Raw genomic sequence first — 72,089 nt, 5'->3', positions numbered from 1 at the left:
AAAATGGTAAGTAAAGTAGCATTTCTTTTCTTTATTCTTTTTCTCCTTTTGCATTTCATAATATTTTATTTATTGATTGAAGTATAGTTAATTTACAATATTGTGTTAGTTTCAGGTGTACAGCAAAGTGATTCATATATATATATATATATATATACATATATATTCAGATTATTTTCCATTATAGGTTATTATAAGATATTGAATATAGTTTTCTGTGTTATACAGTAAATCCTTGTAGCTTATCTATTATATGTACAGTAGTTTGTATCTGTTAATACCATACTCCTAATTCATCCCTCTTTCCTTTTCCCCTTTGGTAACCATAAGTTTGTTTCCTATGTCTGTGAGTCTGTTTTTGTTTCGTATATAGATTCATTTGTACCATTTTTTAGATTCCACATATAAGTGATATCATGTAATGTTTGTCTTTGTCTGACTTACTTCACTTAGTATGATATTCTCTAAGTCCATCCATGTTGCTGCATATGGCAATACTTCATTTTTCTATGGTTGAGTAATATTCCATTGTATATATATATATATATATATACCACATCTTCTTTATCCATTCATCTGTTGGTGGACACTTAGGTTGCATGTCTTGGCTATTGTAAATACTGCTGTTACGAACATTGGGGTGAATGTACCTTTTCGAATTAGAGTTTTCATCTTTTCTGGATATATGCCTAGGAGTGGGATTGCTCTATCATAAGGTAGCTCTACTTTTAGTTTTTAAAGGAATTTTCCATACTGTTCTTCATAGTAGCTGCACCAATTTTTTCCACATCCTCACCAGCACCTGTTATTTCTTGTCTTTTTGAGAATAGCCATTCTGACCAGTGTGAGGTGATAGGTAAGGTAGCTTTTCTTTCATAACTTGTGCTTTCCTTTTCAACAGATGTTTTCTAAAGTGTGTTCTGTGTATTTATTTTTCTACAACAGAATGTCCAATGTAGAGCATAACTGAAAATATTCAATTGTGCAAAATGGTATGTAGGACTTAAGTTCAAATGGAAAACATAATTTGTCAAGATAAACACTTGAACGTAATTTGAGGTCTTACAGAATAGTATTTCAATCAGATTATCTTTAAATCCAATTGGCTGAGCTGCCTTATATCTAGACCCCAAATTACAGTTATTCTTTCCCTGCCTAAACTGAAATAGTCAGCATGTAGAAGCATCAGAGCCAGTGGTTGGGTGTGATCATAATTGATTCTTGTTTCTAGAGCTTTCCCTAGCAACCTGCCTTGGATAAAAAGACACCAGAAATTTCTCAAAGGCCAGTGGTTCATATGGTAAGTATGATGAGTACTCTACGTGATTCCCTTGGTTTCCATTTCTAGTTAGACAGCATCTAGATGGCTTTCTTCAATTTATCATACAGGACAAACACAGGGGCTCCATGCAGCCCCTAAGAATTTTGAATAAAGTGCCTAGAAAAAGGCTTATGTGCCTGCATTTTTCTTTTTAAAGAACTTATTATTTATTTATTTACTTATTTATTGGCTGCATTGGGTCTTCGTTGCTGCACGTGGGCTGTCTCTAGTTGCAGCAAGCAGGGGCTACTCTTTGTTGCCGTGCACGGGCTTCTCATTACTGTGGCTTCTCTTGTTGCAGAGCACAGTCTGTAGGCGCATGGCCGTCAGTAGTTGTGGCACGCGGGCTCAGTAGTTGTGGCTCACAAGCTCTAGAGCACAGGCTCAGTAGTTGTGGCTCACAAGCTCTAGAGCACAGGCTCAGTAGTTGTGGCGCACGGGCTTAGTTGCTCTGTGGCATGTGGGATCTTCCTGGACCAGGGCTCGAACCCATGTCCCCTGTATTGGCAGGCAGATTCTTAACCACTGCACCACCAGGGATGTCCCCGCCTGCATTTCTGAAAATCTTCCTCCAGCATTCAAGGGCCCCAGGAGACACAACATCAACTCCTTTGTGCCCACATTACAACATCAACAATTGGCTCACAGTATCACGGGGGTAGGAAACCACCTAGGCTTTTAAATTCTGCTGCCTTGGCAGATTTTCCAACATCAGATACAAATTGGGTTCTGGGAAAATCTGATGAGGGGAAGAAGAAGAATGAAGTGGCTACAGCTGTTGCACGAGGGACCAAAATACCTTGGTGCTGTGTGTGCTTGTATTCCTCCTAAGAACCTCTGCTTGTAGTTATCCTTAAAGCAAAGTGAAGGGCTCAAGTAAGGAAACATCTGTTGACACTTGTCATGGTGCCCTTCCAGAAGGAACATACTCCTACTCTTTGGGAAGATGGAATATACAGTCCACTCTGCCTTTGTAGAAGGAGTTAGCAGTAACCTCTCTGTTCCCATGCTGCAGCTTCGCCCACTTGATCGGACCACTGCAGCCTTGGAGATGGCAGCGGTGATGCTGCAGTCAAGAAACCCCTTGTAAAGTAGATGACCTTTCAAGTTTTAACCTTTTTTTTTTCCGGCCGTGCTGTGTGGCATGCGGGATCTTAGTTCTACGTCCAGAGATCGAACCTGTGTCCCCTGCAGTGGAAGCACGGACTCTTAACCACTGAACCGCCAGGGAAGTCCCAACTTTTAAACTTTTTTTATTCCAGTTTTATTGAGACATAATTGACATAAGGCACTGTATAAGTTTAAGGTGTACAGCATAATTATTTGACTTATATACATTATGAAAAGATTATCACAAGTTTAGCAAACATCCAAAATACAAAATAAAAGAAAAAGAAAAAAACTTTTTTTCTTGTGATGAGAACTCTTAGAATTTACTCTTTTAATGACTTTCATATATAACACACAGCAGTGTTAATTATATTAATCACATTGTACATCACATGCCTGATACTTATTTATCTTATAACACGAAGTTTGTACCTTTTGACTGCCTTCATTCAATTCCTCCTCCCCCATCCCCTGACTCTGGTAACCATAAATCTGATCTCTTTTTCTATGAGTTCTTTTGTTTGTTTGTTCTTGAAGTATAATTGACCTATAACACTATGTTAGTTCCTGGTGTACAACATAGTGATTCGATATTCTATACATTTCAAAATCGTCACCATGATAAGTCTAGTTACCATCTGTCACTATACAAAGACAGGAGATGACCTATTTACTCATGGCAGCAGAATGGGCTGGAGGAGCTTGTAAGGCCAGAGTGGGAGCTTTGAGATCCAGGAATGTTGGTATCACTGGCTCAGCCCTGACACAGACTGAAAGGCTAATATGCTTAATTTCTTTCTTATATCTTTTCCTTACCTTTCTTTTCTCTTTCCCTCTACATAGTCAGTATTCTTTCAAGTAGGACTTTTAAGTTGTCCAGCCTGGGGGAGGATGGTTTGAAGCAAAGAATAAATTGTTAAAGTTGTAATTTCAGGTGTCATGAGAGATAAATATTGGGGTTAAGGATATCTGGAAAATATGCCTGAAAATTAACATGGGGGAATTTTTTTGGGTTGAAAGAGAAGTGAAAAAAGAGAGCGCAGATGACAGAGGCTGGGACACATGGAAAAGTTTTTTCAGTGACCTAATGTTGCCACTAATTGATGAGAAATACTGCTTTAATGTCTTGAATTTATCCTAGAAGAATTAGGCTCAATAGCTCCTTTCATTACCTGGGAGCTTAAATCATGAGTGGCATCTTTTTCCCATATATTTTTGAAAGATGCTTTCACATAGAATATAAAACATTTTAGAAATTCAATTTTATTTATGGGCAGCATCATATTTTTTATACTCTTGCTGAAGAAACTTAGGGTAAGTAGAGGGTCAATTTTATCTTTTCTTTTTTTAACCAAAGGGGCGTATCACTCAGCAGAGTGCTTAGTTGTTATGAGAGTGGAAAAAAGTTCCTCTGGTATAAGGTGTGGGGAACCTATTGGATTTAAAAGGATAATAAGCTTTCTTCTTGAAATAGGCCTAATCAACATACTTTATTGTACTTTATTGGGGGCATTCATCAATAATGAATCAAACACTAGGCAAAACTTTTCCTGAGAGAGTTAGAAACTCTCTGGCTGGAGTTGAACCCTGGGATCTGGGGTTGTGTCTGTGAATGTTATTCATTCTGCAAAATGCTCTGAGTACCTACCTTGGGCCCAAATGCAGAGAATCATTGGGTCTTGGAAATGTACTTGTTTGGGGAAACACTTAAAGATCTCTGCTGGAACAAGGGTCACATAATCACTCCACCATGCAATGCTTAATGGTAAAAGAGAGTGGGGATGTGATCTCACTGAGTGCAGGACTGTTTCTAAGCAGAGTTTTTAAGGGTAATGAACGCTGGCTCTGCAGGTTCTAAATGTGAGTGAACAAGATGGAATTTGGTCAACAGTTGGAGGAGTTGGCCTCAGTAACACGCAGAGTTCACCTGTGGTAACAAAGGGTAAGACAGAGTATTTGGGCTTAGATGCTGGTAGGTGCATTGTTGCACAGTGGGAGTGTGTGGAAGTCCTTTATAATTGATTCCATTTTTTCAATGAAATAAGAAAGCAGTTGATTAAGAACAAATGTGAGATAGTAGATCTTGAAACTATGAGGGGGAAAGTAAGTATGAAATAGTTATCAACAAGTCAGTGTAAGAATTCCTGGATTTTTTCAGTCTAAGTTATACGCACCAGCTTTCCCCATTGCACCCCCTACCTATCCCTAGCATCCCAATTTATCAATATTAAGTAAAAACCAGTAAAGAAGGATTCATGACAAGACAAATAAGAGAGGAATGTCATAGGGCATAGACATGCAAGACAAACACTGGTTAAGCCCATTATTGATTCTACTAAGCCTTATGGGGCTAAGAGAGAGCTCTGTTCCTGCCACTTAAAATCTTGTTAGGCTTTTCAGCTGGAACCGCCATCTTCCCGTAATTCGCCAAAATGACCAACACAGAGGGAAAGAGGAGGGGCACCCGCTACATGTTCTCTACGCCTTTTAGAAAACATGGAGTTGTTCCTTTGGCCACATACATGCAAATCTACAAGAAAGGTGATATTGTAGATATCAAGGGAATGGGTGCTGTTCCAAAAGGAATGCCCCACAAATGTTACCATGGCAAAACTGGGAGAGTCTACAATGTTACCCAGCATGCTGTTGGCATCATTGTAAACAAACAAGTTAAGGGCAAGATTCTTGCCAAGAGAATTAATGTGCGTATCAAGCATATTAAGCACTCTAAGAGCCGAGATAGCTTCCTGAAACGGGTGAAGGAAAATAATCAGAAAAAGAAGGAAGCCAAAGAGAAAGGTATTTGGGTTCAACTGAAGCGCCAGCCTGCCCCACCCAGAGAAGCACACTTCGTGAGAACCAATGGAAAGGAGCCTGAACTGTTGGAGCCCATTCCCTATGAATTCATGGCATAATGGGTGTAAAGAAAATAAAAGACCTGGACTGTATAAATGTTTCTCTTAATTGAGTAGAAGTGTGTGATCCCCTTCCCCAAACAAATATTTAAAGCATACACACACACAAAAAATCTTGTTAGCATCAACTCACCCATCTTCACATCCATCCCATTGCCCCAAAAGACACCAATTTAGTTCCAGGGCTGAGGTTGGGGCAGAGGCTCCTTTCTTGTTTAGAATGCCTGCCTGAGAGTATTCTGAACCAATGTTCTCTGATAAGCATCTCAGGGATTCTAGAGATCAAAAAAGACTCAGTATGAGTCCAAAGTTATCTTTCTTCTCTTCCGGACTCTAGCAGAGAAACGTGAGGTAGAATTTCTAGCTACTGAGTTAGAACTATAAAGAAGCAACACACTAACCAGAGAGAAAATACATTGGTTCAGTGAGGGTATGTGGAAGCTCTCTCTTTTGGTTCAGTTTTCTCAGGGAGGTAGAGAAGAAGGTTATTACCAGAGAGTGAATTTGTGGAAAAAGGTTTAGAAAAAGAAGTGTGAAATAGTCAGGATGAACAATTGAATGGACTAGGCAAAGTAGTGTGATTACCATTTAAAGGCCCACTTGAGGTTCATAATCGTCACTTTAAAGTAAGACCAATCACAGGGTACAGGAAGAGAACAGGCAGACTGAATTTAATAAGCGTTGCGGTTTTGACATATATATTAGGGATAATTGACAGGGTGGAATGGGGAGAATTGGCAAGGGTAGTTTTGACTGTAAGAATCAAAGATTTCTTACACTGAAAGACTTGTGGATAACTGTTTCATCTTTCTTCTCTCTTTTCATCCATCCAATCATAAGAACATATATTTGTATTTCTTATATTTGCATGAAAGAAACACTGGAAAGACACCCCAAACAAACACAAATGGTTACTTATACACATGTTTACTAATAGGAGGGTAAGGTGACATAGATGGAGTCCTTCCAATCCTTCACAAAATTTTCCCAAAAATTGAAGAGGAAGGAACATGTTCCAACTCACTCTAGGAGGCCAATATTACTCAGACATGAAAACCAGAGAAAGATATAACAAGAAAAGAAAGCTACAGAACAATATCCCGTATTAGTATAGATACAAAGTTCCTCAAGAAAATACTAGTAAACTGAATCTGACAACATATAAAAAGGAGTACATACCATGGCCAAATGAGGGTTTATTCCAGGAATGCAAGTTTGGTTCAACATATGAACATCAGTTAAAGCAATATATCATATTAAAGCAATAAAGGACAGAAAGCCCGCAACCATCTCTGTAGATGCAGGTGAGATGCACCATTTCATGATATAAATACTTAACAAAATAGGACTAGAAGGGAACTTCTCCAACATGATAAAGAGAATTTATGAAAAGCCCACAACAAAATCACATTTAATGGTAAAGGAATAAAAAAAGTTTTCCTCCTAAGATGAGGATTTTCAACAAGGATGTTGAGACAATTCAATGGGTAAATAAAAGTCTCCTTAGGGCTTCCCTGGTGGCGCAGTGGTTGAGAGTCCGCCTGCCGATGCAGGGGACACGGGTTCGTGCCCCGGTCCGGGAAGATCCCACATGCCGCGGAGCAGCTGGGCCCGTGAGCCATGGCCGCTGAGCCTGCGCGTCCGGAGCCTGTGCTTCGCAACGGGAGGCCACAACAGTGAGAGGCCCGCGTACCGAAAAAAAAAAAAAAAAAGTTTCTTTAACAAATGGTACTAGGACAACTGTATATCCATAGGCAAAAGAATGAAGTTGGACTCCTACCTCAGACCATATACAAAATTAACTCAAAATGAATGAAGACCTAAAAAGAGCTATGAAACTCTATAGGGCTAAATTTTCATGACCTTGGATTTGACAGTGGATTCTTAGCTATGACACCAAAAGCAAGGGAAGAACAAAAAAATTAGATATATTGGACTTCATCTAAACTAAAAACTTTTGTCCATGAAAGGACACTATCAAGAAAGTGAAAAATGACCTATAGAATGGGAGAAAATATTTGTAAATTATATATCTGATAAGGGTCTAGTAACTAAAATATGTAAAGAACTCTTACAACTCAATAACAAAAAAACAAGAAACCAAATTAAGAAAATGTGTAAAGGACATTACTCCAAAGAAGAAATACATATGGCCGAAAGGCACATGAAAAGATGCTCAATATTATTAGTTATCAGAGAAATAAAAATCAAAGCCAGAATGAGATACCATTTTGTACCCTTTCAGATGGCTGTAAGTAAAAAGTTGGACAGTAAGAAGTGTTGCTGAAGTTGCAGAGAAATTAAAACTTTCCTACGTCGTTGGTGGGAATGTAAAATGGTGCAGCTGTTTTTTTTTTTGTTTGTTTTTTTAACATCTTTATTGGGGTATAATTGCTTTACAATGGTGTGTTAGTTTCTGCTTTATAACAAAGTGAATCAGTCATACATAAACATATGTTCCCATATGTCCTCCCTCTTGCGTCTCCCTCCCTCCCACCCTCCCCATCCCACCCCTCCAGGCCGTCACAAAGCACCGAGCCAATATCCCTGTGCCATGCGGCTGCTTCCCACTAGCTATCTACCTTACTACGTTTGTTAGTGTGTATATGCCCATGACTCTCTCTCGCCCTGTCACAGCTCACCCTTCCCCCTCCCCATAACCTCAAGTCCGTTCTCTAGGAGGGCTGCGTCTTTATTCCTGCTTTACCCCTAGGTTCTTCATGACATTTTTTTTCTTAAATTCCATATATATGTGTTAGCATACGGTATTTGTCTTTTTCTTTCTGACTTACTTCACTCTGTATGACAGACTCTAGGTCTATCCACCTCATTACAAATAGCTCAATTTCGTTTCTTTTTATGGCTGAGTAATATTCCATTGTATATATGTGCCACATCTTCTTTATCCATTCATCCGATGATGGGCACTTAGGTTGTTTCCATCTCCGGGCGGTGCAGCTGTTTTTGAAAACAGTTTGGTAGTTCCCCAAAATGTTAAGCAAAGAGTTACCATATGACTCAGTAATTCTGCTCTTAGGTATAGTCTCAAAAGACATGGAGACATGTGTCCATATAAAAACTTCTATACGAACGTTCATAGCAGCATTATTTATAATAGCCCCAAAGTGAAACAACTCAAATGTCCATGAACTGATGAATGCACAAACAAAATGCAGTACAGCCATAGAATATTATTCATCCATGAAAAGGAATAAAGTACTGATACATGCCACAACATGGGTGAACCTTGAAAACATTGTGCTGAGTGAAGAAGTCAGAAACAAAAAGCCACTTGTTGTATGATTCTATTTACATAAAGTGTCTAGAAGAGGTAAATTCATGGAGACAGAAAGTAGATTAGTTGTTTCCAGGACCTAGAAGGCTGTAGAAAATAGGGAGTGACTGCTGAGGGTTACAGGATTTCTGTAGATAGTGGTGATGGCTTCACACTCATGTGAATGTTTTTAAAATCACGGAATTATACATTTTAAAAGGGTGAGTTTTATGCTGTGTGAATTATATCCCAATAGGCAAATATTCCAGACAGAAGATAAGGAGTAAAAAATGTGGAGGGCTTGTCTCTGCACTGACAGTAGAACAGAGGGAAGGGGTGTCTGACTCGAAGTATGTTCTACAGAACTTGTTGACTAATTGGGTGTGGGAGGTAGTGAGAAGGAAGAAAAAGTCAAGAATGATTCTGAGGTGCCTCATCACCTTGTATTGCACGGATTCATTTATGTATGTGCCCATCCTGTTAAAATATGTGTTTCTCAACCTGCTACCTAAAAACATAGGGTCTATTCTGGGGGAAAAGTAAGTGGCAGTTTTAGACACACTTCAGAGCAAACATTAAGTACGTCCATTTTCGTGGGTCTGTTTTATACAATTCAAGAGAGTTGCTCAATTTCCCCTGTGAACTGAGAGGTTACTTCCTGTGTTTGGACAGTGTTGAAAGGCTCCTTCCCATTTTGAGGTTTCCCCACTTTAGTTTTGATGGGAGAAGCCACTAACCTCTACTGACTCTAAGTGCTAAATGTTCTGCCAAGTTCTTCCTGATGTTTTCACAAATGAGGTGCCCTCTTCATTTCACCCTGCATTGGACCACAGGTTTTGAAAGAATTTTTGACAATAAAAGCATTTATTAACATAACTGGTTTCACTGTTTGCCTAATCAAAGTTATAGTAATGCAACTGTCAACTGGCCTTTCCCATTGCGTGAACTGTACCATCACTATCGCAATGCTAGTTGATATAATTTCAGTCTAAAGAAAAGGGTCTTGATACTTTGATAAGCCTGTACATTCTCATTTTAGATCATATAAACTTAGACTGGTGAAATAGCCCTAGGTTCCCCAGTAACTATCTTCACAGACTCATAAGAATCTAATGTCAGATAGTTGGTAATCTCCCTGGTAATTATTAATTAGGTTCCTTCTGGACTTATTGCCCATGGGTGGGGAGGGTGTGGAAGCCTATATGTGTTCAAGATGCTGCAGTGTGTATTTTATATATCTTGATTTCATCGACCCTATAAGGAAGGTTTCATTACCCTTTAAGTAAGAAAATTGAAGCTTAAGAGTATAACTCAGATAGCAAACAGTAAAGCCTACATTTGAGACAAGATTTGTCTGATGGTCTTTCTGGCAAGCCACATTTTCTCCCAAGAAGCAGGTTCATACTAGTAGAAGCTGAAGAAGGAGAAAAAAGAGAGTGAAGCTAATTTCTTTACGAGTACAAGTAACTTATTACATCTATATGTATATTTAAATACATACCATCAGTGCACTTCACTCATGCTCACTTTTTTTTTAACATCTTTATTGGAGTATAATTGCTTTACAATGGTGTGTTAGTTTCTGCTTTATAACAAAGTGATTCAGCTATACATATATCCCCATCACTGTTTTTTTAATAAATTTGCTTATTTATTTATTTATATTTGGCTGCATTGGGTCTTCGCTGCTGCCCGCGGGCTTTCTTTAGTTGAGGTGAGTGGGGGCTACTCTTCGTTGCCGTGCGCGGGCTTCTCATCATGGTGGCTTCTCTTGTAGTGGAGCACCGGCTCTAGGCACGCGGGTTTCAATAGTTGTGGCATGCAGGCTCAGTAGTTGTGGCTCGCAGGCTCTAGAGCGCAGGCTCAGTAGTCGTGGCGCACGGACTTTGTTGCTCCGGGGCATGTGGGATCTTCCTGGACCAGGGCTGGAACCCATATCCCCTGCATTAGCAGGCGGATTCTCAACCACTGCACCACGAGGGAAGTCCCATATACTCACTGTTAAAGAGCATACATTGGAAACACGGTCACGTAAATATCAAGGAACTATACCAGCAGTGCATTAAAGTGAAGATCTATGAATCACCGGACCTACCTTGCATCCAGACCATCCTTTTGCCCCTGGTGCCCATGAAGCATTTCAATAAGATTCCTGTTTCTATCATGGCTCTGTGTATCATCACAATATACTCCGTTTCCTTCAAACAAAAGAACCAACAAACAAGCAGACATACAAAAGACAGAGCGTCTTTAGGATGCTTTTCTTATTGCACTGTGAATAAAAAAGTAATAGCAGCTAACAAAATAAAATTAAATAATTTAAAATTTCTTTTGCGAATAAGTAATGCATTCGTTAACATATTAAAAATATAAGCAAGTATAAGGTATAAAGTCTTAGTTCCATCTCTTTTTCAATCTAACCTGTTTCCATCTTTTCACCTTGTGGGTGAAAAATGTTATCAGTAAACAAAGGATGTTGCAGCCACCAAGCCAGCAGCCACTGCAGCCACCTCCCAACTGTGTACCCTGAGGGGATTCAGGATGGAGAAAAGCAGGATACTGGCCCTAGGTAGCTAAGGTGCATGGCAAAGGAATGATTTCAGTGAGCCCAGACTCTTGCATCTTCCCATACACAGAACAGCGCTAAATTCAATAACTTGAGATGTCTGGTTTTCTTCATTAACAGTAATCTTTTGATGTTCCAGCTGTCTGGTTTCTGTTGCAAAACTCCTGTATATCCTGGAGTATACTCCTGTATATCCAGAGAAGCACCATTGCACCTGGGGATGGTGCAGAGACCCCCCTCCCCCAAAGGTATTCTTATTCTCCTTCATCCTTTTAACTCCAAAGTAACTTATTGGTCTGTATCTTTCTTTTTCTTCTTAACAGTGTATTTTGTAGATCTTTCCATATCAGTGCATAGAAAACTTCTTCAGTTTTTTTTTAATAGCTGCAAAATATTTCTTTTAATGTGTATACTGTACAAGTTACTTAACCAAGCCACTGCTGATGAATATTCGGGTTGTCTCTAATCTTTTGTATGCTAGCTCACATTTATTGGACTAAGCTTACTATATTCCAGGTGCTGTCTAATTGCTTTACTCGGGTTCATTAATGTAACAACCCTTTGAGTTAGATAATATTATTTCCACTTTTCCGATAAGGGAACAAGAGGATCAAAGAGGCTAAGCAACTTTCTCAAGATTTTGAACAAAGACTGTCAACCTTTAGAGCACATATTTGTACTAGTGAAACACAAACTAGTACCCTTTATTGCTTTCGGGGAAAGTCCTACTTTTAAGGAAAAGTCTCTAGTTGTTGTGTTTACAACTGTTTTCCATTGGTTTCTAAGATTTTATCACAAACATTTGAAAAATTTGTACAATTCAGGATTTTACTCCTTTCCACCACTCATTCTTTACTCTTTCTTGACCTGTGGAGTATGTAATGATGAACCTGATATCAAAATATATCTGTTTAGAGACAGTTTAAGGAGGTAGTGTTTAAAATTATGGGATAGACTGACATTTTCTGAAAGTGATTGATTTTCATTTTAGGGTATAATATGCTGAAGTCTTAGTCTGAGAAAAAAAAACAAACCACCTTTTTTTACTTGGGCACCACAAGTTTAAAGTGAAGAGCAAATAAATGACCTTGCCCTTTGATATTCACACTTCCTCTGCAGGATTTTACCCAATACAGTTGTAGAGCCATGGAAATCTTTGCATTTCGTATCTGCTTTCTCAGAGCTGTTTGACTTCATTCAAATATAAACCAACTGAAATGTTTCTTAGACTTGCAGGCTCCTGCCACGTACTGCAAAGAACTGAAAAACCCAGATGATAGCTAGAAACCCAAACAAATCCGGGTCCTCGCCTAAATTTAGCAAGTGCCTGCCACTATTGAAAACCATCATGACAAAATGTCTTATCGCCTTCTGATTGTCATTTGATCCTTGCCATCTGCAGCCATCAGGACCACCAGGGCAAAATGTGTCCAGTGTTGTAAAGGGCAAGCATATCTTACCTAAAAGGGAAGTGTGAAGCCCTGTTCATACTACTTAATATTTAAACCTAAAACAACATTCTTATGAAGGACTTGATGCCAGCAGAGAATACTCATCTAGTGACCTCACTTTAATGCACAAGGGTAAGCTGTGACAAAGCGAGAGAGTGGCATGGACATATATACGCTACCAAACATAAAATAGATAGCTAGCGGGAAGCAGCCGCATAGCACAGGGAGATCAGCTCGGTGCTTTGTGACCACCTAGAGGGGTGGGATAGGGAGGGTGGGAGGGAGACGCAAGAGGGAAGAGATATGGGAACATATGTATATGTATAACTGATTCACTTTGTTATAAAGCAGAAACTAACACATCATTGTAAAGCAATTATACTCCAATAAAGATGTTAAAAAAATAGAAAAGTAAAAATTATACAAATAATATTGGAATAAACTGTCTTATTAGAAAAAAATTAATGCACAAATCACAGTATTTAGGTGTAATGACAAAGGTGTAATGATAAAGCATTAACAATAATTATTTTGCTGAAATCTTCCTTTAGCTAAGTCATTGCCTAGCAGCCATTTTTCTTTCTCAAACTATTCACACAGTGACAATTTAATGGAAAAAGAGATACCATCTGGAGTACTTATTAGCTTAACAAGCCCTTGACTGGGAGTCTAAGACGATTCCATGTTTCTCATTCCCTCTGAGTGGTTTGACTCCAGAGCCTAACGCTGTTGTTTAGCTCTAGGGACTGGAGCATGCTTGCCACTAGGGGGTGCTGTTGCTTCTTTACTCCAGCCTCTGGCGGTTTCAATTCTGACTTTATCAGACTTAACAGAAAAAAGGAGGTTTTATCCTTCCCGAGTGTGTTCCTCGTATGTCCCAGAGTAAGTGGAATATGTTGGAACAATTCAGAACAAAACAAAATAACTCGTAAATGAAATAGACTTGTTAAAATGTTTTCTAGTATCTCTCCGAGATGGACCAGAACAGCTTCTTGATATCATCAGTGGTCTAACAGTTTCATTAGGGTCTGGGGACAGTAACAGTTTTTGAAGTGCTACTTCAGGAAGTGGGGACTAGTGGGGAACAGGGAGTGTGTCTCTGCAGCAGAAGGGGAGAGGACTGGGTCCTTGCAGACTCTTCCACAGTCTGGCAGAAATCTGCTTCCCCTTCTACTGATTCAGTGTTGGCTCAGACACAATTTGCCAAAGCCTGTCACATGTACCAGTTTTGGGGTTGTTAAAAATAAAAGTTCTGGGACTTCCCTGGTGGCACAGTGGTTAAGAATCTGCCTGCCAATGCAGGGGATACAGGTTTGAGCCCTGGTCCGGAAGAGCCTATGTGCCATGGAGCAACTGACCCCGTGCGCCACTCCTACTGAGCCTGTGCTCTAGAGACCGTGAGCCACAACTACTGAACCTATGTGCCACAACTACTGAGCCCACATGTCACAACTACTGAAACCCGTGCACCTAGAGCCCATGCTCCGCAACAAGAGTAGCCACTGCAATGAGAAGCCCGCGTATTGCAGCTAAGAGTAGCCCCTGCTTGCCGCAACTAGAGAAAGCCTGCGTGCAGCAACAAAGACCCAACGCAGCCAAAAATAAAAAATTAATTTAAAAAAAAAAAAGAAAGAAAAAGAAAAAAAAGTTCTGTGGTCACATGAATTTGGGAAATTCTGGTTTTAAAAAGTTTTAAAAAGTTTTACTTGCTGTAGAACTTTCAGAACATTTAATTGACATTACCCTGTGCATTGCTCTTTGTGAATCTAAGGCTGGGCATTTGCTAGGGGTAGATACTCTAACAGTGGTTCTCAGTGGAGGGTGGTGATTTTGCCTCCAGGGGACATTTGACATTGTCTGGAGACATTTTTTTTTTTTTTTTTTTTGCGGTACGCGGGCCTCGCACTGTTGTCGCCTCTCCCGTTGCGGAGCACAGGCTCCAGACGCGCAGGCTCAGCGGCCATGGCTCACGGGCCCAGCCGCTCCGCGGCATGTGGGATCTTCCCAGACCGGGGCATGAACCCGTGTCCCTTGTATTGGCAGGCGGACTCTCAACCACTGCGCCACCGGGGAAGCCCTGGAGACATTTTTGATTGTCATGACTGGGGAAGGGTGTTATAGCCATCGAATGGGTAGACACCAGTGATGCTGCTGACCGTCTACGCACAGAACAGCTCCCCCCCCAACCCCCACCACTCCACCAACAAAGAATGATCAAGCCCAAAAGGTCAGCAATTCAGAGATTGAGAAACCCTGCTCTATAACATACACAGCTTGTTATACTCACTCAACCACGAAATTAATTATCTCTTCTTGAATTGTCTTGTAGGACTAGAGTGGAAAATCTGTGGGGAAACTTTGCCTTCAGTTTATCCACAATGTTTTAATTGCTGTGTGGTGTGGGCTTCCCTTAGTACTACTCTTTGACCTCCATGTGGCACTTGTCTATGTTGACTGGCCGTTCCTTGAAATTCCCCTCAATTGGCTTGACAATGAATTGTTTTGGTTTTCCTTCTTCTGTAACCTCTCTCCCTCATGCCAAGATATTTTGTCCCAAAGAGATCTACATTTCCAGTTATGTGTTGGATATTTTCTTCAAAATAAAAATGTCCCGTTTCTAAAACTACCTCTTTCTCATCAACTTCCTATTTCCCTCCTTCATTGATTTGTTCTTAAATTCTTCCAATTTTCTCAGTCAATCTGATATGTGATTATGTTTAATCACTAAGTCTGGTGAACCCTCTGGTCCTTCGTCTTTCTCTTCTCAAATGAGGCCTTGATTGCCCCTTGTCTGATTACTGAAATAAAATCCAAATCACACTTCCTGTTTCCTCTCCTTGTCCTTTCCATGTAGCCTGCACACTACCAGTGTGTAAATCATCCTAAAACATCACTTTGATTCTTTCCTTAAAACTTCCAGGGAGCGAGTTCCCATTGTCCTTTGAATAAAGTCTACACAACTTTTTCCGGCAGTCAAATTTCCCACAGTGTGGCTCCCACCTATATTTGAAACCTTTGTTCCAATGGCTCCTCCATTGAAATTCCAGAAAGAAAAAACACTGTTCATATGAGAGCAAAGCTGTGGAGAGGGGCAAGTGCAAAGCACTTGGTGAAAGGAAGTTTTTGTAAACTTTTTAGATTTAATTTCTGGCATACAATCTCTGGAAGCCAAACAATGCAAGTTCTAAATTATCGCAGATACATCTGTATGTGTGTGACTCATCCTCTAGACTAAGGAAACTCTATAAATGGGCTACTATGACCTTTACAGCATGTAAACGATGAAAATAAAGAAGGATGTTGCTCAAGCCTCCCATCTGTCAAAGCCCCTAGCCTATCATATTATGCAACCTTTGTAAATATTTGTTGAATTTAGAATGAACAAATTAATGAGCGCATGCATGAATGAATGAAAAAACGACTGTGGCAGGTGCTGGTGGTGTCCTGCCTATATCTTGCAAATACTGAAAATACCTGCACCTTTCTACTGGAAGTCTTTTTTTTCTTTCTTTCCTGGCTACAGATGTGTTCTCAACCTACCCCCAGTTCAAGCTGGAAGTGTCAAAGAGTTGATGAGTCCAGAAGCCACCCTTAACCAATGATAAACAGGGTGTTGGTAAATATAGCCTTACTCCCTCGTTGGAATAACTCTGAGATGTGCTCTTCAATGTCTCCCAGATTTCCTCATTGGGACTGAGCTATAATTGCCTCAGTATCTTGCATGTTAAAGTACCTTGTATTGACTTCCTTTCCTTCCCAGTCTCACTTTCTTATCCCTCAACAGTGCTTTCACTTCACAAAACAACCCCAAAACACAAGAAACCCCCAAACCAAAAAAACTAAAAAAAAAAAGACTACTTGCAATTGAATTCTTGTCTCAGATCTGCTTCTGGGGGAACCCAAACTAAGACAGCCACTGAATGTGGAATTGTACATTGAGTGCTTAAGGAGAGCCCATGACATCTGGAATTCATGCAACTGGAGTTGAATTAAAAAAAAGAACTCTTTCAGGAATCAGACATCATCTTCTCTGTGGCAAATTTTTTTCCCACACAAAGCACTAACAGTTTGAACAAAAGATGTGGAAGTTTTTCCTCTGGAAGACCACCATTAATTTATAAACGGAGGGTGGGGGTCGTTCTTTATTATTCAATTTTTTTGGATATAAAAAGAAAAAATATTAAAACTGGAAAATATTCACGAATGGAATGTTTAGTTATAAAATTACTCTCAGTTCAAATTTCCTTTCCTCCTTCACACTTATGTCACTCCTACCCATAATGCCCTAACAGCTAGTTTCAGAATATTTGGCCAAGCCATGCAAATAAAACTGTAGCTCACAAAAAACCCAAACCAAACCAAAAAAAAAAAAAAAAAACAAAAACTGTAGCTCAACTTTAATAGAAAATCTGAAATCTTGCAAAATGCAGCCTTTTGTGAAATCTATGAAAATGATGTTGGAGAAGTGCTAGAATCAATGCAAAGCCATGGAAAGTGAAGATCCGGCAGAATACGACAAGGCAACTGAAGAAGAGAACAGAGACATGGTTGATGACTGTGACAAGAATTTTCCAACAGAGTGATCTGAATATCATAGGATTAAGGGCTGTTCTTGGGGAAATTAGTGATGCCTTTAAATATGTTTGCAAAAAAAGATGCTCTTTTTGATCATTCAATGATCATTTGATCATTGAAAGTAAGCATGAAGGGGTGTGCATTATATTGTGTTAGGATATATATATTTTGGGGGGATTCCACTCCAGAATGTTCCATTTACATTTTGAGTGACAGAATTGCATTTAAATTTTTTCTTCCACAAAGTGTTTAATCTCAAAGTCTGTTGTATAACACCCTTTTAGAGAATCATGAAAACATCTGCTTGGCGTGGTAGATCGAAACGGGAAGGAGGCTTATCCCTTGCCTTACACAGAGTCTCCTTTGGTTGAAAATCACTTAAACACTGAAGTGAGAACATTTGCTGCTTTTCTTGATTTACAGATGTTTTCTCAGAACTACACTTCCAAACAGTCCCAGCTGACTGTAGCTAAGGCCTGGGTAAATTGATAAGATGCATCTGGTTTCAAGACACAGACCAAGTACAGGGCAGGCTCTCCGTGTCCCCAGAGAACCTGGTTGGGGTCACAGCTAAGTCTTGGAACCACTTGCTCTATATATGAGTGCCAAGTGAATCCCCAGCAGGGAGAGACAGGCGAGGAGTAGACTGCTGGGCTCTTCCTCCTGTTGAAAATTCACTGGGCACTGGAGGAAGAAATTTTCCTTCTGTCTTCTGCCCTGAATGTTTTCCCAAACATGAAGGTAAGATAACTTCATTATTTTTGTGAACAAAGCTAACTCAAAAGGGAGTAAGGCTTAACTTAAATAACTCAAAAAAAAAAAAAAAGAGAGAATACATGGGAAAATAGGAAAGAGAAATCTCCGAGGGTGACTTTAAAAAAATCCTTAATTAAATATAGTTAACAATTCAGCCAAAGTGAATTTGTTTTTCTTTTCTTGCAGTTAATTTATTGGTTTAGAGGTCTGGGAATCAGAGATTGGAGACAATGTTTATGAAAGTCCCAAGAAAGCCATTAAGAAATAAAATACAATAATACAATTGTTATTCCTTAGGGAAAAATTCCCTCCCACGGATTTTGTTTGTTTGATTTGGAGTCATGCAATGAACCCCCATGATCTGACTTATCTAACAGCTTTATAGAAAAGTGAATTTGGAGACTTGCAACTTTAGAGTTTGGAATCTGGATGAGAAGATAAGGCTTGTGAGAGTAGAAGATACAGATAAATGGAATGAAACTAAAGGTTTACCAAAAACACATATTGGTCTAATGGAAAATGGCCAAATGTTAAGGATAAAGAAATGCAGGACTGAAGACAGAAATCACTATCATAGACTAGAATTCTGGGATGCAAAAATAAGTTGAACCTGCTATTACAATTTTATTATTGCAGAGGTTTGTATTTAAACTTTAAACATTTTACATTATAATGCTGGAACAATAATTTCTCAGCCCTGTCAGCTGCTAGATTGCTTTTGTCATCACTATGCCACCGATTTGCAATACTGAATCTACGCTCACTTTCCAGGGGTTTTGGAGGCGGAGTGAGAGGCGGATCTTGAGTAACTCATGGGTGAAATTACATTTAATTAAGTTTTGAAAATTACACACAAATCATAAAGTTAATTTGTTTAATGTTATGATGCTAGAACATCAAGTAATCATACGAAGTTAGAATTATGATATAATCTAATCTCTATCTCTCTATCTTGTATTTTTATTTAAAAATTTAAAATGCTTGTTAGCTCAAAAAGAATAGGATGCATTTCCTAGAGTCATCTAGCTAGTATACTTTCACCTAATATTTGTATTAACCATCAATCAATTTCCTTACTTATTTTATGATGAGACATCTTAATAATTGTTTTGTGCTTAAAGATGGATCATTGATTATTATGACATTTTTCTGCTGGGGTAACATATTTACTTTTATCTTTCAGTTGGTTGATAAAATATCAACAAATAAAGAAATGACTTCTTTGTGAGTTGCACGCAGAGTTCTCACCTATATTTGAAAGTAGAGATTCATATTTTTACAGTAAATCTGAAGGGTATGCTTTTGTGATACATTTCAGAGAAGGTAAACTTAGGCTATGAAGACACCACTAGAAATGGTTTTCAGGTCTGGCCTTTTAAGAGGAAGTATTCTTTTTTCTCCCCCGCGGCCCGCCCCCCCACCATTCATGTGAACTAAATTCAGAGAGGTGGTCCCAGAATTCTTTTCATTCTCTTTGTATCCCTTGGATAGGAGATAACTGGGTCTGAAGTGTTTCAGGCCTTTAGAGCAAAAAGTGTTTCCCTCTGAGCTGGCTGTGGTCCAGACCTTCACTTTCTCTTCCATGGACTGAGAAGAACCTGGGGTTTGTAAACCTAAAGCATGATTCACATGGTGCTGGGATGTGGTCAGGCACAGAGATGTCTCAGATGAGGGCTTTTCTGCTTCCTCGCCACACCCAGAGCTGATCTGATGTTATCAGCTGTCTTCTGTCAATTATACTGTGATGGTGTTTGTGCCTTTAAAAAAATGTCTTTTTCCAGATTCGAATACTACCATCTTGGCAAAAATAAGTTCAAAGAGAAGATAATATCGATTATTTCTCCACTCAGAGATAACCACTATTAACATTTTAATCTATTTCTTTTCAGACTTTTATATGAGCATGTACAATATATATTTTATGAAATTGCTATCAATCTAGATCTGAATCTTTTTGCTCACTATATCATAAGCATGTTCTCCTGTCATTGTTCAATCTATAACGTGCTTCTAATGGCTACAAAGTACTCAAATCATATTATTGTGCCCTTTTGCATTTCTTTATCGCTAGAAGTGTTGCAAATTGATGTCTATTTCTGATAAAGATGTAAGTAAATTGATTTTAAAATCTACCTTCTTCTTCATCTGTTTGGTGCCCTATGTTCTAAATTTATTGATCAAGATATTAATTAGGGCATGCTAAGAAATTAGATTTGATTTTTCCATACTTTTTTCTCTTGGAATTTGGAACCCAGTGTATGCTACAGAAATTAATGTTTTTTTTTTTTTTTTTACCTCAAATGGGCTCATGATTCAACAGACAAATGTAAAAGACCAGATGTGGAGAAATTAGAAGCATAGAGACAATGGTTGTAGCTGAAACACTTCAGAGGAAGGAGGTAGAGCTAATGCTCATTCAGTCATAAGAAAGAAGAGAAGAGAATTCTGGGAAATGTAGTCCCAGCTTAGCTACATTACACACTGCAAAGATACGATATCTTTTCAACTAAGCAATTCTTTTATAGAGTTAACTCAGATGTATGTCTATATCTGTCATTAATTTGTTTATTAATTTATAATTGTTCTATCTTGTCCATTTGATGAGATACTCTTTCCAAAGGCAAGGAATGATAACTGCTTCATTTTTCAGGTACTCAGCTCGCAAATTTTCAAGACATTCTTTTGGTTAAGAGATTCAGCTTGTATAACTCATGAACTTGTGATAAGCAGATCTTCATGGGTTATAATATATATACAAGGAAGATGGTGGCAAGGTTATCTTTTCTGATGAAAAAGTATATCCCTTAAAACTTCGTTGACATTTTAAAAAATATGTAATAGAATGTTAAAATGGATTTTTTCACGATGCCTGTTTTGCCTGAGAGTCAAAGGCCAATAATAATAGGTGCTCAGTACCCTCACATTTTAAAGTGAGATATTGTACATTCAATGTGGTATTATTGCAATACCAAAAGAGTAGCCCTAAATTTGTTTGGTGACCCTTTGGCCATCTCCATCCTTAAAAGTATGCAATATTGTGTCCCTTGGAGCATGAGGGTGTATAGGGAATGATACCCTACTCACGTTTGAGAAAATCTAAAGGCATAGGCTGGTTCACTGCCCTGTGGTTAGCAAGTAAGTCAACACAGCAGTGTTGGTTACATCCTGACATCCAGAGTTTGACAGGGCAAGGATGTGTGCAGGTATCCCATGGACCAGATGTGGACCTTTAGAAAGGGGCCAGACTTGGGTTGTCAGGGACTCTGCCTGGGAGGCGCCTGCAGGATGAAGCAACCCCAGCAGACAGCATCAGGAAGCAGGCACTGGTGAGACTCAAGAGAGCTGAGCAAAGAGACGAATGATTTGTGCCAGAGAACAGTGGTTGTAGATTCCCAAAGGAGGGATATCCAAAGAATGACAAAAACACCATGAGAGATAAAGAATTGGCATTCAAACATCCAACACACCCTGATTTACCAGCACTGGACTCCAGCTGCGTCGGGCAAGCAAGATCCTTTTGGCTTTTGCCCCTCTCACTCGTGCTGCGCTGACTCTGGAGAAGACAGGCATCCTGGGGAGGTGGGGAAGAGAAGAAGGAGAATAAAGCAGAGGAATTTTGAAGTAGACCCCACCCCTCCCACAGGACCTGGGAGCAGGATAGACATTTAAAATTGGATGATACATTGAAATTTGACTGTTAGATTGTTCCAGAACGCCTGGGAGTGACTAAAAGAGCTATGAGATAGGCTGGCCCAAGGGCAGGAAAAATGAGTTGACATAGTACAAAAAAAGACATATTGTTGAAAAGAAACAACCCACTGCAGTTTATAATTAAAAAAAAAAAAACCCAACGTTTAAAAGGTGTTGCTTTCCATTATGTGCTTCACGTGTTTGTTGAAAAATCAGAAAAGTATCCATAGCCTCTCCCACCACTGTTCACATTTCCAGGGTGTCCACAGCTGTTGGGACCTCTCTGCCCTTTTGGTTATATGTTAATCAGATTATAGGCTAAAAACTCTGTAAGGCTGTAAAAGGCAGAAGTAGGCAACTAGGATTTTACAACTGAAAAAAAGATGCCTAATAAGAGGATGGGTGATCTAGGAAGGTGAGTAGAAGCATCTGGAAAAAGTGTTGGGAAGCCATTCCACAGCTACCCTGAGAGAAAAGAGGTTTGGGGAGATCAAGAGAAGAGAAAGAACATTGGCCTGGTAAAATGTGAGGTAAGATGATTTAAGGACTTCTTTTACTGGGTTATGAATTGAATGTGTTTGGTATTTTTAAGGAGTCTCCAGTACAGATTTGAATTGTATTTCCTTTCACCTTCAGTTGTCAAAGTACATAGAAATGAAAATAAAATAATAAAAGTCACCTATGATTTCACAACCAGAAATGAACTATTCTCCTTGTTATGTTTCTTTGTAGATTTGTTTTCAATACACATTTGATTTTCAAACAAAATGCAATCACATTTTACATACAGTTTCATAACCTGTCAGATGCTCAATATTTAGGCTGCTGCTATCACATGAATGTGATTATAAAAGGCCTCTGTGGTGTTTTAAAGACTGAAGGAACCACCCGCAGAGCTAAGGCTTGTGATGAGTATCATGGCATCTCTGGCTAGGAATGTACCTCCACTTTTGATTTTTCCATTTAGGAAGTTATTTCTCTTTTAGCTTCTCAGCCCTTGAAACTGTTCTTCTTTCCAGGCATTCTCTTCTCTGGTGTCCTCATGGGTACCAAAGTTAGAGAAGAGAGTGGAGTAAGGAATTAAAAGATGATGGGACCCTAAAGAAATGTTTGTGAACTTTTAACTCTGGGGAGTCTTTTCAATTTATTTGTCAACGACATCACCTAGCCCCTAGTTGTCTTTCCAGAAATGAATAATGGGAGGTGAACTCAAGAGAAATGTATTAGAGACTTCCCTGGTGGCGCAGTAGTTGAAAATCTGCCTGCCAATGCAGGGGACACGGGTTCGAGGCCTGGTCCGGGAAGATCCCACATGCCGCGGAGCAACTAAGCCCGTGCGCCACAACTACTGAAGCCCGCGTGCCTAGAGCCCGTGCTCTGCAGCAAGAGCATCCACTGCAATCAGAAGTCGACACACCGCAACGAAGAGTAGCCCCTGCTCTCCACAACTAGAGAAAGCCCATGTGCAGCAATAAAAGACCCAATGCGGCCAAAAAAATAAATAAATAAAAAAGAGAATTGTATTAAATTTTTATGTATAATGAAAACTTAACAGTCAAGCAGAATCATCAAGGCTTCTCCATGGTTCTTTCACTCTTTCTATTCCCAACTCACAAATCTTGACTTGTACAGATGTATTCACTTTTGACTCATTAAAGCAATGCTAACTAAAATATTGCTTTATTGTTTTTTTTTCCCCCTCCTAGGCAATAAGTTTATTCTTCTTGGTGGGATTTATAGGAGAGTTCCAAGTTTTTTCAAGGTGAGAATTTTTTGGATTGTGTGTGGAAATCATTAACAATCATTTCTTTTATTTTAAGGAAATTCTTAACTATGGTCTGATTTTTACATTGCAGCCTGAGCATGTTTAACCCTTCAACACTTTTTTTCTTTCCCTTTTCTAGAAAAGGCAATTATAGAGAAAGTGTGTTTTATTCTTATTCTTATTTTACTTTATTTTATTCCCTATAAGGAAGAAACCTGAAGACTAAAAACACCTCAAGGTTTCCTGCTTCTCCCAGTACCATGGTTTTACCTGCAATTCAGGGAATGGCAGCTGACTTACACATCTTAGAGCAGAATTTGATTTTTAAATGTAATCTTTGCAAAATAGTCTTTGGGATTTTAAAGGTTGAGAGTTTTTTTAAGGAAATAGGTTTATCGGCTCTTGAGACCTGGAAAAAAGCCAGCATCATTTACTCACGGCCTTGCTTTGCTTTCACTGTCTGATGGGAGAGGACCAGGTCGGTTTACCTCATCGAACTGTCAGAACATGTGTCTGGAGGTGTGCCAGTGACTGGGACACAGAGGAGCCAGATGGTACTGAGAGTAGAGGGGGTGATTGAGATCTTGAAAGAGTTGATTTCAGTGCAGGTGTGATAAGGGCTCTGTGAGGGGACTGGACAGGGTGCACAGAGGAGGTGAGGCCAAGCGAGCTTCCCTTCCCAAGCCTCGGTGTTTGGGGAAGGCCTCTGCCTGTCTCTGGGAGACAAAATAGACACATAGCATTAAGTTCAGATTGTTTAAAGGTCAAAAACACTAAGGCATTTGGATCACTGATGCCATATCAAGATGACAGGTTAGCAAGATTAGCCCCATAAGGGCACCTGAGCCACAAATGGCACTCCTTATCTGCAGCACCTGGCAGTGCTATGCTTAACTAAGCAGGAATCACCTTGACCTGAGATGTCTCCCAGGTTAGGAATGTACTCAAAGTCCAGAAAGCAGGAGTCCTGGTTCCTCTACCCCTTGTAAAGGGTGGTTTTAGGTAAGGCTTCCTTAATCCCTTTGGACTAAGCAACATGACCTCTTGGACACAGCCAAAGTTAAGCATTGTAAGAGAGTCAGCTTACCATCTTCCACATGTATTTTATTTGGGTGGAATTCTTTGAGCTCAACTTGACGCTACTGTACTTGGGTGTGTGCTTGAGAAGTGACCTAGATAAACAGGGGGAACACGTAAAACTCAATTCTCGTCCATTTAGCCTTTGCCAGATTTTGGTTTCCTACTTCTCATACGGTCGTTTTAGAGCTTGTTGTCTCTCAGTTAAATTTCTGTATAGCTCTTCAATTCATCGTCCAAATCCTGTCAAAGGCCATAATACCTTCCTTTTATATGTTCTCACTTAGCCTCCCAACTTTAGACACTCTCTTATGTGTATTTCCACAACGCATTGTACTGTACACATTTCTGTTAGGAAATCTATCTCATTAGCTCTACTGTACAAAGGATCATGATTATTGTGTTATGATTATTTGTTTACACATCTGTGTCTTCATCCTCCCCCCTACCAATTGTCAGTATCCTATCTCTTTTATGTATATAGCTCTAGTGTCTAAATAGTGCCTGGTACATTCTAGATATTTCATAAATGAAATTTAATAAATCTCTGAAAAAGTGAGTCCTTCCCACATATATTTTTATATATTTTGGGATCCTCTTGGTGCCTCTTAGGAAAAAAATTGTGAAGCAATTTTTGACTATTCTTGCCAATTTTTTGTCTTCTCTCCTACCTTTCTGTCGGCTTCATGATGGACAATTTGACACTATGACAGTGCCTCCTCGCCAGTCAATTGCCAGTGGGCTTCCTATGCCCCTTGGTCAGAATGCAATGGTTGTACCAAGACTCAGGTAGGACCATGTGAAAACTTTGTATTTACTATTTATATGTAGAAATAGCTTAGGTGTGGACACAATGGCATTAACTTTTGAATGTTGTTTTATTTTTTGAAAATGTAATTAGTAACTTTGAAGGGAAAAAGTATGATTTATTTCATACTTAATATTGTAATAAAAAATTTCTGCATTCTCATTTTTCTTGCAGGACTTTTCTAAATCTTACATTTGAGCCTAGAAATATACATAGGAGAGACACTAAAAGCAACTCACTAACTCTTTCACTATCAGAGAAATAAGAATATCATGACATGAAGTTAGTAGATAATTCAAAATTTCATATTTACTGGATTCAACTTTTCTTTTCATTTGAAACAAACACTAAAGAGTAGCAAAATAGCTGCTTCACTTTACCTAACTAATAGTGAATGACCATGGAAAGTCAAACATTTTTAAAGTTTAATACAAAAGTAATATAAATAAAATACCAGACCTGACTGAGAGATTATAGAGTACTTCTAAAAATGTCCGTTTTTTCCTTATTATAAATTAATCATTGGAGAAAATGATTTATAGTTTTATAAATGAAATAAAATGGTTTATTTCTATATAAATAAAGAAAACGCTACTTATAATTCTACCATTTAGAAGAAACCAATATGTCAGCATTTTAGTATTTACTCTTTCAATTTCTCTTTTCTTTTTTATTCCATGTAAGCACAGATCCGCTTTATTCTTTTTGAATAGCTACATGGCATTTTATTGTATGAATGTACATTTAAAAAATTTAATTAGAGTTCTACTGACTGGCATTTGGGTGTTTCCTCAATTTATTTTCTTTCTATGTGCTTATGATTTTTAAAATAGGATTATTTGATCATGATTTTATATTCTATTTTAACTTAACATTATACTATCAGCATGAATTTTGACAGCTGAATTATGTTCCATTATATGTATATACCAATCTTATTTATCCACTTCCTATTGTTTGAGATTTAGGTTATTTATATATTTTGTTATTATGAATAAAACTTTAGTGAACATTTTTGCACATAGATATGTCTTTTTTCTGATAATCATCTTAGGATAAATTCCAAAAATACAATGTTGGTTTCAAAGGTTCTAAACATTTGAATGGCTGAATTTTTTTTTTTTTGTATTGAGATACAATTGACATATAACATTATATTAGTTTCAGGTGTACAACATGATTTGATATTTGTAAAAGATTTTAAAGGTGGTTCAGTTTAGATAAAAATGTGCACTTAAAGTCATTTTAAAATTATTAAAATAACAGAACCATATTATAGAAGATAACTTGTGTTTTGAAGCATCGTCATTATCCTTATTTTTCTTATTTAGTATCTACATGAGGGGTATTTACAAAACAAGTTACACAAGTAACTAGGATTTGGTTTCTGGCAAATATAATACTAGATGACAGCTCTGATTACAGGCAAACAGGTACATGAATAACAAAACAAAAGTCAAACAAACACCAACTTCAGAAAACATTTTTATAATTTAAAAACAAGTTAAGAAAGAACATTAAATAGAGGTAGATCGAAGGTATTTTTCATATGAGTAATTTTTTTGTGTGAAGGTCATCATGCTTAGATGATAAAAACAGAATTTTCACCCAGAAGAAGACAAGTGAAAATGAAAAAGGGGTCATAAGATCAGAATTTGATAGGTGAGAATGAGACCCTGAGAGCAGACAGCCATCAAGGTCATCCTGGTGTCTATGGAGAAGGAAAACATTACTTATACGACAACGCAATCTATACTTTGGAACTTCAGAAAAGCACAATGTTACTAAGCCACGTATAAGAGGTGTCTTCATCAATTAAATACAGAAACTAAAAACTTACTAAGAAACTATACTGAGTTCCATTCCTCACTCATACTCCTCTATGACTCCTCTGCTTAGACGCAATGAAAGCCCCAGGCTGTTGCAAACCTGCTCAGAGTTCAAATTACATATCTGTGACCCTTTGTTCCAATTTAGGATGAATGAATAGATTCAACTTTGGTTTGTATATCTAGTCTTCCCTGTTGCTAAAGGTTTAAATTCTCTGGAATCTCAGATTTTGTCCATTTTTATTAACTGGTAAGAGTTGAGTATAGGAAGAGGCTTAAAAGATGCACCTTTGATTGCCTTTGGGGAGGAAAATGATTTTGCAGATCTTTCTTTTTGTTTAAACATTAGATACATGTCTTCATATTGAGTAAATGAATTTTAGAATGAATTAGTTTTCTCATTTGCCTTAGAGATTTCCTCAAATTTTTTTCTACCCCCTCCTACCTCACCCCACCCTAAGACAGGCCTTTGACATCTTTCCCATTTCAGAGGTCCGTAATTTTGGTTGTCCAGTAATGTATCATTGTAGATGTACCTTCACCTGTGGACCACTTAGGCTTCTGTTTTGTAAATTTGACTTCCATGTTAGCATATATGTCTCTCTGGATTGTTTTTCCTCACCTTGCCTTCCTGAAGAAGGCTTAAGGTTCAGCTCAAATTAATTACCACCACTTTTCTAAAGGTTTCCCTTACTCCTGTTCATCTTAACTTCCCTTCCCAATATGCTTACTCTTTCTCCAGCAAAATTCACTTCACCTTTTCTAATTAGCTCTTGGTACATTGCTTTGGCAAAAAATTAGTCATTTTGTGTTGTGATCTGGTCTATGCAGCATACTTTCTTAAAGATTCACTAATTTTTTTTTTCATTCAACCCTAAGAGTAAATATATAACTGGGAGTGCTCTATAAATAATAACCCAAGTGTCACTGTACTCAAAGACAAGTGGGTTTCTGGGTGCATTGATTTTGTAGGCTTTACTTCTGTAGTACACCAGAACAATTTTACAAACATTATTTCTCCAATTTTATTAATTTATCCCAGATTTTATTTCTCAGATAAAGGAAACTGGAGATATTGAAAAGCTATTTGGTTTGTATTTAGACTCGCAGGCGGTCAGTTGCTGTTTATGGGCAGTATGGCGGCCATCCCTGTGTTGGAAGTGCTTTTGAACCACAATCGTGTGAACCTACACGAGGATGTCCAACAGAAGAGGGATGTGGAGAACGTTTCAGGTGTTTTTCAGGTATTTGCTTCCCATAGGTTAGGCACGCAGCGTGTAAGTTCAAATGCTATTTGTTTAATTTGCTCAGTATGTATTTGTTGAATTGTACTGCATTTATATTAGCCTATAAGTTAATTTTCCCCCAAATCAGTTGGATTTTTATTGGCATATTAGTTACACACTTAACTGTCATTCTTTTAAATGCATGGGTGTCATCTGGTAATAAAGGTGGGGATACTCTTTGCTTCTTTGAAAGAGAAATATGGCTATTGACAGACCCAAACAGTTCTTGACATTGCATTTTTGGTGAAGATGTGGAATGAGTCTGGAATGAAGACTGAAATTGGGCAAAAACAATATTACTGCCCAAATTATTTTTATTTTTACAAGAAAAGCAACTCTAATTAGTTAATCAAGGAGCAATACGGGTCATCTCTATGCATGGGGAAATGAAACAGTTTTGAATTGAATAATATTTGACCTATTGTCTATGTTGCATTTGTGCAGAAAGGTTAATTCAACAACTTTTAGCAAACATTTATTATTCTTGTTATGTTCCAGATACAGAAATGAGGGTTGTGGATGTAGAATGAAACACATAGCCTCTTCCCTCAAAATTCTTAAAGTTTTGTGGGCAAAATAGTACATAAATATTTCCTGTGTTAGACGTGTTTTTTAACAATACCTGTCAAACTCCTATTGTATTTTCAAAACCCAAATCAGATGATGCCACCTTAGGGAGACCTAGCCTAAAAGCCCAACTGATAGAGCTATTTAACAGATTACTTTTCTGTGTTCTCTATGTACATTGTATCATCTGTAATCTGAAGTATTTGTTGCCCTGGATATCTTTTGGTAGACTGAACTCCTTGAAGGTGTGTATTATATTTCTTTTATTTTTGCATCTGGAGTGTGTGGTACACAGTAGACTCTCAACAAATGTTTGCTGCATTGGATCAAGTGACAGCATAGTGGGATGTGCTATCAGGACAGTTTTGTGCCATGCACACTATAAGGGCACAAATGAAGGGCATACATTGTAGCTTGTGGGGCAAGGGTGGTTTCTGAGAGTAGGTAATGTGTGATTTGATTTTTGAAGAACTGTAGGTGCAAAGTCAGTGGAGATGGCAAAAAGGTTGGTCTTTGATTTATGTAAGTGATCCAGTATGACTAGGGCGTAGGAAGCTAGTAAGAGAATGGTTGGCTATAATGCGGAGGGAGGCCGGGGCTAGATCATCTGGTACCCTCTAGTGCTTCCTTGTGCTTCTGGTACCCTGGGCTTATATCTATCACAACAATTACATTGCTGAATTGTAATGATCTAACTTCATACTCTTTCCTATTAGATTGTAAAGTATATGAAAACCCTGGTGAATACCCTTTTTATTCATATTTGTATCCCAACACCCAAGAGTGTCCTGAACAGAGAAGGTGCTAAAGAAATGTCGAATTTTAATCTTTTAATCCAGTTCTCATGCTCTCAAAGCATATATATCTAAATCACCAAGAAAGACAGCACTTTGGCACCTTGGTCAGTGATTACAGAAGAGAAATGGAAAGTTGAAGGGCAGGAAGTCAATCTGTCTTCCCAGTGATTGATTGGCATTGAGTGATTTTGGAGAATTCAGACAAAGTGCTTAATGGCTATGGGTGAGAGCCTGGAATTTGAATTCAGGTTCTATTTTCAATTTTGTGTCCAGCCAAGGTCAGAATCAATTTGCATGTTGAAAAATGAGGACCAAAATAATCAGCAGTCCTTCCCTGGGCACTGAGGGTGTATCTCAAACTCACATTAGAGTATCAGTGTTGTGTTGAGGGTCCAGGGTGAAATCTTTTGATCCCAGGTAGCGTTTTCCTTTTCACCTCTTTTATTTTTGTGTGGTGGCTTTTCTTGTGTTCAGGTCAGTGCATCAGCAGATCTTTGGTTTGCAATGGGGATTCTGACTGTGAAGAGGACAGTGCTGATGAAGACAGGTGTGAGGACTCAGAAAGCAGGCCTTCCTGTGACCTCGATAAACCTCCTCCCAACATAGAACTTACTGGACAGGGGTAAGGTGTTGGGTGTCTTCCTGTACACATCGATGGGTTGTAGTTTTTATTTTGTTGTGTTTTATTTTGTGGTTTGGTAAGTCTAATAACAAATCACCTAATAGTCAAGACTTTGCTTAGAGCTCTTTGCCACATCCTGAAACAATTTAAAAATTCCTATCTATATACCTGTAAATATATGTGGTAAAGCATAGAGGGACAAGTTGTCCCTGGACTGTTGGGTTTAGCACTGAAAGTCCTGCATCTAAGGAAATCCTTCAGACCTGGGAAATCCTGGCCAGTCAGTCCCCCTATGGGAGGGAAGGGGGGAGAACTAATTCAATGATGTGGGGCTACTTAAGGGAACGAAGAGACAACAGAATGAGAGCAGCGGAAGAAGAGAGAAAGTGTGTTGGAACACTCAGACTGAAAAGTAATCACCTAAACTAGCTGGGAACTTTCAAGTGAAGTTGAGGCAATCCTGTTAGCCTTTTTAAAAAGAATTCTGAAAAACTTTTAACGGTCAGACCCAAGTTAAAGTTTCAAGGTTTTAAGATAATCTCTTTGCTTAGATGTGATTTTTCTATACTACTATGAAATTCATTAATGGAAAAATGGTAAAGTTACTTTATAGAGTATACCAGTTAGCATGCTAAGAGGCCGGCTAGTTGTAAATCATTGTAGAGAGTTCTCTCTCTTCAAGAGTAATCTTAATTGTTTGGTTTTTTTCTATAGATTCAATTCAAAACCAGCTGTTGCCATAGATACAAAAGGGCTGTGTGTTTCCTAAATAAGTTCTTAGGCTAAAAGGATGTTGGGTTTCCCCAGCTATTAGTTTTAACCATTATAGCAAGCAGGGGGAGTTGGGTAATGCATAGTGTGCTCTAGGAGGCTTTTTATTTGAGCTCTCCCAGAGATGTTTAACTGTAATGTATTTCAAGAATATCTAGAGTTCTCTAATGATGCCTGTTTCAGCAAGTGGTGTTTCTAGTTTTTAACAGCCTTTTCTTCTTTCATTTTTTTAAAAACAGTTACAATGCGCTCACAGGCCAGTTTAGGAACAAAGTCCTCAACACTAAAAGTTTTGGTGGTCAGTGCAGAAAGGTGTTTAGCGGGGATGGGAGAGATTTCTACAGACTGAGCGGAAATATCCTCTCCTATACATTCCAGGTACTTAATTACATTGATTTGATTTCTTTCTAATCTGTGAATTGTTGCCAGAGATCGTTATTTATATGATATTGATTTTTTTTGGTATTTTGTTGAGAATTTACTTGTGGCCTCATATGTGGTCAATTCTTAGAAATGTCTTATATAGGCTTAAAAAGAATACATTTTCTTTTTTTAAGAAATGTTTTATTTATTCTTAAAGTTTTTTAATACAATTTTTAAAGCTTACTTTCCATTTACAGTTACTGCAAAATATTGGCTCTATTCCCCGTGTTGTACAATACATCCTTGAGCCCATCTTACACACAGTAGTGTGTACCTCCCGCCCCCTCACCCCTATATTGCCCCCCTCCTTTCCACCAGTTGGTTCTCTATATCTGTGAGTCTTCTTCTTTTATGTTACATTCACTATTTAGGAATATATATTCTTTAAATCTGTGTTATAGGGCAATGATACTTTTAATTTATGTCATTCAAGCTGAAATATCCATTGTCTCATTTTGAACTCCATACTCCATGTGGGTCCAGAACCTGATGGTCTGTCCCTGTGTGGGTGTTAAAACCCAAGGACCTGCTCATGACTGGTTGTGATAGTCTCCTAACCACTGCCACAGTGTCGCCTTACTTAAAAATGTTTTTTTTTTATTATGAAATATTTCTATGTACAAAAGGCTGTGAATAACATATACTTGCAGTTTGGAGAAAACTAATAATACAAACAGGACTATATATGCCCACCACCCACCTCAAGAAATAGAATATTACCAGTGACTTAAAGGCTCCTATCTCCCTCTCTCTGTCACATCTTCTCTACCTGTACTGCCCATACAACCACTATCTTATATTTTGTATTAATCATACAAATGAGCTTCTCTAGTGCAGATACCAGGAACTCGGATTGCTGCTTTGTAGGCTATGTTTAGGTTACACTTCACTAAAGTTTCCAAAACCTATATATGACCAATCTATACCCCACCAGCAGTGTGGAAGAGTGGCCTGTGTTCCACATCCTTGCCCGCATCCACACTGCCACACTTTAAAATTTTGTTTATGGTCTCAAGGTTTCCTCTGCAGGCTTCTGCTTCTTGCAGGCTGTTTCTGTCATACACACGTAAACTCATCCTGTTGATTGATTTCAACACAAAATCTACTCACACAAATCAGTAATGGCTTTAGGGGAAATTCCTGAAGATTTAGAGGGAACATAGAGGAGAGATTGTCTACCTCATGGTGCCAATGCATCCGACGAAAACAGTTGAGATCCTCTATCTTAAATTGTCTGTCCTTCCACAACCTAAGCCAGAAGAAGTTTCTGGTCTCATCCTGTTTTAGCCTCTTTCTTGCTCATCTCTTCCAAGATCTCCTCTCTCATGCCTTTCCTCCCATCTTCCCAGAGCTCAGAAATTTCCAGTTCAGCCCTCCTTACTGATGACTCCCAAATTTGTAAACCAAAACTATTAGGATATTCAGAAGGAAGGGGCTTTAGTTTACCAACATTAGTCATCTTCAGAAAGCAGTTCTGATTATGAGGAGCAAACCCACCAACCTCCGACTTATAATGGAATTAAATTACATTTAAGAGTTACTGAATCATGAAAGTAGAAAGTGGAACTGACTTGAAAAATAATCATAGCTACCAATTTTTGAATATTTCCTGTGGCATCTGCACTATTTTAGGCAATTTGTGTAATTTTAATCCTCACGACATCTGTGGAAAGTAAGTAATATTTTACTGTTTTATATATATAGAAATTGAGGCTCAGAGGACTTCAGCAGACTTGCTTCAAGTCACGAAATCAATAAGCAGTAGAGCTTGGATCCAGTCTGTCAGATTTCACAGCCCTTCATTTTTCTAGTATATTTTACTCTCCCAATGTGTTGTATTAACTGCTTTTTTGACTCTAAATTCTGCTTGGTGAAAAACCTATATTGTAATTTACCCTTTGGCCAGAAGGGAGAATGTGAGATAGGCATATAAAGAGAATTTTTTCTCCTCATATTACTAAGAGGATGTGTTGATAATTCTTTCATAATTATAAGGGGGAGAATTGCATATATGTATATATATATGCATATATATGTGTATGTGTGTGTGTGTGTGTGTGTGTGTGTGTGTGTATGTAGTCAAATTTAGAAAGTTACAGAACAGAGGAAGTAATAAGGGAGAGAATTTCTGACATGGTTGGAAAGGAGACATGCTGGAAACCTGCAGCTGCTGAAGAAGAAAAATAATTTAATAAAAGCATAATTCTGATGTTCGTCTTCTACAGCATGGCTTGGTTTTTGGATTAACATCTGAAATGCCTTGCCAGTCACTGAATGTGAAGGTGTTTGTCAGAGGTAGAGGGAAATTATAGCCTGTTATTTAGGATCCAGCCGGAGGGAAGTGAGGTGGAAGCAATAGGCAGTGAGTCAGTCACTGCAGTGGGAAACCCAGGTGCGAATATGGAGGCGGTCAATGTCCTCCTCAGTTCAAATAGAAGGGGAGCCACTGGGGATTCAGGCCTCTACAGGTGGAACATGACTTTTGGCTTGTTGGAACATAAATGTTAGTAAATAAACATAAAACAGAATAATCAGTCCATCTCTCTTCTAATCTCTGTTTTGGAAATCAGCATGGTGGTTTACCCAGGACAAACCCAGTTGCTTATTGAGTAAGCCACTTAACTTTGATGCCATGCACACTCTCTGTTTGCTCATACTTTTCATACCACAAGGAAGCCTTTGAAACATAAGCACATTCCAGCTCCACAGTCACTTTGGGAAGGTGCCACCCTGCTTAGTTTAGCCTGGGAGATGCTGAAAGACTGTCTTGTTTATTCTCAGCATGTAATGAGTTGCAGATGGGAGTGAGTAAAGATTAAGGTGGAGAAAATAACTTCCTGGATCCTCCTGTTTTGATCTTGAATGTAATTCATTATATTAAAAAATTTTTATTGATTTACAATGTTGTGTTAGTTTCTGATGTACAGCAAAGTGATTCAGATATATATATTCTTTTTCAGAGTCTTTTCCATTACAGTTTATTACAAGATATTGAATATAGTTCCCTGTGCTATAGAGTAGGACCTTGTTGTTTATCTATTTTATAAATAGTAGTTTGTATCTGCTAATCCCAAACTCCTAATTTATCCCTCCCTCTCCTTCCCCTTTGGTAACCATAAGTTTGTTTTCTATGTCTGTAAGTCTGTTTCTGTTTTGTAAACAAGTTCATTTGTATCCTTTTTTTAGATTCCGCATATAAATGATATGTGATGTTTGTTTTTCTCTGATTTAGTTCACTTAGTATACTTCATTATATTTTTTAAAGCAAGATCCTATATGTATATCAAATGAATAACAAAAACGTATTCTAAAGGCAATTTTAACTAATGCTTAGTTATCTGATCCTCTGCTTCCTCTGTTGGTATGTGTCTAGATATCTGAGATTTCTAAATCTACTCTGTTAACAGAAAATAATTTGAATGATAATAAAAGTAGCTCACATATATTAAGAACCTTTTATATACTAAGCACGTTTCAAGTGCTTTAAATAGAACTTTTTTTTAATAATAACCTAAGTATGTAGGTACTGTCATCTACTATTTTTACAGATGAGGAAACTGAGACAAAGAATGCTTAGTAGGGGCTTCCCTGGTGGCACAGTGGTTGAGAGTCTGCCTGCTGATGCAGGGGATGCGGGTTCTGCCCCGGTCCGGGAGGATCCCACATGCCGGGAGCGGCTGGGCTCACACACACAAAAAAAAGAATGCTGAGTAATTTACCTACAATCACAGAGGTAGTAGACGACAACTATGGGGTCTGAACCCTAGAAGTGTGGCTCAGAGCCCTTGCAGCACACTGTACTTAGGTGGGGTTAGAATATGTATAAGCGTTGATAGGAATGAGCCAGTAGAGAAAGAAAAGTTGAAGCTGTAAGACAGGGAGTAATCAGTCAATTTAATTAGTCCTTTGAAGAGGTGAGAGGGTTAAGAAAAAAAAAATGTCATGAAGAACCTAGGGGTAAGACAGGAATAAAGACACAGACCTACTAGAGAATGGACTTGAGGATATGGGGAGGGGGAAGTGTAAGCTGTGACAAAGCCAGAGAGAGGCATGGACATATATACACTACCAAAGGTAATAAGGTAGATAGCTAGTGGGAAGCAGCTGCATAGCACAGGGAGATTAGCTTGGTGCTTTGTGATCGCCTGGAAGGGTGGGATAGGGAGGGTGGGAGGGAGGGAGACGCAAGAGGGAGGAGATATGGGAACATATGTATATATATAACTGATTCATTTTGTTGTAAAGCAGAAACTAACACATCATTGTAAAGCAATTATACTCCAATAAAGATGTTAAAAAAAAAAAAGAGGTAAGAGGGAATGCAATACAGAAAAAAGACAGAGAAATTAGCCTTAGACAGGGGGAGGAACACCTGCACAGGAAAGGAAGTGAAAGACATTCGTAAGTCTGTAAATTTGTTAGCCAGAAGTGTAAGAAGTCTGTGTCTGATAGTGGGAATGTTTGTAAAGAAAGAAGTTTATCTTCTGAGAGTGAAGGAAATGATTGTAAGATTGGGGGATTGAGATGGGTGCAGAACTTTTGAAATAGATACTGTAGGGAATGGGAGAAAGAATTGGCTAGACATTTAGGGTTGCTGGAATGTATTGAGGATTCCACTGAGGTTGGAAATTATGAATGGACTTACAGTAACACCAATCGATAGTTGTGTGATTTTTCTATAGCAGTGCTAAGGTGCCTGGCTGTGAGCACTGAACAAAGGTTGAGTTTTTGCCTGGCAAATATGGTGGCAGAATATACCTAGGCAAGGTTCATTGGCAGGAGTTAGGTTCATTGGCAAGAGAATAATAAGTCATGAGCCATGAAGCATAACTACAACATGAAGGAAGTGACAAAATGAAGGTGCTGATAGGGAAAGAGAAGGGAAAGTAAGTTGAAGGGCTGTCTCTATGAGGTTAAATAATAGATATGGCAATAATAGAATGAGTGTCAACAGAGTAAGAGATGTCAGAGTGTAGGGTGTTTGAATTTGTGACTTCAGAGGAAGACTCAGTGTGGGGAAATTTCAGGATCTTAGCTGGAAGGAAGAGGGTATTAAAGAAAATTTAAGATCACACTACCTTGAGAAAGGATTCTGTGGCTATGTGTAGAGTACATGGGAGTGAGGAGACGCTGAACTAAAGTTCTTAAGAGGCTTATCTGCATAAATCATGAATCAAGTATTTGAATTGTACACCTGAAGAAGAGAAAAAAATAGGCTAATTTTTTTTTTTTGCATTGAAATAAAGGTAGGTAACTTTTCTTTCTTGAGAGAAAAAACTAAATTCTGTGTGTGTCCAAAACCAAATAGGACTGAGACACTATCTAGTGACTCTAGAAATCTCTAGTACATTTTTATTTATTTATTTATTTATTTATTTATTTATTATTATTTTTGTGGTACGCGGGCCTCTCACTGACGTGGCCTCTCCTGTTGCGGAGCACAGGCTCCTGACGCGCGCCTGACGCGCGGCCATGGCTCACGGGGCGGCCATGGGCCCAGCCGTTCCGCGGCATGTGGGATCCTCTCGGACCGGGGCACGAACCCGTGTCCCCTGCATCGGCAGGCGGACTCTCAACCACTGCGCCACCAGGGAAACCCCATTGGTGCCCCGGTCCGGGAGGTTCCCACATGCCGTGGAGCGGCTGGGCCCGTGAGCCATGGCCGCTGAGCCTGCGCGTCAGGAGCCTGTGCTCCGCAACGGGAGAGGCCGCGTCAGTGAGAGGCCCGCGTGCTGCCAAAAAATAAGTTAATTAATTAAATAAAGTAATTAAAAAAAAAGTCCTCTTTGCTTTCAATAATAATAATGTCCTCGTTGTAGTTAAGAATAATAATATATTCTTCATTTTGACTTGAGCTGAATTTTTGCGTTTGACTTTTAAACAAGCCAATTTCATAATATAATGAAAATAATGTTGGAATAAAAGGTATGGTTAAATCTATTTTTTCTTCTCTTCTGTCTTTCTTCTAGCATGAATGCCTAATTTTTAACATGGGTAGTGATGAAAGTATTTTTAATATTTTCTGGCATTTTGTTGAATTTCCTTCTAGTCTTTTTTTGACTGGGCATATACTTGCATATTTGTGGTTAATAGGATTTGTAAATATCACATTTACACTTGCTTTTTCATTTAACATGAACAATTTGTCCTCACACTCATCCTTTACGATGGCTGCATAATATTCTATTTTCTTTTTAGCATTTAAAAAAAAATTTTTATTGGGGTATAGTTGATTTACAATGTTGTGTTAATTTCAGGTGTACAGCAAAGTGAATCTGTTATACATATACATACTCTTTTTTAGATTTTAACTTTATTTTTAAAATGTATCATATTCATCATTTAAATTTAAATTCATCATTTAAATTTTTAGATTTATACATACTCTTTTTTAGATTTTAGCTTTATTTTTAAAATGTATCATATTCATCATTTAAATTTTCTCTGTGTTTATTTATACTTTGATCTCAAATACAGATGTGTATGGACATATAATAAAAACACAAATACTTGTGAAAGGAGAGTTACTGATCTGAATATTTATATAGAACAGACTGAGAGTCATATTTCATGTTGTTTTATTCTCATGGTGACTGACATTTTTAGCAAGATAGTTGCCTATGATTTAAAAAAAACTTAAGATTTTTTCATGAAGATTCAGATATATCTCTTTTCTTGAAAAATCAGATATCTGTCAGTGCTAGAACCTGTAGTAATGTATAGGACTGTCGGATGGATTTGAGTGTTGGGTACCTTTTAGACCCTTTTAGACAGGGTGTGTGCTCACTTCTTCATTACCCCGCCTTCCACTGGATGCTTCCAACATTTATATTACTTGCCAGTCCTCTGTGGGCATTTCATTTTGACACTTGATCTAGGACAAAATAAAGGATAAAGAAATAGTAGTCTTCATGAATGCTGGAGCTGTCCCTTCTCAACCACATGTGACTATCCTGTTGTCTGTTTTTAAATTTGTTTGGGATGACTTTTTCTTCTACCGTCTAGCATAGGAAAAACAATTCCAATCTTAACATTTGTTCAAGTCGAACAGAATTAGAAATTTAAATCCACTACTGGATCACATAGAACATTTCAAAAACAAAGCCCCAGAGATCTAACTTTTTCATTTTCTTTATAGGTGAAAATAAATAATGATTTTAATTATGAATTTTACAATAGTACCTGGTCTTATGTAAAACATACATCAACAGAACATTCATCATCTAGTCGAGGACGCTTCCTCTTTTTTAGTTCTTCATCTTCTTCGTACAGTTACTCTTCAGGTACTGAAAAAATCCTTAAGGAAAAGGTTAGTATGAAATATATTAGTTAACTTTTCCATATTTTACTGGTTTAGGTATTTCTAACATTAACAGAAGTGCATTTACTAAAAGAATCAGCTTTCATTTTTTAATTAGGGCATAGTATCTTCTTCAAAGAGATAATCCAGTATATTTCTTTAAAAGGTATGGTTTTTGTCTTGTTAATTCTCTTTGATAATACATTTATTTACACTTTTTATTTTCTCATTGAAGTATCTGTTCTTATTTAAAAATCTAAAAAAAAACTTATTACTTTCAAATCTTCTAGTTAAAACTAGCCTAAATCTCTAATTCATGATTACTGATGCTACTATTTTAAGTATTATATACAATTTCAAAAATCCAATGAAATGTGCTTCCGAAACACTAATACTAGAGTTTTTTAAAGAAGGTGCATGAAAATAAAAGATGTTAAAATACTTTATTACTTTGGAGATACCAACATTTTCATCCGAAGAGGTTAAAAGCCTTAATTTTAGATACTCTGTTGTACTGAGATACTAAAACTTTCATCATGGGCAACCTGAACAGTTGAAATGAATTGTTCTAATTGATTCACACTTACTGCTGAAGAATTTTTCAGGCTGATCATCATTCATAATATACATAATTCATCTCATTCTTAAAGTCAGTAACTTGATTAATAGATCACATAAGCGAGGTATAAAGGAATATAATTTTGTTTTATGACTAAGAAGTTGATTGTGGAAATATGAGCTGTAAAAACATTTATTATACCCATATTATATTGTTCACATAAGTGAGGATTTGGTGTAAGGTAGCTCTGTCTTGGACATGAAAAGATGCTTAGGAAGGGTTTAAAGACCTCATTATAAAGTAGCTTACCCTGTAAATACTCCAGTATGGGAGATAAATTATATGGTCACCTTACCTATAAGTCATTGTTACGATTGTGGACTCTAGGGATATTATATCCCTGTTTGTGAGATTATTTAGCAGTTAACAATGTTGAATCTTTTTTCCTAGTTGAGGAGGGCATAACAACTTGGTCTTGGGGGTTTTAAAGGGTGTGTATAAAACCAGTTACCATGTCATCACTCAGATGTTATTTCTGTTTGGGATTCTGAAAATTCCTTAGATTGCTTCAAGTGGGTGGGCCCAGAAGAGACCTCATTATGCATCCAAAATAAAAATTCATTTAGTCTGCATTGATGGAGGTGGCTATTGATGGAGACATTGGACAAGGAACTATTTCCATTGCCTTTTAGTCTTCATCCTAAAACTCCTTTTACTCTTTCTTCTTCCTATAGAGTTATCAGTTGTTGGTTCTTCAGAACACTGTTGAAGTGGCTCAGTTTATCAATAACAATCCGGACTTTTTACAACTTGCTGAGTCATTCTGGAAGGAACTCTCCTACCTTCCGTCTCTGTATGATTACAGCGCCTATCGAAGACTGATCGACCAGTATGGGACACATTATCTTCAGTCTGGGTCCTTAGGAGGAGAATACAAAGTTATCTTTTATTTGGACTCAGAAAAAATCAAACAAAGTGGTAGAGTATTAAAAATATTGTTATATACAAGCATCGCAGAGATTTTAATTAGTAGTTAAACTTTAGAGCTTTGAAATATGACAAATAGAGATTAAATTGCAAAAGAATCCAAAATTGCAAGAATCTGTTATACTCTACTCAGAATCTTCCAGGGTTTAAGAAAAAGCCTGCCTACCCTTTTGGATAGTACCCTGAAGTGAGAGTTAAGCCATTATCATTATTGCTATCTCTAGAGGGTGTTGATTGGATTTTTAGAATACTTTTTAATCTTCCCCGTTTCTCAGATTAAGTAATATTCCTCGAGGAAAACTAATGAGGAGTTTACTGATATTGCAGAAATCAAAACGTTTCAATGAAGTCTTTTCTTATTTACCTCTGTTCTTTACCACTCACATTCCTTTTAAAAAAATCTGCTCTGGATATCGTGAGTTTGCTTACTCCCTAAAAGTTGTAACAATAGCTTAAATTTATTGGATGCCTTCTTCTAGACAGGCAGGTTGCCTATGTTAGCAATAATCCTCACTGCTACCGAGTGAAATCCAAGGGCATACTGATTGTAAGCCGGTCTAACTGGCTCCAGCATCAACTTAGCTTTTTCCTTACGCTATGTTGCTGCAGGAATTGCCTGCTTTTTGTTAGACTCAGGGCACGCTACTGAGTTCATACTTGGTTGACTTCACAGTGAGAGGATGTTCCTCACCAGCTGCTGCCATGTTGGAGAAGAGTGTGTGTCCTAGTATCCACTCCTCCTTTCCAGAGACCTTTTGGCTTATTTACGTTCCAAGTCCAACCTGCTCCTTTCCAACTTTGTCCTGAAGCTCGTGGCCACACTTGCTTCTCTATCCCAAATCATCTTGTTAGCATCTTACTCTTCAGTCGAGACTTTCTTACCACCTTGAAGGAGAGTAAGACTGCTTACCTGAGATTCAGAGGAGGTCTTGTAGCCTTCTCTTGTGAGTGAACTACAATATTTTTCTGTGTTTCCATTGACTATTTTTTTTTTCTATTGGGCTTAATTTTTACCAATTAAGATTTAATTAGAATGTGAGCTTTTCCAACCTCAGCAGGTTGGGAATGAATGCACAAGCACAGGTTTGTGTAGCAACAACAGAGGGAATATTTCTTTGAGGAATTAATCCAGAAAGGGGCTTGATCTAAACTCAGTTTCATGAACATTTTTTTTTTTCTTTAACGCTTAAAAAGAAATGAAGAGGATTTTTTTTTTAAGCTTTCTGAGTTGGTAAAAAAATTTTGAGTAAAAATTTTACTCTTGAGCAGTTTTTATTCTTAAAAGTTTTAAGTGAAATTAATCAAGAATTCTGGGATATGTTATATGCCCCCAATTGTTCTTTAAGAAATACTGAGTTTGTAATAATATAGTTAGTAAAATTATATAAAAATATATTTCTACCCTTTATTATTTTCTATCCTCTTTTAAAAAAATGCATTGGCAAAACTCCATTTGATAATGAGTAGAAATTGTAACCATCTAAGATTATATGTCATAGGAAGAAAATGTAGAAACCGGAGATGTTAAAGATGGAGAGACTGAGGCACTAGAACTAAGATTTTAGGAATTAATTGCTGTAGAACCAGAACCCAGCTTTTGGGGTCTCCCGTGGGTGGGCTGGAGGCCATTGCACATCTACTTTTACCTATTTGCCTTATGCCTGAGAAGCTGACTGCAGTTGGGTAAAAGGTATCACTCTGTGAAGTGCTCAGTTTTTGCTCCCTCCACTGTTTCACCCACCCCCACCCTCTGGTCAAAGTTAATAGAAGCCAAGAGCAGCTGATCCATTTGAATGTAATTTTCAGACATGTGATGCTTTACCCCTAAATATAATGCATGTATCTTATTTTGTTTATAACAAACATCAAATATCACTTTTTCTGCCCCTTGACCCTTCTAGAGCACTTGAAAATGTACGTATAGCATATTTTTGATTATATGGCCCCAGTGATAGGAAACAACCTCTTATGCCACTCTCACACCTGGCCAGCATCTCAAAGGAGATTTTCAACAAATGTGGAAACTAAGCACCTTTAAAATTTTTCCCCCCAGCTTTTGGTTCAGAGAAGAAGAAGAAATGTGCTTCCTCACATATCAAGTTTTTGTTTAAATCATCAGAGCACGCATGCAAGGAGATGGAAGAGGCCTTAAAATTGGCTGCAGGTAAGTGAGAAGGGGGTAATTTTCATTACAAACTTACCTCCATCCCTCTTTCTTGTGGTTAATTCCTGGTCTCCAAGGGCCTTTGAAATTCTAGCGGGTGTTCTATTTTGTGTTTTTGAAATACTTGGTTATTTTTACCTCTGATCTCTCTGTCATATGTCATGGCGGTGATCCATCATGCAGAGTGGAAACTTCACTGGGTACCTCTGTGTACTGTAACTATGTCCTCAGTGAACACCATCTTTGTTTCCTGTGAGGAAGGTTGACAAGCAAGCCTAGAAAAATGACAGCAAGAGGAGAAGCTTCAGTTTCACTCTGTGACATGGGTGCTCAGTGCAGTTAGAAGTTTTTGGTGCATGGTGGTGGTGGTGACGGTGGTGGCAGAGTGCGGGAGGTGGTGTGTTAGCCTTGAGTGATTGAAGAAGGAACTGGAAGGGTAAGCTGATTTAGACTGTGTCTAGATGCCGTGTTAGGGAGTTTGGGTTTCATCCTGATGGCAAGGGATGCCGTTAATACAGGGAGTGATTAAATGAAAGATGACAAATATAAAGTTGCAGCGAAAGAAGAGGGACTGAAAAGGAATAATCTGATAGGATAAGAACCAGAAAAGATGAGTAACATGGAAGGTAGAGGAGAAGAAATCGACAGCGAGAAATGCTACAGCGAAGTGACGTAAGAGGAGGTCTGAAGACTTCATTGGATTTGGTGATTAAGACTTAATTGCCTTAAAATGAAGAGATTCTTAGTGTAGTAGGGATGGAAATGAGACTGTGGTGCGTTGTGTGAAGCCCTGGAGCAGCATTAGAGCTCAAGTTCTCCTGGGGTGATGGCAGAAATTGGGATGAAGGAGAAGACTGACCCAGGTGCTAAAGTCCTCATCAAGGAAGTGAGGATCCTTTAGTAGATGACTGCAAGAAGGAGGGAGACAGAGTGTTAAGCCAGGCTTAATTCCTCATTCACTTACTTTATTCATCAACTATTTACGGAACCTATAGTGCACGCAGAAATTGTTCTAGGCACTGGTGATACAGCAGTGAATATGCCAGGAAAAGTGCCTGTCTTCTTGGACCTGACATGATAAAGGAGGAGGACAAGTTTCTGAACAACATGGAAATACACTGATCTGGAAATAGAAATGAAAGTGGGAGCTTTGAGAAGTTGTTGACATCAGTTATCAGTTGGGCTGGTGATTGGAAGCTGCTTTCTGATTTTATTTTATTTTAATTTTGCTTTGTTTTATCTTATTTTATTTTATGTTTCACAAACATGTAGCACTTATGATGTGCCCAGCACAATTTTAAGTGATTTACAAAAATTAACCAAGGTACTCCTACCTAAGAACTGGGTATTATTCATATTTCCATTTTACCAACAGGGACACTGAGGCACAGAAAGGTTGCCCAAGACCACAGTTGGGGTCAGGCACAAGATTCCAATGTCTGGCTTCACAATCTGGGCCCTTCACTGTTGCCCCAGGCTGATTGTCTAGGGGAAGAGGGCCAGCTGGAGCACAGAGCTCACTGAGGTGTAGAGAGAGAGGCTACAGGCTTAAAAATAAATATAAAAGCTGATTTCTTAGACTCTGTAGTTTGTAAACAAGCATGTCAGTTTAGGTGGTGATTCTCAAATTTTGGTATGCAAGAGGATTACCTGGGGCAGCCTGTTCAAATGCTGAGTACTTGACTTTTCTCTCAGCTACGTCCTATGTCTTGGCTGGAGCTCAGAAATCTGCAGTCATTCTAGGTGATTCTGATTCCAGTAGTTCAGGGACTGAACTTGGCAATACACTGCGTTAAAAGTGTGACTATTTGCATCTTAAAATGTAACTAACAAGGAAGATGAGGAAGCACTCAGGCAGTTCTTTAAAAATATGAGACTTAAATAACTTCTGATGATAAAAGTGTAATTTTTGAATTTGCAAAATTTTATGAAAGTGTTATGAAATTGCAAAATTTAATTAAAAAAAGGAAATGAAAATGTAAGTCTGATCAGCAAGTTAGGAACTTCCGGTCATGACCAGTGTGGAAATCAATTAGACACGGAGATGAAAATATTTCTGAAATTATAAGGCACAGAAATGAGAAAAAGGATTTGATTAGTATTCAAACATTTTAGAACACTTTTTATGTGTTAATATATGCCTGTTAATAGCATTTTGGTTACTGTTAGTATTCCAGATGCAATGAACTTTTTCCTTCCAACATTTTCTTATGAAAATTTTCAAACATACAGAAAAGTTGAAAAAACAGTAAAAAACACCAACGTACCCACCTCTTACATGCAATAATTATTATTTTGATGTTTTGATATATATATATCTACATATAGTATTTATAATGTTGACTGTTTAGCAATGCATAAATATATATTTAAAATATTTGTGATATTTGCTGAACCATTTGGAAGTTTCAGATGTCATGATGTTTCATCCTTAAATACATGCATGTATCTTCTAAGAAACAAGATAGTCACCTGTATAACACATTTTCTTCTTACACTAAGAACATTAAGAATATGAATAATAATTTCTTAATAATCATCTGCTGTTAGGTAATGGTTGTGTCTTTTTTCTTTTCTCTCTTAATAGATATTATTTTTTTGAGTAGTTTTAGATTCACAAAACAATTGAGCAAAAAGTACAGAGAATCCCTATATCCCTGCTGTCCCCGCAGGCACAGCCTCCTCCGTTATCAGCATCCAGGCCTTAGTGGTCCATTTGTTACAACTGATGAACCTACACTGACACATAATAATCACCCAAAGTCCATAGTTTACATGAGGGTTTACTCTTGTACATTCTGTGGGTTCGGAGAAAGGCATAATGACATGTATCCATTATAGTATACAGAGCAATTTCACTGCCCTAAAAGTCCTCTAAAGATCCTAAAAATCCAGTAAAAATATTAAAAATCCCTCCTACCCCACTTCCTGGCAATCACAGGTATTTTTACTCTCTCCATAGTTTTGCCTTTTCCAGAATGTCATACAGTTGAATGGGTTGTGTTACTTCATTGACTTTCAATTTCATATGCTCATTCTCATTTCATTTGTGCATCCAGACTTATTTCGTTTGATTTCTCCTTGAGTAGGAACTCAGGGCAATGTGTTACGAGGGGTCCCATCCGTCAGAGGGGGACGTCCTGGCCTTGTGTCTGGCCTTAGTTACCTGGAACTGGACAACCCTGCTGGAAACAAATTGAGATATTCTCGCTGGGCAGGATCTGTGACTGAACTTCCACAAATCATAAAACAAAAGGTATGTGACACTCTGTTGAAAGCACCAGAAAGCAGTCATATTTATTTGCACTGGGAAAATGAGATTAAATTAAGGTGGTTAAACAGAGAAGGCTGTAATTAGCGTTTTCTGTATCCCAGTTATGTTTTGTATAGTAAAATGAATGCATACATAATAGGAAACAAGTTTCATTATCTTGTATGTCCATATTTCAGTTGTAAAGGTTAAATGTCTTGTAAATCCCAAGAGAAATTAATGCTAAAATTTGCATTTCAAGCTTTTGACCTAAATTTGATTATGTTTTCCTTGGTCCCTGATTCAGAGGAGTTATAGATTCTTGCAAGAGGAAGGCATTTAAGGGCTTGCCTAGTGTTACATTTGTCAGATCACCTTTCTTCCTGTGGCCATGTCTTGTAGGCTCCTGGTCATGCAAATTAGTTCTAAAAAGATAGAATCAATTTGGCTGGCAGAATTTTAGGACGTTTTATCAGCACAGTCAGTTCTTTTATAACACAACATATGTGTTCCTAAAAATCAGAGAGCTAGGCAAAATTGCACAATAAAGACCACAGGGCTTATGGGAAAAAATGTGTTAGGAACACAACACTCAAAAACTTTTGTGACACTCATTAAAAAAAAAAGAGGCACCAATAAAAACAGTAGCAGTTTTATACATGTTAAATTGTTAAGGAATGCATGGACTACAATAAAGGTGGCACATTACCTAGAAGAGGATCTGAAGCTTGCTGGGTGATGGGAGGGTTACGGACTGTGAATTATTGTGAAGTGGTAGAAGGAGCGCTATCAGAAATGACAGACAGTCGTAACACCATTTGTGGTTGGTGTGGTTTATTATACAGGTGGTGAACTAGATGGGTGTTTGAGATGTGTGCTTGTGTGTGGGTGTTTTGTGTATTCTTATGCAGCTTGGTTCAGTTGTGTGCAGTTTTCTGTGTTCACTCCGTGTTTCTTATGGACAAAATTGTACATAAGAAAACACAAAATTTATGATATACTCATTTTATTTTTTAATATCTCAATCTCAATGGAACAAATTCACATTTTCAAAATACATGTTATAGCAGAAGTGATTATATAATCTATTCCCTGCCACAGGAGTCAGGCAGTGTCCCAGGTCCAACCTGACGTGGTTTTTTTTTGGGTTTTTTTTGTGGTACACGGGCCTCTCACTGTTGTGGCCTCTCCCGTTGCGGAGCACAGGCTCCGGACGCGCAGGCTCAGCGGCCATGGCTCACAGGCCCAGCCGCTCCGCGGCATGTGGGATCTTCCCAGACCGGGACACGAACCCGCGTCCCCTGCATCGGCAGGCGGACTCTCAACCACTGCGCCACCAGGGAAGCCCCAACCTGACTTTTGAGATTAAGAAACTTGGACACATTTATAAACTCAAAAGTTACGAGTGCTCCTCAGGTACCCTCCTGACACCATACTGAGCCCAGTTGCCTCCCAATAACAGTGACAGTGGGAGGGGCAGTTTTTCCTGGGAAGTCTTACCTTAAAGTGTCATTCATTAATATTCAAAATGATCTATTTTCATTGTCAGTATCTCATACAAATCTTTAAAAATCCTAAATTGTTGTTTAGGGTAAAAAACAGACATTCTTTTCCATTCTCAACTATGTTCTTTCCCACATAGGACTGTAACTGTCATAGCTATGTTAACTTATTAGTTGGACAGGAAAGGGACAGAGAAAGAAGAGACATGTTACAGGTAGATAACCATGCAATGCTGTTCAGTTCAGAAGAGCTTGGGCAGAGATGGAGGGCAATGTGACCCTTTGAGCTAATCTCCGTACTCGCAGTGGTGCTCTAGCCAACTCACTCAGACTCTCTCAAGAGCCAATGGTGCAGGTCTCTTCCCAGCTCCGTGCTCAGGGACATCATGGTGGTAGCCTGAAACTGGCCATGGTGAGAGTAGTTACACTGCAGAAATTGGCAAAGGCTACAAATGAGAGCCTTTTTGTTCCTGGGAGAGCAGATTGTTAGAGCTTAGCCAATCCATCTCCGGTCTTGAAGTTGCTCTTCATCAGAACTGTCCAACACAGAGCGATAATGCCTACCTGTTCTAAATTTCTTCAGGGATAGAGAATCATAGTCTCCATTAGAGATATGTTAAGTATCTCAGAGTCAGGATATTTAATCTCAAATTTAATTGCATTTGCTTCTTTACTGTAATTTAAGTGCATTTCCTTTTCTTCTATCCTCTGCAGGAGTGGAAATGTGTTGTCTTCAAAATAATCTTTCAATAACTAGAAAATGAACATCCTGTTGGTTTTTTAAAATTTTATGTATGCACATAAAATACAAAAAAATATTCCCTCCCTATCTGTTTCTAATTTTCCCTAGGTTTGTCTTGTAAAGGTAGTGAATTGCTTTCTCTTTTTATTTGAACAAGAAATAGTTGAAATTAAGATAAGAGTGGCTTTTGATTTTGTTTTAGTAGAGATTGAGCCAAAATGCTGAAAGGAAAATATTCTCGCTCCAAACCCTGATTACTGACTGTGATGTCTTTATCTGTGTAGCTGACACCTTTGTATGAGCTGGTAAAGGAAGTACCCTGTGCCTCTGTGAAAAGGCTATACCTGAAACGGGCCATTGAGGAATATCTCGATGAATTTGACCCCTGTCATTGCCGGCCTTGTCAAAATGGTGGCATGGCCACTGTGAAGGGGACCCAGTGTGAGTGCCATTGCAAACCATACACGTTTGGTGTGGCGTGTGAACAAGGAGCCCTCGTAGGGGATCAAGCAGGTCAGTGTGCTGCATTCTCTCAAGTTATGCTGGACACAATGAAAAGGGAATTACCCTTTCCCTCTGGCCTCTGAGAGTGTGCTTCCTCGGGTATGGAGAAGGGGAAGTCTCATAAGGCTTTGAATATGTTTCTCCCTCCCTATTCCACCTCCGAGTTGTAGCTACTGAGGTCGGGTCCTTTGCTATCTCTCTATTTTCCCATCTGAACTAACAGAACTGCCTTCTACTCTCCACTCTCCATTAGAACAGATTTATGCCTGAAACACCTTCCATCCTTCCATAGTCACCTCAGTAAGGTTTTGTCATAACTTAGGTCTACAGAGCTTGTGTCTGCACTGACTAACCTTTCTGGTGGCAAGCTCTTGGAAACACCTCTATTTCTATTTTGTGTTATGTCCCACCAATCAATCATTCACAAATACTTGTTGAACATTGGCTGTGTGCTCAACAGTGCATTTGGTGTTTTAAGTATTTAGTATGTGAAGTTCACTTTATGAGTAGGCAAAGTATGAGATGATTTGTGTATATTTATTTTTATATTCATTTGTGTGTCTCTCTCCTCTAGAAAGCTTACTTCTTAAATTCGGAACTGTTTGATTCCTTTGTTTATTCCCACAGCCTGACATAGTGCTTGATTCATAAAGTCACTTAATAAATGTTTGATAAATGAATAAGTACATGACTAAACCACGGCTGCTTATAGACAAGCATCAAGAAAGCATCCTTGCCTCCAAATGTCTCCCCAAGTGGCCTGTCCTGGTAAACTAAAATGCCACCACTGCGATTCATTCCTTTGAGGCTTAGATTTACAGCTATTTGATAAAAATGGGAGCTCCCCCTGCTGGTGATGAGTGGAGTAGCAGTCATAATACCTCAAGCTCTTATTACCTACTATTAACATACTCAGGGGACTATATTATTAACTCGATTTCTAATTGTGGAAGAAAGGGTAAGGAAGATCATGGGAAAAATTATTTTAGTTTTTTTGTGTGTGATACTGAGGAGTGGCTGTGGAGGGAAGAGGGATGTAGGTCACACAGTAGAAATAGCTAAGGAGCAGTAAACACACCCATCTATTATCAGAAGTAATGCTTTGGCGGAATAGTTCCTGAGATCAGTTTCTAACTAGGAAAGCAAAGCTCTTAGAATATGCTTCAAATTCTCTCTAATGTCCTCCAAGGAATATGATGGGAAAAATACTAAAACCTGTGAACTGTGAACCAGCCCTGAGGTAGAAGGTGGCCAGAGCAAGTTGAGGAGGTGCCTGTAGATTGAAGAAGGGTGCTGACAGGAGGTAGAAGCATTTTTCCTACTTGCATATTTCCTCATCTTGTACAGCACCAGCCCTGGGGTTGGCAGCCTGGAGTACCCAGTAGACCAGGGGTCCCCAACCCCCGGGCCATGGACCAGTACCGGTCCACGGCCTGTTAGGAACCGGGCTGCACAGCAGGAGGTGAGTGGCAGGCGAGGGAGCGAAGCTTCATCTGTATTTACAGCCACTCCCCATCGCTCTCATTACCACCTGAGCTCCGCCTCCGGCCAGATCAGCAGCGGCATTACATTCTCATAGGAGCGCAAACCCTCACAGCATGAACTGTGCATGTGAGGGATCTAGGTTGTGCACTCCTTATGAGAATCTAACGCCTGATGATCTGAGGGGGAGCTGAGGGGGAGATGCTAGTGCTGGGGAGCGGCTGCAAATACAGATTATCATTAGCAGAGAGGTTCGACTGTACAGAGACCATAACAAATCAATTGCTTGTAGACTCAGATCAAAACCCTATCAGTGAGTGGCAAGTGAGAACAAGCTCAGGGCTCCCACTGACTCTGCATTATGGTGAGTTGTATAATTATTTCATTATATATTACAATGTAATAATAATAGAAATAAAGTGCACAATAAATGTGATGCTCTTGAATCATCCCCAAACCGTCCCCTCCTCCCCAGTCTGTGGAAACATTGTCTTCCATGAAACCGGTCCCTGGTGCCAAAAAGGTTGGGGACCACTGCAATAGACTATGCTCTTCTCATGCCCAATCACTGCTTTAACATTAGGAACTTATTTGCCTTACTAAGAGACTGTGGGGTGATAAAAAGAGCCTGGACTCAGCCATAAGACCAGGTTACAGTCTGGATATGGTTCTTGCCCACCAGTACAGCATTGTGCATATCACTTAACCACTTTGTCTTGGATTCCACACCTATCAACTGAGAATGTTAACAGACCTCTTGGTCACCTCCATTCGTTCTTGTGAGAATTAATGAATGATAAAATGCATGTGAAAGTGCTTTGAAACCGTTGTAAAATAATAAACAAATTTAAGGTAGTATTGCAAGAAGTTCGTTAATGCAGCCTTAATACGGGCAATCCTAGTCAGTGTGCAGAGACAGTCTGGCCACCGTGGAGACCTCAGTGAACAGAGTGAAGGTAATAAACCCCAGATCGTCCCCTCCCCCAATAACCACATAGTAGGAAGCTTAGCTCACTGAACTCTGAAATCTTCCTCTCCAAGTACTCTCTGAACCATGTCTCTCTTATTTACAGGAGGGGTTGATGGAGGGTGGAGCTGCTGGTCCTCTTGGGGCCCCTGCGTTCAAGGGAAGAAAACAAGGAGCCGAGAATGCAATAACCCACCTCCCAGTGAGGGTGGGAAGTCCTGCATTGGAGAAACGTCAGAAACCAGACAATGCGAAGACCAGGAGTTGGAGCATTTGCGGTAATAGAGACCAGACCTCCTGGCAATTATGTAAAACTCAGTGCCCTCTACAGTAAGCACGGAATACACGACTGCTGCTATTGAAAGATTTAAACCTTAAATGGTGATTTTTATCAGGGAGTGCTGTGCTCTTAGCATTGGGGTCAGTTGAAGGAGAGGCGTATTGTGGCCAATTTGCACTTGTGTGCTTCAAGCTTTCCTGACGCAGGTGTTACAAAAGGGTGGGGAACTGGAAGGCAGTCTGCTTCAGTGGATGCGAGCAGCAGCTTTGGCATCAGGCAGACCTGCCACCTACTTGCTCTGTGAACTTGGGCAAGTTACGATAAAAATAGTGGATACAATGATAATAGGATATTGCCTGAGGTTAAGAATATAAAGTGATTTGTACTGTGCCTGGCATGTAGTAGGCATTCACTAATAGTTGCATTATTTTTCAGATATACCACTCCTTCTTTTTTTTTTTTTTTTTGCGGTACGCGGGCCTCTCACTGCTGTGGCCTCTCCCATTGCAGAGCACAGGCTCCGGACGCGCAGGCTCAGCGGCCATGACTCACGGGCCCAGGTGCTCCGTGGCATGTGGGATCTTCCAGGTCAGGGGCACGAACCTGTGTCCCCTGCATTGGCAGGCGGACTCTCAACCACTGCACCACCAGGGAAGCCCCCACTCCCTCTTATTTATTTACTTTGGACTAAGCATGAAGCATACATTTGAGACAGCTAACATCTTCACTGATTAGCCCAGGTGTCTGATACTAACTTCCTGTTTGCCAGGACCTTGCAAAAGCTATCTTCAAAAATGCTTCATTGCTGGACTTCTCTGGTTGTCCAGTGGTTGAGAATCCGCCTTCCAATGCAGGGGATTGCGGGTTCGATCCCTGGTCAGCAACTAAGATCCCACATGCCACAGGGCAACTAAGACCCGACACAGCCAAAAATCAATCAATTAATCAATATTAAAAAAAAAAAGCTTCGTTGCTGAATCATACCCCTGGGTTAGAGTTGTTTATGCCACACCCCACTCTTTAATACTGTCCTTATTAACCTTTTCTGATCAAGTATTGGCAAATATTTTAGAAAGGTAATTTGAAGGTCATGTGAGTTGAGGAAATGTGTAAGATGATTGGGTATCCGGTATTAGCATAGGGAGGTGAGACGCCTTATTCCTTATTCCTAGGGTGCTTTGTAATCCAACAATAACCAATATCTCTTGGCCGAGGAAGCTGGCAAACGTACGGGATTCTGGTAGGAGGGACCAGAGAAGCTCATCAAGATTAGGAGCCCGGGCTTCCCTGGTGGCGCAGTGGTTGAGAGTCCGCCTGCCGATGCAGGGGACACGGGTTCGTGCCCCGGTCTGGGAAGATCCCACATGCCGTGGAGCGGCTGGGCCCGTGAGCCATGGCCGCTGAGCCTGCGCGTCCGGAGCCTGTGCTCCGCAACGGGAGAGGCCACAACAGTGAGAGGCGAGGCCCACGTACCGCAAAAAAAAAAAAAAAAAAAGAAAAGATTAGGAGCTCGACTACTGGAGACGAGGGAGGACAAGCCCTGCACACACCCTGATCTTGTCAGAAACCCCACCCTTGGACTGTTGTTATAAACCCCTCATCAAATCCTCTGGCAGGGATGGCAGGGGGACACACATAGTTTTTCAAGGCAGGAGCCCGCTGTATCCCCCTTTGCCTGGCAAAGTACAAAAGCTATCCTTTTCTACTTCACCCAAAACTCTGTCTCTGAGATTTGATTCGGCATTGGTGTACAGAGATGCCGAGATTTTGGCATCATAATCATGATAACAATGACATCTATCATTAAACAATGATTTTCAGCAGTGCCTCTGAGGTCACTCTACACCAGTATTATCTCCACTCCAGAAACAGGAAATCTGAGGGGAAGCCTTACAAATAGCCTGTGAATGTTGCCGCCTTCTGAGCTGAGTTCCTTACATTCTTGCCACACACTGAGGAAACTCAGATGTGAGGTATAAGCATAACTTTCCTTTTTGTACTAAGGAAGAAGAGGATATTTCCTCTCCTCTGAGCACCAAGAAGAGTGAGAATTCTCTCAGTGCTTCCCTTAGGATGCTGCTGTCCATCCAGCTTTATGTCTACAGGCAGAGGAAATATGCCCACGGAGGGAGAGGTCTCCTCAGAGACCCTCATCTTCCCAGAGATCTGTGCCCTTGAAGGCAACATTCTCCTCCTACCAGAATCTCATATGTTTGCCAGCTTCCTCAGCCAGGAGATATTGGTTATTGTTGGATTATGAGGCACCCAAGACCCAGGAATAAGGCATCTCACCTCCCTATGCTAATACCAGATACCCAAGCATCTTACACATTTCCTCAACTCACATGATCTTCAAATTATCTTTCTAAAATATTTGCCAGTACCTGATCAGAAAAGGTTAATAAGGACAGTATTAAAGAGTGGGGTGTGGCATAAAGAACTCTAACCCAGGGGTATGATTCAGCAATGAAACATTAAAAAAATTTTTTTTAAAACATTTATTTTTAAGTTGTATTTATTTAATTTATCCTTGTTGTACCAGGTCTTAGTTGCAGCATGTGTGCTCCTTAGTTGCGGCATGTAGGATCTAGTTCCCTGACCAGGGATCAAACGCCAAGTTCCCTGCGTTGGACGGTGAATTCTTAACCACTGTACCAACCAGGGAAGTCTCTCTGGTCCCATTAATGTCGCCTCAGGTGGTTGCTTGGATGCTTCTCCCTTGATTAGCAACTGTTCACATCTGCCGTTTGGAACTCAGGGAAGGTCATGGAGGCTGGAGTCTTGCCTACAGGAAACGGGGAATGAAAAAAGGCCTCTGTGCCTTGGAGCCCCACAGGGCCCTGCTCGGTTTCAATTACTGTGAGCTCCCCTAGAGATTGCCTTGTGAGAGGTAGAAATAGCATGATTTTAGGAGCTTAACTAGACATGAATCCAGCCCTGGTATTTTTTACACTATAACCTTGGACAAGTTATTCAAACTTCCTGAGCCTTTCTCCACATATCTCATGGAGTTACTGTGAGTGTGAATTGAGCTGAGGCACATTTGTCGAACATCTGTCAAGATGCCTAGCACATAGTAAGCACTCAGTCAAAAATAGTTATTATTTTGTGTTACCTCTCGCAGGATCACAAACTTGAATTACCTTATTTTCAATACAGAATTAATTTTGTGTTAAAGGGATTTAAGAACCAAATAGCAGGAGAAAAAGTGGGTGTGAGACAGGTGACCTGTAGGAATCACATAAATCATATGTGTTGTCCAATGGCTTTATTTCTTTTTCTTTTCTTTGTTTGTTTTCCATACTACTGATCTGGTAGTTATCTTTTGGAAGCGTGAATTGATATGTGTTTTCTATCATGGGATGTGGTCAGATATTTTATTCTGAGAATGACAAAAACATCACATCACAGAGCAGTGTCCACTACTTACTTCAGCTGCAAATGAAAAATTCACTGTGCTGTAAAATATTTGTTAAATTGTGGAAAATCCATCATGTTAATTATGTTTTGTTTCCTTTTCCTTTCAGATTGCTTGAACCACATTGTTTTCCTTTGTCTTTGGTTCCAACAGAATTCTGTCCATCACCTCCTGCCTTGAAAGACGGATATGTTCAAGTTGGTTATAAAAGATACTTTTTTCCTTTACATACACTGTTCATTCCAAGTTCTAGCTCTCTACTGATGTCATAATCTGCTTCCTCCTTCCATGATGAAACAGTGCTAAAAACATTTTATGTGTGCGTTTTAGTTTAGCAGTGAGGGTTTTAGTTTGTGAGTTTTCTTCTTTGGCCCAAGGTGGTTAGAATTCTTCAGGAGGTACTATATCTCCTGCAGTAAAGGAAATCAATATCGCCACCCAATGAATTAGAAATGTAATCATGCCAGCGGGTAGCTAAACATTTCCATTCTGAACACAAAAGTAGGAATCTATAAGCAAGTTTTTCAGCATAGAGAACTTACCTGGTTCTTTTCACTGCAAGGAGTCTTTTTAAATTTTTCATAAATACAAGGGTTGGGGTAAAGCATTAGGTTTATTCCAGGGGCCAGTAAGACATTTAGCCAGTGTCTGGTGAGATATGGGTCACTGTATTATACTTGAGCAATTTTCTTGTTCAGGAAGGAGCACAAGTCATCTGCCATTTGTCATTCTGGGAAATTAACATGGCTTTGGGGCCATATTAATTTGTGTGCTCTTCTCACTACTTCTTACGATGAGGCTTTGGCTCCAAACACCAGGAAGTATCTCTTCATGGTACATAGGAGCTATTGTTCATCAGGATTTTCTCAGTGCCACCAGCCTTGGTTTCTCCGTGAAGAATTTGCCTCTCAAATGCCAGACCCTTGAACATATACTCACTGAGTGTTTGTTTGCTGAAATTTCCCCAAATGTAGGTACTGTTGGGAGATGTGTATGTGTGTGTGTATGGAGAGAGAGAGAAAGTGGACCTAGACTCTCTAACACTCATATTATCCCACCACAATCCATGAAGTTCCTGAAGGAAATATGCTTATAGAATGAGGCCAGGCAGACTCATAGACTTCAGCAAACCACGAAGCTGCTGTCTTCAACTGTAGTGCATGTGGTGTCCTGTAAGGAGCTGGGGGTTCCAAACACTGCCCCGTGGACTGGCTACATCTTAGGCACCCAGGAAACTTAACAATAGATTGCTGCTTGCCCCTTGTTCTCCTTTTTTTTTTCCTCATTTTGTAAGTTTAGTGTAGAGCCTGAGAGTTTTGTTTTTTTTTTAATTGTTACTAATGGTTTTGACAGAGACGGCCAGGTTTAGACACTGTTGAGTTAGACTTTCTCATATAGAAGTCCCTTCTGCAAGGCAGTGGAAGGCCTAGGGGCTAGAACCAAGGCTGATCAAATATCTTTCCCTATTTTCTTCAAATCACAATGCCAATCTGGGTGCTCTTTTTCCTACCAATTCTCATGATGGAGCCAGACTGGGCCAGGAAGAGCAAGACTGTCTGTGAGAAGAAGGCGCCACAGAATTTTGTTCTATTGCCTACAGCAGAGCTGGTCCAGCTCCACGCCCTCTCCCAGGCCAGTTTTCTTCGCCATCTTCTTGAGTAGCCGAGAACTAGATGGATAAGGAAAGGAACCAAGAGAGACACCAAACAAGAATGATGACTCCCTCAAGGCTCAGACGTCAGATTCTTCCTTGCTTCACAATGAAATCTCACCTCCTGGCATTATAGGCTAATGACATGTCCTTGAATCTGACTCAGCCTCAGCGTCACTTCCCTTACAGTGAAGGGGCTGGGGAGGGTAGTGGGTGAAGATCAACATCATGCTTCCCCTGAAAGTCATCAGTGGGAAGCTCAAACTTTCGTGAACATGTTGATAGGACATTTGAACATTTCTGCCTGTTCATAATGACATTTATTGGTCAGTATTGCCAACGGACAGCCCATAACACCTCACTAGGAAGAGTTGACTGACAAGGACATTTCCAAAATCTGATGCTTTCCTGAAAGTATAATAGAAGTTACTTGAGTAGTGTCCACTAACGTAATTTTAGTAAAATGTTTAGTATAATGCTTGGTTTTGGGGAGCTGTCAATAAATTATAGTACAGTGGCATTAATAGCTTTATTTCAATTAATGGTGGTACCAGTGTTGTTGGCTAGGACTCTACAGGAAAAAATAATTTTACAGACAATTTTCAAAATGAGTTATTTGAATGTAGATTGCCTGATGATTAAAGAAGTCATGATTTATAGGCTGAATATATCTAAAGAAATATTTTGTTAATGCAACAGAGATATTCTTCCTTTCTCCATCTTTTATTTCTGTTTAGGATGAAGGTGCCATGTTTCCTGTTGGGAAAAACATAGTGTATACTTGCAATGAAGGATACTCTCTTGTTGGAGACCCTGTTGCCAGATGTGGAGAAAATTTACAGTGGCTTGTTGGGAAAATGCATTGTCAGAGTGAGTGGCCTTGATTCTAGTATATAATTCAAGATGAAAGAATAGTGTGGAAAGGAATAAATCAGGATAAATAACCGCTTACCATATGCCCATGTCTTGATCTCCTTTTCCTGAAAGGCTTATATGATCCTGTCCAAATTTCAGGACTATCTTGAAAAACCCCTCAGCTTTCTCTAGTTGTTAGTGCTCCTGTTAGGTGAGGCACATTTTATTGCAATTTTAAAGTTTCTGGTGCAAATTAGAATGGGTCAGGGAGCTCAGTTCTGGTTAAGACCATCAGGATGTTCTTTAGAGTTTAATTACCAGGGATTTACCACAATCTACTTCCTTAAATGCTTTTGATCCTATTTTGTTTAGATGTAGCATCTGAGTAAGTGCTTCTGCATGTTGTATCACCCTAACGCTATTTTCTGGTTTCTATCTCAGCTGCGCTACAATATAAGATTCTTCAGCAGATGGATAGACAGCACTACAGGGATGTATTTATCCTATATCAGTTGATCTAGGCTATGTGAGGAAAGTCCTAGTGCACACAGGTACATTTTATTCTCTTGAGTACATACATATTAGTAAAAGTTCTGAGTTGTCAGGTATACATACATTTAGAGTTAGTAGATGCTACCAGTCTTCCAAGTGGTTGTACATCCCGGACAGAATCTGAGAAGTCAAGATTGCTCTGTGTCCTCACCTACACTTGATATTGTCTATCTTAATTTTTTTTTTTAGCTATACTGGTGAGTGTGTAGCAATATCTTATTTTTTAATTTGTATTTCTAAATTTGTATTTCTTCTGATGACTAATGATGTTAAGCCTGTTTTCATATATTTATTGGGTATTTGGATACTTTTTTTGGTGAAGTGGCTGTCTAATCTTTTGGGCATTTTTTCTGTTGGTTTGTTAGTCTTTTTCTTACTGATTTGTAAGGTCTCCTCTTGTTCTCTCTGTTTCTGTCTGTCTTTCTGTCTCTCTGCCCTAGAGTCCTTGGGAAGAAATAAACTATCAATATTGCCAAAATAGAATATAAATATTCCCTAGCTAAGAGTATTAAAATCAAACTTTAGTTCTTTTAAAAGATTAATAAGATACTTCTGCTTGAAAAGCTTCTTTTTCTTTATTGTGTATCTACTGGTGACAAGTTGTCCCAGTATTTGTTCATCTAAAACGTTTTTATTTTATCTTTACTTTTGAAGGATAGTTTTACTGGATAAGGAATTTTAAGTTAGCAGTTATTTTCTTTAAAACCTTTAAAGATTTTATTACATTGCCTTCTGACTTCATTGTTTTTTAGTGAGAAGTCAGCTTTCAAGTTTATTGTTTCTCCTTTGGAAATCGTATTTTTTTGGTCTGGTTGCTTTTAAGATTTTTTATTTTTTTTCTTTTCCAGAAGCAACTCTACTCTGATGTGCCTAGGTGTGATTTTCTTTGTCTTTGTCCTGGTGATCTTCAAAGCGCTCTTGAACCTATGCTTTAATGTCTTTTGTCAGTTTTAGAAAATTCTTCACCTTTGTCCTCAAATATTGCTCTGTCTCATTCTTGCTCACGTCTCCTCATGAGACACAAATTATACATTTTTTAGAATGTATATACATATACATACGTGTGTGTGTGTGTGTGTGTATATATATATATATATGTCTTTGTTTTGTTCTGTTTTGTTTTGCCATGCCCTGTGTCTTGCAGTATCTTAGTTCCCCAACCAGGGATCGAACCCAGGCCCAAGACAGTGAAAGTGCCGAGTCCTAACCACTGGATTGCCAGGGAATTCCCTACATTTCTTTGTTTTACATCAATTTTTCTCTCTCTGTTTCATTTTAAATATTTTCTATTGATCTATATTCCAGTTTATTAATTCTCTGTACAGTTGTGACAATCTGCTTTCAAGAACTCTACTGAGTTCTTTTTTTAAAAATTTATTTATTTCTTTTTGGCTGCGTTCGGTCTTCATTGTTGTGTGCAGGCTTTCTCTAGCTGCAGCAAGCGGGGGCTACTCTTCCTTGAGTGGGCTTCTCATTGTGGTGGCTTCTCTTGTTGCGGAGCATGGGCTCTAGGCATGCGGGCTTCAGTAGTTGTGGCACATGGGATCAGTAGTTGTGGCTCGCAGGCTCCAGAGCGCAGCCTCAGTAGTTGTGGTGCACGGGCTTAGTTGCTCCATGGCATGTGGGATCTTCCTGGACCAGGGTTCGAGCCCGTGTCCCCTGCATTGGCAGGCAGATTCTTAACCACTGCGCCACCAGGGAAGCCCGTCTACTGAGTTCTTAATTTCATTTTCCAATTCTAGATATTCCATTTGTCTACTTTTCTATACTTTCTAATTCTCTGTTGATATTCTCCATCTTCTAATTTCATTTTTCCAACATATTAATCATAGTTATTTCATGGTCCATGTCTGTTAACCCCATCATCTGGATCTGCTGTAGATGTTTCTACTGTTTTTTTTTTTTTTTCGGTACGCGAGCCTCTCACTGTTGTGGCCTCTCCCATTGCGGAGCACAGGGTCTGGATGCGCAGGCTCAGAGGCCATGGCTCAGGGGCCCAGCCGCTCCACAGCATGTAGGATCTTCCCGGACCGGGGCACGAACCCGTGTCCTCTGTATCAGCAGGCGGACTCTCAACCACTGCACCACCAGGGAAGCCCCTCTATTGTATTTTTGAATGTTAGATTAGTTTTGGTTGAATGCCAGATTTATATGTAAAAAAAATACATATGGATGATGTTTTCTTCCTCTAGAAAAGATTTAGGTTTGTTTCTGGCAAGAACAAGGCTTGTTTATGTCTGCTTTACCTTTATCTTAGGTTGTATCCATTAAGGGGTCATAAGGGAAAGTATGGGATTTCTACTGAGGCTCCTCCTTTGTAACAGGACTGGACTCTAATTTTTGGTCTCCTAGCCCTGTGAGACTGCTAAAAACTCTATGCAGCTATTCAGCCTTTGAGTTGCAGCTTCCTCCTTAGTTTAGCAGCCCTTCAGCACATTAAAAAAAAATGTTTTTTTTTCAACTTTACAAATAACCTCAAGGACAGAAGCATTACCAAACGTTGTAATCACTACTTTAGACTTCCCTTTTTCTAGAGTCTTGGGCCTTCAAAATTCCATTGCTCTGATTGTTGTCTGTTGCTCTCAGAAATACTTTTTCTTTAACTTTGTACAGCCTTTCTATATGTCTTAGTGGGAGCATTCGTGTGAAACCAGCAAATGTGTCATGGCCAGAAATAAACAAATCTGAAGCTAAATTATTAGCTTTCGGAAGGCAGATTATGTGACTAGTGTTTTGTGTCCCTAGTAGCACACAGCATATTTGGCAAAATATAGACACTCAATAAATGCTGATTTCGAATGAATGAATGGATTGTCTGATTAAAATGATGCAGAAATAAAGCAGTACTTTGTAGAATATTGTCCAAAGTCCACTAGAGAGATTGGCAAGATTTTTTTTTTTAATCATGAATTCTGACTCGCCTTCCATGACTATGCATGTTTCTCATTCTTCTTGTTTTTTTCAAGTAGAAGATTTGAGCTAATGAATGTGATGGAATAAGAAAAGATAGAACTGGGAAACCAAAAATGATTTAACACTTTTATGGTTGCAAGGTTAAAGGTGGTTCTTTAAAGATTTCAGATAGCAAAATATCTAATTGGGTACATGCTAATGATATGCAAATGAACACAGCTCTTGGGAAATTTCTGGTGGGACTTCACCAGACAAGAAGTAGCTGCTGTAAAAAGTCTGGTTTTAACAGCAGGCTGGACTTCAGGACTCTAAAAGGCTTATTCATTTTAAGTTGTCACATGGCTTTGAGGGCAGGGGTGAGAGAATGGGAACTGTTTTGGCCTTCAGTCATTCATGTCATTAACATGCCAGGCATGTTGGGATATGTCTTTCAGGGCATCCTAAGAGTGAACTCACCTCTTCCTCCTTGTCCTCTAATTAGAAAAAGCAGAACAAGTGTATCAGCACCATTCAAGGCTGTCATTTTTTTTTTTAAAAGATGGTTTAGGAAAGCAGTGACCCTTGTATTCTTCTCTCTTTTCTCTTTAGAAATTGCCTGCGTTCTACCTGCACTGATGGATGGCATACAGAGTCATCCCCACAAACCTTTCTACACCGTTGGTGAGAAGGTGACCTTTTCCTGTTCAGGTGGCAGGTCCTTAGAAGGTCCTTCGACATTTCTCTGCGGATCCAGCCTTAAGTGGAGCCCTGAGATGAAGAACGTCCAGTGTGTGCACAAAGGTGAGTGGCTCTTGGGTCTGTCCAAGGACACGTACACTCAGGGAATGAGAGTCCTTGCGGCAGTTCCTCAAGGCACTGAACCTCCAAAGCGGAATCACTCCCTCCATCCCTGCCCTGCTACAAGAAGGTCAGTTCATAGAGTGGGTAACAGACTTTTTTGCACATGGCACAGATAGACTCACAGAATTCAAGGAAAGGCAAGAATAGCCCTGGTGATTCTGAAATTTTAACTTAAATCCTTCACATCAAAGATTAGCTTTCTATTTGTTAAGGTGCCAAGAAAATAAAGAATTTCTAAAAGCTGATTTCTGGTTTCCTCCTGATTTTTAAAAATGTACTTTTATGAAGTCTAGAGTTGAGATCATAATTTATATAAAATTCTGTATGTTTCGTTTTTGGGCTCTTAGAGTTTATTAGTGGTATTGAAATTGAAAATATAAAAGCACTTACATATAACCTTGCAAAGCAGAGTTATTGAAGGAAAAGTAGTGTGGTTTGTGAAGTTGTTCTTATAGGTCGAAATCCAAATATCCAGTATTTTGAACACATGGCAAATTAAAATAGTTTTTAAAAAAATTTTTTATTGGAGTATAGTTGATTTACAATGTTGTGTTAGTTTCGGGTGTACAGCAAAGGGAATCAGTTATACATATACATATATCCACTCTTTTTTGGATTCTTTTCCCATATAAGCCATTACAGAGTATTGAGTAGAGTTCCCGGTGCTGTACAGTAGGTCCTTATTTGTTATCTATTTTATACATAGTAGTGTGTATATGTCAATCCCAATCTCCCAATTTATCCCTCTCCCCCCTTTCCCCCTGATAACCGTAAGTTTGTTTTCTACATCTGTGACTCTATTTCTGTTTTGTAAATAAGTCCATTGGTATAAAATGGTCTTTTAAGAAACTAAGGCAGGAAGAGATTTAGAAAGCCAAACTATTTCTTTTAGAGATACTTAAAATGGGATAGATTTGTTTTCAGAATAACTTCCTCTTTCTTTACATTTTTTTTAAGAAATGGAAAATATTATGTTTGTAACAATTAAAAACAAGAAGAAAATCGCACTTGCATTCTATTTTATATGATATTCTTATTTCTTGAGTATATAATTTTTAATTCGATGCTGAAATTTTTCTTCTATAGTGAAGATGAAGTAGTTGATTCCATGAATAGTAATATTAGGTGAATTAGATCTTCACAATTGAAAAGAGATCACTCTGTGACTGATTGTGTTAAATAGATCACAGAGGACAGAATGGGAGGGCTGCGTGTCCAGTGGAATGGCTGCCCTGCCTGTTCTCACATGTTCTGTAGCTGTCAGAGCAGTGACAACTGCCTTGTTTTCTACATGCACTGAGGTATAACTATGAGTTTATTTGGGATAAAGTAATGGACCTGTACCAATAATGCTAAAATTAAGGAGAACAATGTACAGTTGATGAGGTTGCTCTTTTCTTCCAAATGAGATTATATACTTGTTTTTTTTCTGAAACGTCTTTTTCAACTTTATAACACATTTGGTATGAATTTTCTCCCACTCAGTAGCAAATTCTATTAAGGTTTTAATTAAGGATGTTTTTCAGATCTGTGTGCTTTTCAGAAGACTTAGATAACAATAATAACTACCCTTAACATAAGCCTATAACCAAAGGTTCCAGGTTTGTCAGCCTCCAGAGTTTGAAAATACCTGATGTACAAGTATTTAGTCTTTTTTATATTGTGGTAAAATATACACAACATACAATTTACCATTTTAACCATTTAAAAATGTGCAATTCAGTAGCATTAAGTACATTCCCATTATTGTTCAACCATCACTGTCATCCATCTCCAGAGCTTTTCCATCTTCCCAAACTGAAACTCTGTATCCATTAAACACTAGCCCGTTATTTATCCGCACCCGCATCAGTACTTAGTCTTGATGGGAAGATATTTGATTTTAAAATAGTAAACGTACATACTGTAGGTGGGTCCTAAGAGTGTGTTTACTTGGTTAGTCAAGCCATGAAGATAACAAAGCTATATTCTTTTTAAATGCAAAAGTCTTTGGTGTAGGTAATTCTACAAGCGATTTTCCGCAAAGAAATTATAATAACTTTTAGAAAATATTTAAAATTTGAAATTCTATCCTTATGAACAGTTAGCAAATAAACTGCTAATAATAATACAGAACTAATGTACATGGCTTAATCACTGAACTTCAGTTTTGGTCCATTTAGATCAGACTTTCCCAACCCCAGCACTACTGGAATTTGAGCCCTGATAATTCTTTGTGTGGGAGCCTGTCCTGTGCCTTATCTGATGTTTGGCAGAATCCCTGGTCTCTGCTCACTAGATGCCAGTAGCGTCTCACAGGGGTGACAACCAAAAATGTCTGTTGACATTGCCAAATGTCCCCAGGGGCAGACATTTGCCCCTGGTTGAGAAGCATTGATCTAGATAATACCATTAAAATATTTTATTTTGGAATTACTTAAGATTTCAGAAAATTTGCAAGTATAGTTTCCATATACCCTTTACCCATCTTCCCATAATATTAACACCTTACATACCTTGACACAATTTAGTTGGTCAAAACCAAGACATTAATATTAAATAGTACCATACTATTGACTACCCTACAGACTCTATTCATACATCACCGTTTTTCCACCGATATCCTTTTCATGGTCTAGGATCCAATTCAGGATACTACGTTGCATTTAAGATAATACCGTTTCAAATTGGGCAATTGGGATTGACATGTATACACTGATATGTATAAAATTGATGACTAACAAGCACCTGCTGTGTAAAAAAAAATAAAAGATAATACCATTTCAAAGAAAAATGTTTAAAGAATAAGTACTTGCTAGAGACCTTGCTGGACACGGCAGGCATACTTCACCTTGCTACCATTTTTACAAGTTTATACCTTCCTTGTTCATGAGATTTTCCTGTCATGTCTAAAGCTCTTATGTTTTCCGAAGTAAGGAAGTATTCCATAGTTTGTGCACCCATAAAAACACATCCTGCAGACAAATGACCTTTATAGATATATCCAGCAGGTAGCTAGTTTTATGATGCAAAAGTGTATGCCACTGAATTCCATTGTAATGAAGCTGGCAGGAGGTGGAAATTGCAGGGTGGTGTAGACTGTTCACATTGTAGGCAGGCATAGCCTAGGCCGTGGCAAATTATGCTCTTGTAAGTTGGACCAAAGTGTTTTCCTGTCAAAACTGGAATGATGATTGGCTTTCTATCAGTTTGTAAGAAACATAAAATAAAGGAAAGGATTTTATTAATGTAAGTACCTCCAGACATTTAGTCACTGTTGAGGGGAGACCACTTGGATATTTACATGTAAGAGGTTATTATAGTTGTCCTTGAGATACTGAGAGTTCTTCTTGTATAGGTCAAGTGATGGTATGCTTTCTGTCTCATTATAGGCACAGTGGGCAAAATACGTCCACATAACAAACAGTTTTTAAACCCCCATGTACTTGATGAAAGGGAGCCTACTCTATGGGCCTTCAATTCAGACAAACATGGACTTCAATCCTGGCTTGGCCAATTTGTTAACTAGCATGAATTTCCTAACTTTTCTGTCTCTTAGTTTCATCATCTCTTAAATGGGCACTTATTAAGGGGATTAAATATCACAATGTATAAAAAGGGCAGGGCCAAGAGTAAATGCTCAAGAAATGGTAGCTATTATGACCAATGAAATTGGGTGGTCCTAGGAATGCTCTAGCTCTTGTAAAATGCTTTATAGCTTTATTTTTTACTGTACAAACTTGTTGCAGTTGAGAATATTACAGAGCCTGGTTCAACAATTAAAATAATACCTTGTTTGCTCTGAAGAAGCTTTTCACCTAATAATTGCCTCTCCATTATTGTTTTCTTTTAGATGCCCCTTTGGCACCGGAAGTGCCTGAATGTCAGCGCTGGGAGAAACTGCAGAATTCAAGATGTGTTTGTAAAATGCCTTATGAATGTGGGTAAGCTCTGTCTTCTTCTCTGTTTTATTTAAAATAGATGGGATGATTTCTTAATGCCATTTGAAGCAACATGGATGGACCTAGAGATTGTCATACTAACTGAAGTCAGTCAGACAGAGAGAGACAAATATCGTATGATATCACTTATATGCGGAATCTAAAAAAAAAATTGATACAAATGAACTTATCTGCAAAATAGAAACAGACTCACGGACTTAGAGAACGAACTTATGGTTACCGGGGGGAAAGGGTGCAGAGGATGGATAGTTAGGGAGTTTGGGATTGACATGTACACACTGCTATATTTAAAATAGGTAACCAACAAGGACCTACTGCATAGCACAGGGAACTCTGCTCAGTATTATGTAACAACCTAAATGGGAAAAGAATTTGAAAAAGAATAGATACATGTATATGTATAACTGAATCACTTTGCTGTACACCTGAAACTAACACAACATTGTTAATAAACTATACCCCAATATAAAATAAAAAAGTTAACAAATAATAATTAAATTAAAAAAAATAGATGGCATGATTTCTTAGATGCCAGTCTCTGTTAGCTCAAAGATGTTACTTACCATGGGTTAAGGGTCTTTGCATTTCAGTCCAGTCCATTTGCTGCTTGTTATTTGCCTGGGTCACCAGGACTGACCATTGGTGGCGTTAGGCAGTGATCTAATCTGGCTGGTGAGAAAGGCTGAAGGACTGCTTGAGACCACTTGTTCTCTACATAAAATGGGGCAAAATGACAAAACCGTCACCTGAGGATTTAGAGCTTGAGGAGATTGGGGCTGAAATTCCCATGAGACGTAAACTCTTAAAGATACCAAGAGAAACAAAAGCAGCCACTTTTCTGATTCTTGAAATATGTTTATTTCTAGATTTGCATTCTAAGAACACCACCACACTTGAAATCACTCCATTGTAGAAAGATATCTGGAGTAATTACTGGTTGTTGGATACAGAGGGCATGATTAAATTGAGACAAGAGGAGGTTTACTGGTGGGACTATTTACAGAAATGTGGGCAGAGTAAAGAAAACTGCAAGCCATGGGGCAGTATTCCTGGACTGGTAGCAGTTCGGGTTTATAGTATCTCCGTGCCCAAGCCAGAAGGCGTGAGAGAGGAGCACTTATGAAAACCTGTTGACAGAGCGCTAGTTGAGGAAGAGTTGAGTCCCTCATTTGGGGCCCTCAGAGATCCCCAGCAGTGAGCCAGGGGAATAAAACCCCCCATTGTACCCTCTTCTCTCCCTCCAGTCTCTTGCCAGACTCCCCCATTGATCAAACACCCCTGAAGCTAGAGGACAAGGAAGTCTATTGATGTGGTCCATACGTGTCAGCCTCCCAGGCAGGGTGGAGAAGAGTGGAGGGTGAATCTGGAGAGGCAAATGGAAGATATCCAGTCCCCAGGACTTACTGGCCATCTTTAAGGTTAAGAATCAAAACACAAATTATTAGCCAATTACTTGGCTTTCAATTAGTATGGTCACCAAAACACATCTTCTTGAACACCTACATTGGGTAATGATGACTATGGTGGTATCTTATAAGAAGTAACTTCTCATGTGAAGGAGAACATAAAACTGAATAGCATAAGTGGAAATGGTCAGTCCAGAATCTTCTGACTGTGCTGTTATTCTCTACTAATCATTGTTTGCTTTGACTCACTTTCATCCTCTTTCCAACTTCTCTGATTCATTGAGTTTATCTGCAGCCTGTTTATAAATATGGTAAGAGTTTTAACATCAGATACTGATAACAAGATAGATGGCCTTGTAAGTTCTCTGCCCTTTAAGCTGTTCTGCGTACTTCTATGTAAAGTTTAAATAAACAGATAAAAAAGAAATACTAGGATTTGTTTCTGTTATGTAAATGTCCAAATAAATTTAACTCTTGTTCAGAGAAGTAAACATTAGAGCTAAATATATATAAGTAAATATAGATTCGGTTTATTATTCAAAACAGCCTTGCTGTCTAGGGTTTCGCTACAGTAATTGTTTCCTTACCCATCAGCATTCAGAAATGTGGTTGTTTTTATTAGTGACATTTCAAATAGTTGGCACTATTTTAACACCAATGCATACGAAAAAAAGTAACCCATTTTATGGAGCTATTTCTAAACTATTTTGTAAACGTAGATACTCTAAAAATAGCGTTGAAAAATAGAGTTCATTTTCCCTTGAGGATTCAGTCATCAGCTGTGGATAATGCTATAATATGGACCTGAACTCTCAGGGCTGCTGGCTTGGGAGGAGGTACTTTCTTCTGCAGCCAGTGGTCCCATTTGACTCCCATTCCTCTGAGTGTTTTGATCTTTGCTAATTTTCTGTCTCCTTCTTTGTCGTCAATCTACCATCTGTGGCTAGCAGACGTTGCCTTCTCTTCTAATTTGCTGTATCCGATCTGTTCTAGATGAAACTACATTGACACTAGATATCTAAGCTTGTAAAACTTGTGAGTAAATAAAGAGCAAAATATGTTCATTTTGAAGATTGGAGGGGGTTGGGCCCTAGTAATGCGGGGCATTTGCATTTCTGTTCCATCTTTTTGCTGTAGGTGACAACATCTGAGTCATCGAACCCAGAGCCTCACCTTTCACTTCTCATTCTCAGCTTTGAAGAAAGAAAATCTTGTAAATAAAGTAATTTAAAAAATTTGTTTCAGATCCTCCTTGGATGTGTGTGCTCGAGATGAGAGAAGCAAAAGGATACTGCCTCTGACAGTTTGCAAGATTCATGTTCTCCAATGTCAGGGTAGAAATTACACTGTTGCTGGTAGGGAGAGCTGTACTCTACCTGCCTCAGCTGAGAAAGCTTGCGGTGTGTGTCCACTATGGGGAAAATGTGACGGTAAGGGGCATTTCATATTTGTAGCTACAAAAATGCTCAAGTAATAGGAGTGAAGTTTTCTAGTTTAGCGGCAGATCAAAGCACATCCCTGAGGATATCAAAGACTCCGACTGGTCTGAGCATGAACTATCCTCCCTGACTGCCTTCCCCGGGGAGGGGGTCGATCAAGAACTCTCCCTGATGGTCTGAATGTCCTCCCAAACATCACGTTCCACCTTCATGATTTTTGCTCTGTCCTTGTATTAGCCATATTATGTACTCATTCAAAAAGAAACAGACTCCCATAAAAATAACAATTTTTAAAAGAAGAAACGTTATATCACATTTTTAATAGGAAATGTCCCTTGCCATAAATATTGGGTAACCATGAAAATACATACAATGAAACAAAACAAGGTAGGAGATTCTAGCCAGAGGCTGCTCAAAGCTTGGAGGATGAAGCTTCCTTGTGATAAAGGGTGTTTAGCAAGTGTCAGGGGTGTGTTGAAAGCACACCCGTGCCAAGCTGACACTTTCTCCTAGAAGCAATCAGAAGGATGTGAAGAGAATAGAAAAGGAGGTACTACATTCTCAAGCTGTGATTCCATACTTGCTGGTGCTGTGTCCAGGTAGCAATGATCTTGACAACCAGCACTGGCCAGCCCTCCTCCGCGGGGGGGAGGAGTTGGGTCGCCAGAGCCAAGTCACCGTCCTTAGTTTCCCCATCTGTCAAGTTGGGAGCCGGACGGTGCGATCTTGATCTTTAAGGTCTCTGCTAGATCCTCAGGCCCTCCTTTTCCTGGCCGGTACCCGCTGGGCACCTTTCCCCTCACTCCCGTCCCATTTGCAGCAGAGACGATGACACATATAGGCACGTCTGGGTCACTTTCGGTTTGGCAGTCACCACAGTGGTCTGGCAGACCTGGTTACCCTCCTTCTGGGGACGCCTGGCTGGTGTGTTCCAGCCTCGCACCTTCAGCGCACACACGGCTTTCCTCCCCGACTCGTTTCTGATGGGTCTTTATGGGGCATGAGGCCTTTTGCATCTCATGCCCTCTCTCTCTCAAAGCAAGTTAATTCTTCTCTTGTCTCCCTCTGTTTGAGCCTCGCAGCCCGGCGTTTTGCTGAGGTCTCTGCATTTGGTCTGGGCGTTGAGGGGTCACACCGGGGGTTTGGGCCCCCCCTGTGCAGCGCGTGGAGGAGAGAACCGCTCCGCGGGGGTCCCATCGATAGGAAGCCTGGCAGCAGCCTCAAAACCTGCTTATTCTGTCGGAGTGGAGCGAAATGCCTCCCTTGCCCAATCCTGCAGCTTTTCCTGGGGGTCCGGGAGAGGGGAGGGTAATTGACTGCATCACGCGAGGCGGGAGCGTCTACAGCTCTCCAATTACCAAACATCACGACTTTGGACGTGATGCGCCTTGTCTTCCCCACCTCCACCATGGGCCACCAAGCCTCTCTCGCTTCTTTTTCCAGCCCAGAGCAGCAAATGTGTCTGCAGAGCCGCCTCGGAGTGTGAGGAAACAGGGTTCAGCGTCTGCGTGGAGGCGAATGGCAGGGAGCGGACGATGACAGAGTGTGAGGCCGGCGTCCTGAGGTGCCGAGGTCAGAGCATCTCCGTCACCAGCATCCGGCCCTGCGCCGCCGAAGCCCCGTAGCTCCCGGTGCCGGTGGGCCTGCTCGCAGCCCCGTGGCCGAGTTAAAACCTTTGCACGCCCGGCCCTGTAGACAGCTGCTCAGCACGCGGCCCATTCTTTCTCCTTCCACTCCGGATCCACTTCTCCCAATCCCCAGGCCCTGCATAATTACACAAGCCTTTGTTCTCCCAAACCTGAATCCAGATCCTCTTTTTCTTCTCTTTTTAAATGTCAGTCAGGCTGAAGGATATTGATGAACCTTTGAAGGAGCTGTATGTTCTTGGAAAAATTGCTGACTTCTCTGGACCTTGACTTTTTTTTAATCTGAAAATTAGAGGGTTGGACTAGAGAAATCTGAATGCTCTATGATTCTTTTTAGTATGGTTAAAAGAACCGACCAGAACACACCCTACAAATTGATTATGAAAACAGAAAGATTAGAGAGGCTGGCTTCGGCTCAGTGAAACTGAATACAAAGGGGACCTTGAATGGAAAAAGGCAGATACAATGATTCCATGCCAAGCACCACACCTAGAGATCCCTAATCTTGTCAGGAGGTTGAATCACTGCTATCAGAGTGGAATCCATCATGTTACGGTCACAGGGGCACCTTCTACTTTCTTGTCTGAGAACAAGTATTTACAATTGAGGCTTCTCTCTGGAGCTTTTCTTGTGTTTTCCAAACACAAGACCTGTAATTTGTCCCCCTCCTCCCCTTTCCTTTTGTAGGAAGCATCATTCATGCCTGAGCTATTGAGCGATTGCATATCTGGGAGAAGTGTTCTCTAACGTGGATACGTACTTAGATTTTTCAGGGTGCTCTACAGGTAGATCCATCTGTTTATTCCCTATTCATCTTTCATCAAAACAAAATAACAGCTGTAGTTGATGAAAAGAGTGGGCTTCAATGGAATTTAAAATATGCTTTTATATACAAATAATATCTCTGTATTTTTCTGATACATTTCAATGAAACTTTAGTTTAAATGACAATGATTAAAAAACCCATTAAAGATACTATACTTTGGAATTTTAAAATCTGTGTTATGTTTAATTTTAAAGACTTTCCATGAAGGATGGCTAATGTGCTCTTTTTTATATTTTTAAAATTTTCGAACTACTTTATTGAGGTATGATTGACATGTAAAGAGCTGTACATGAGTTTGGGGATAAGTATACATCTGTGAAACCATCACCACCATCCAGACCATAAACATATCCAACATCTCCCAAAGTTTCCTCCCACCCTCATTATTATTATTATTATGGTAAGAACACTTAACATAAGATCTTTCCTGTTAGAAAATGTTAAGTGTACATTATAGCATTGATAGCTACAGGCACTGTGCTGTACAGTAGGTTTCTAGAACTCATTTACCTTGCATAACTGAAATTTGACATCTTTTGACCATCACTTCCCCATTTTCCCCTGCCCCTAGCCCCTGGCAACCACCATTCTACTCTGCTCCATGAGTTTGACTGTTTTATATACCTTCTAAAAGTGAGATTATACAGTATTTATCTTTTTGTATTTGGCTTATTTCATTCAGCATCATGTCCTCCAGGTCTATCCAAGGGATGAGTGAATAGTTGGTGGAGAAGGAGGGGACCAGTGAATGAGGTTGCAGAGAGTTGCTGTCTTGAAATACGAAATTTCATGCCTTTTTAAGTTTTCCGAACATCCTTATACTTGACCTTTCCTCTAGTTGGACAGAGACCTTCACAATTGTCTATGCGCGAATTAGGATCGTGGCAGCAGGGCTGCAAGAAGAAAGTAACTTTCAACATTAAGACTTCAAACACGTTTTGAAACTTCCAAAATAAGTTCTTGAACATCTGAAGAGAAGGCTTTGAGGAAAGCTGGGAGGACTGTTTATGCCATGAAAATTGACTGCAATGAGAGCAGAGGGAGTGTGAGACTGTCCCCATCTGCCCTTCCCTCTGCCTCAGACCAGGTGAGGGACACTTGGGCTGGGATGGGATCTAGCCTTGGGAGAGAAGGCAGAAAGTGCTGAAGTTAAAGTCATCTGGACCTAGCAGGGGACAGAGGGAGAGGAGGGAATCAGCTGGTGCATCGACCAGTTTCAGGGAGCTCCATGGGAGCTCAGTCACATCCTACTGGCCATCACT

At 39.3% G+C, this 72,089-nt stretch overlaps 2 protein-coding genes across 3 annotated transcripts; both read left to right on the top strand.

Annotated features, from left to right (window-relative positions):
• The first annotated feature begins 4,856 nt into the window (after positions 1-4,856).
• On the top strand, positions 4,857-5,432 carry LOC132422271 (large ribosomal subunit protein eL21-like). The gene has a single exon (XM_060007063.1). The coding sequence runs from the start codon at positions 4,864-4,866 to the stop codon at positions 5,344-5,346; it is 483 nt and encodes a 160-aa protein (XP_059863046.1). The 5' UTR covers positions 4,857-4,863; the 3' UTR covers positions 5,347-5,432.
• A 12,397-nt stretch (positions 5,433-17,829) lies between these two features.
• Positions 17,830-70,991, top strand: C7 (complement C7). 2 transcript variants are annotated; one of them, XM_060009544.1, is made up of 18 exons: positions 17,830-17,953; positions 23,365-23,420; positions 25,214-25,289; positions 28,240-28,381; positions 30,262-30,409; positions 31,420-31,558; positions 38,742-38,912; positions 40,197-40,440; positions 42,503-42,613; positions 45,703-45,869; positions 48,392-48,620; positions 51,167-51,338; positions 54,868-54,955; positions 57,147-57,279; positions 61,318-61,509; positions 65,402-65,492; positions 68,162-68,346; positions 69,799-70,991. In XM_060009544.1, exons 1-18 carry the CDS (start codon positions 17,948-17,950, stop codon positions 69,978-69,980), a joined length of 2,532 nt encoding a protein of 843 aa, XP_059865527.1. In that variant the 5' UTR covers positions 17,830-17,947; the 3' UTR covers positions 69,981-70,991. The 2 variants fall into 2 exon arrangements, with proteins under 2 accessions (XP_059865527.1, XP_059865529.1); XM_060009546.1 differs by lacking the exons at positions 68,162-68,346; positions 69,799-70,991 and adding an exon at positions 66,755-66,879.
• The last annotated feature ends 1,098 nt before the right edge of the window (positions 70,992-72,089 follow it).

This window comes from Delphinus delphis, chromosome 3, assembly GCF_949987515.2.
Source record: "Delphinus delphis chromosome 3, mDelDel1.2, whole genome shotgun sequence".
Taxonomy (NCBI): domain Eukaryota; kingdom Metazoa; phylum Chordata; class Mammalia; order Artiodactyla; family Delphinidae; genus Delphinus; species Delphinus delphis.
This window is presented reverse-complemented; position numbering and strand designations above follow the sequence as displayed.

Bases quoted from the DNA above. Each gene is read 5' to 3' on its own strand.
- C7 (XM_060009544.1), top strand. The intron at 51,339-54,867 runs GTAATAGAGACC...TTTTCCTTTCAG, and splicing joins CAGGAGTTGGAGCATTTGCG to ATTGCTTGAACCACATTGTT. The intron at 54,956-57,146 runs GTTGGTTATAAA...ATTTCTGTTTAG, and splicing joins TGAAAGACGGATATGTTCAA to GATGAAGGTGCCATGTTTCC.
- LOC132422271 (XM_060007063.1), top strand. From the start codon at position 4,864: ATGACCAACACAGAGGGAAAGAGGAGGGGCACCCGCTACATGTTCTCT.